This window comes from Magnolia sinica, chromosome 19, assembly GCF_029962835.1.
Source record: "Magnolia sinica isolate HGM2019 chromosome 19, MsV1, whole genome shotgun sequence".
Classification (NCBI taxonomy): Eukaryota; Viridiplantae; Streptophyta; class Magnoliopsida; order Magnoliales; family Magnoliaceae; genus Magnolia; species Magnolia sinica.
In genome coordinates, this window is record NC_080591.1 from 4,825,645 (window position 1) to 4,897,733 (window position 72,089).

Sequence of the window (72,089 nt, forward strand, 5' to 3'; positions counted from 1 at the left end):
TCATCGTTGGTTTGGACTTATGTTTTAGTACACAATTTTCTTTTTCTATCATTTGTCGGACAATTCCTCAACTCTCCTGGTGTTTTTATCTTTTGATTAATTGTTCCTTCTGACATTCCTTTTTACCTAGTCCTTTGATAATATTAGATTAGTATTTTGATAATAATAAAAAAATCATTAGATCATGATTGCGTCTGTAGGATACCATACATTTACTGTAGATGTTCTCTAACCTTATTTCATTAGCCATGAGAAAACCTTAATACTTATGGTTAATAAAATAAAAGGCTAGCTAGTAGTGATGATGATGATGATGCAATATTATCGCTAACATCGCTGAGGCCTTATTTTATTAGCCATAAGTATTAATAAGGTTTTCCTATGGCTAATAAAATAAGGTTAGTGATCATCTTTAGTAACCTTTCCTGTGGGAGCAATCAAATTAATATATATATCTAAGCTAATAAAGACTCTTAACACTGTCATAGTACAAAGTAGACCTAAGATTGCCATTCATGCATTTGTTTCAGTTCCAACTTAAAACGATTGCAATCACAATTTTCGACCCTAGTGTGAATGGGAAGGAAGGAAACTACAACTGGCTTATCCCCACTTCATCAGGCTTGTGATTGCAATTCGATTTGGTGGTGCGTCCAAACACGCCATGGCTTATCGCCAGTGAAACTCAACAAACCTTTGGGTGATGGGATGGGATGTGGGAAGCAAGCTTGAAGCAGAGGCTTCTCATGTGAATTCTCCTGTTTTTCTCGATTGTCTTGCGTTCTAGTTTGGTTGAAGCCGAGCAGCTCTTCATGTTTTTGGCTTTGTTTGGACACACGAACGAAGAGGATTGCAATGAACAAAAAGAACTAGGAATCCTTTTTGCAGCCCCACGAGGGAGAGGGAGAGGGAGAAAGAAACTGCTTTGAGTGGGAGAAAGCCGGTATTCTTTCTTGTCGTGGGACTGGGGTATTTAAAGCATAATTCTAAAACCCGGCAGTTCGACTCGAAATTCAGCCGAGTCAACTCGCCAAGTCATCTTGAAACTCAAATGCAAGCCTGACTCAGTCTAGACTCACCCTTACTCGCCGAGTCAATTCGCTAACTCAGTCAACTAACACAACTCGAAGCCAGTCGCTTGAGCAGCATAAGCAAAGCACCGTGTGTACTTGAGCATGGCTACTAAGGATTCCTGACTGTGGGGTCCACCTTGATGTATTTTTATTACATCCATGTTATCCCTCAGTTTTGGCATATCATTTTAGAGTATTAGGCCAAAAATTCAGCCGATCCAAATATCAAGTGGACCGCACCACAGGTAATAGCAGTGATTGAATGTACACCATTAAAAACTTCTTGGGGCCCACTGGAATATTTATTTTCTATCCAACCTGTTGATAATGTCACAAAGACCTGGATGAAAGGACCACACAGATATCAACTTGATCCAACACTTGTATGGCCCTCAATCCACTATTTCATATGGTGTGGTCGACCTTAGATTTGGGTTAATTTGTGGCATTTTTTACATGTAGAAACGGATGGATAACCCAGATGTAAGACACATACATTACGGTGGACCCCAGAGTCTGGAATCCACCCAAGCCGCGTCCATGTTTTCCTTCCATCATTTTTACATTTTGTCCGTACTAATTTTGAATAATATTTATGAAATATTCGGTCAAGTCACGTAAAGCTTCACGTAAAGCTTCATCCCAGCCTTCGAGTCAGGACGACGCGGTTAAACAGGGCGAGTCAACCTTTCAGGTTTTCAATGAATAAATGATAATAATTACCGTACGGAGGACGCCGTTGTTGTTGAAAACTCTTCATCTGCGCACTCCCGCCGACCATGGTGGCAGTTATTCTCGACATTTTCAAAATATCATATATTTTTGTTGAGATTTTTCTTATATCGCGATATTTATATTTTCAAAGTATCGGAAGCTTCCGTTGTTGGCAGTTCGACCGCGGCATGTGGGGCCACCATGGTGTTCGTACAACGTATTGCCTCTCCATAAAGATTATTCCATCTTGAAAATGAGATGGCCCGATAAATCAGGTTGATCTATTTATTAGGTGATGTACATTGAACATGAAAAGCTTCACGTTCACATGGAGCATCCGGTTTATCTTATTTTTCGGATGGGACTATTGTTGGATGGGTGAGATGTCATTAGAGGTAGGCATGTCGGGTCCGATCCGGTGGATTCGACCTGCTCCGAATAAAACCGACGGCCTAAATCGGGCCTGATCGAGTTTATCCATCCAGATCCGATCATTTTTTAAGTCGAGTTCGGATAGTGGTCTATTCGGACTATTCCGATTTGAAAACCCGAACCGAAAGGATCCGAACCGATCCGACCCAACCCGATCTGGAGCCAAGAGAAAGTAGTATTCTTATGGCATTTGTAGAGAAGCTACTTTTCTTTTTCTTTTTGTGCATTCGCCTCACGAGTGGGATTGAGGATACGTGTGAGGAATCGGAGACACTCATCAGTCTATCCATGCTGTGTGTATGGTTGTGGCTGAAATTATGGGCATATGATCATTGGATGGATGATATTTGTACTTAGATTTTGGATGATTAATAAATGTCTATTGTTTTTTATACGTCTGATAAAAGTGGTGATTGGATTAGGTTGATTTTTGAGGTGGGGCATGTAAGCAGTGGGGTTTGTTTGATGAACGTCTTCGATTATATACACGTGAACTTCATTGTCTTGTGTGATTGAGGTAAGTGTAAGGAAAAGAACACTCGCTCGAGCACCCCTTAGAATTGCTCGATCAGAGATTCAGAGACGCATACTGGTTCCTCTAAAGTCTTTTCATTGAATGATTTAATTCTACACCATTGTCTATAGGACCCATATTGTTGTTTGTATGAAATCAAGTCAATCCATCTGGTGAGCCCTTCATCTTCATTTCTTGGATCAAAGATCAAGATGATATGATCTCATTCAGGCCCACCATGTTAAATCATGCCTAAAGTCTCTAAAACCATGTGGTTTGGCCCACCTAAGATTTTTTAATGGAATCATTTTGATATATCCATTTAAAATAATTTATCTCATCTTATGAACGGATTGGATAAAATATGAAAACTATGTTTACCGTACAAAATCTGGAAGATTTTAATGGTAGGCATTTTCATTCCAATTGTTTCCTACAGTGTTATTCGCCTATATTCTACATTGGAGTAATCTTCGGTCTATTATATTATCTTGATGGGGCTCAATAGATGGACGGAGTGGATTTGGGCTCCATATCAAGATGTCCCCACAATCAACGTTTGCAAAACATGGTTATTCAACAAACGCTGCGGAGGGATCGCATCATAATGAGGCCTTAAATTTTAGTGGACACTTGTCGATAAAGGACTGCCAACACCACCTAACCCACGTTCGCATCATACGACCAGCCAGCCAGTCTTTTCTTTTGCTAGACTTTTGTAAGCTCACATGCGACTATCAACACACATCTCTACAAGGTTCCACATGTTTGGAATGAAATTTGAACCATACTGTAATGCCCTGAAAATCAAGGGTCGAGTAGAAGCTCAACTCCTAAGTTCCAACGCATCACTTATGCAACATAGATAATGATAATTAAATGTTGTCCATATTAGTGCATTAAACATGAGTGGAATTATACTAAAATAGCATATCATACTCTAGAGAGAAGTAATTTAAGCAAGCGGAAGACTGTGATAGATGTATAAAGTATAAAAGTAGTTATAAACCCCCAGAGTATGATCATGTCACCAGGCTGGATATATACATGTTTGTTTCAAAATATACAAAATGACAAAGTGTAATATCCAATTAATTCGTATCTTTGTAATCTCGTCGATCACTACATGGTCTACATAGACCCGCCTGATAGCTGTATATAGGAGAACTCCTCCTCATCATCATAAAAGTCAGGCTCTGCTTCATAAGCCTCGCCATCATCTGCAGCTAAAACAGAGTCTGGTTGGTATTTTAAAACACCGTCCCAGAGTGAGAGTGAGTGATCAACTCAGTGGTACTATAAGGTAAAGGTTAACCTGTTATCAATTCAGTCAAGCAGTAATTATAAAGCAGTACAATAATCATGTCCTAAGTACTCTTGTTAATGCAGGAATGATATGTTATAATGATGCATGCCCTCACCTGCACTCTCTCAGCGACACCATCTCACAGTCACACATGCTACTCCCACTATGTCTTCATCGCCAAAGCACATGCAATGCGGTGCATGCACATGTTAGCTGAGTTCTTGATTAGACTTATTCATACAGTAGATTCGGGAAGCTAAGGTACCTCCCTTTATATCATTTACTCAAACATTGATCCATTTAGGGTCATCAATTCTAATTAATCACATACGATAGGCAAGTTATAGGGCAACATCACCCCTGATTGAAAAGCAGTGGATAGGCAAATTCAGGTCACTATAAGAGGCTCGTCACCTTAGCGTAGGCCTATTTTATATCGAGGTCACTACGAGAAGGCTCGTCACCTTAGGGTAGGCCGACAACTCGAATAAAGTGTCTCATATCACCGTATTCAGCTCACGAGTTTAGGTTGCTCATTGGTCACTACGGGGAGATTCGTCACCCCAACATAGGCCGACAGCTCGACCACGATGTTCCATACCACCATGCCCAGCTCATGAGTCTTAGCGGATCGTGGTACCAAGGTTAAACGAACTTTACATTAGTAAGTGGTACCTTAGGCTCAAGCAGGAGCGTCCATACATGGTAAACATATAATAGGTCAATCGGGTTATTTGACAAGTTCGATTGGTACAAGCACACGCTGAATTACTCGACATGAAGTGCATAAGCACTCCACGTGGCCTAACCACTGTCAACAATCTTCATACGACTTGGATTCATCGAACTATCCAATGTGGCGAACCTAGTTCGGCCACTCAACCGGGATCCATTAGCGATTGCCTGAACTATGTAGCAGTCCCAATCATATTCAACGTAATAGATAGTCACATGTGATAATCATAACAACATTTAGCAAACAATTCAAATAAAATAATCATTTAAGCATTTATCAAACACATAAAGCATGTTACTATACATAAGATATTTTATACATAAATCACGTATGTGAAATTAAGGTTACAGGAAAGAATTTTATACACATAAATAATGTAGTCGAGAATCCTATCCCAACACCTTTAGTAATTACAATTCAACAATCAATTACTCATTCAGACATTTTATCAAACACTTAGCCTACACATTAATACATACATGCCCTAATTTAGTTATACCATATATTATAGCAAATCCTTTCGCAAAGGAATTGTCATACATACAATGAACATGTATTCTAGATTAATAGTCATGGTAAGTACAAATCATGATAGTAATTTCATTCAAACATTTCAACAAACACATGGAATGCATTATATATTCACTTAGTTCATACACATGTATAATCTATCGAATACATCATAACTAAGATCATATGGTAGCAATCAAGTCAGAATAAATCATTAGCTGACATTAAAAGCCTTGAAAACCATAACCTAAATGTTTATAGTCCGCACCTTTCATTGGTACACTCACTACGAACTCGGTTCGTACACCACGTCTTTATCTACGGCACAACGGCTACCTAAACATTGAAATAGGTTAGCTATTTCACCGATTCCTCTATTTGGATTCTTAAAACGAGGTTAGGGTTAGGATTTCTTACCCAAATTGAAGCTAGAATTGACAGTGAAGTGACGGTGGGGTGGTGATTCAACATGAGGAGCAGTGGGAATGAATCTCAGTAATGAACTCCTGAACTCTCTCTCTTCTCCTCACTCCTTTCTCCTCTTTTCTCTCTTTCTCTCTCCTAGGGTTAGAAAAATTTGTATGGAATTAGAGAGGTGTAGGTTAAGGTCCTTATATAGGCCCAGAACTGGTCCAAATGGCCCCAGGGCCATGGTATACTTGGGTTATAGCCCAAAGGCGACTTTTTAGGCCAACGGAGCTCATCCAGAGGTCCATTGCTCACATACGGTTTGGAGAAAATTTCTTGACCATGGATCCAAGCCAAGTTAAGGTTTCGGTCCGATCGGATTAGTGGATCGACCATGGAAGACCTGTTTCAGCTCAACGGTTATCGTCTCTTGATCAGGGCCACAAGTATACCAATGGGTGCAGAAAAATTTTCCTGATCCAATGGTGTAATTGGGTTAGAATCTGATGGTCTGAAACCTTAAATTTAGTCTGCAAGAAAACGGCCCAATTCACTTAAGTTTGAGTTCATTTTCTAAAGATACTCACGTTTCTCACATACTTCGCTCCAAGCTCAAGTTGTGCATTTCTAGATACTATTTGGACTCAATTCTCATGATGGTTGTCAAGCCCAGTAAGGTGGTCATAACCCTATAGTTTCGCAGTCATCGAACTTTCGATGCGCGGTCTAGGCCCGATACGGAGTTTTAATGCGCTCCCAAGAGCAAATAGGTTTTGAGATTGATCCTAGGTTTTTAAGAAATGTTAAGTTAGTGATTCTAATAGTTTTGGTCTTGCAGTTCGTATAGAAAGTGTTTCAAGCTAATTCACTGATTAATTTAGCTTAGTACTTAATTAATTTTCGTCTAATTTCTAAAGGATTCGATCATTAAGGATTCCTGCCTAAAGTGGTATTCAGGTCTTTGTATGAATTTTTTGAGACGTTACACGTACATAATGTGGGCCCCACCATTTAATGACATGGATAAAAATATAGACAACCAATGTTCGGTGGACACATTAGAACGTGTGGCGCATGCAATACCCCGTGCGGGTGCCTAGAGAAAGTCTACTTGTGAGGTTTGCTTACTCCACGCGCGCTCTCTTCACACGCACTACATGTGCTTACCTGAAAATTTTATGAGAAATTGAAGCCATTCAAAATGTGGAGCCCACCATTGATGAAACTTTGGAATCTCCAATCACCATAAGTACTTACTTTCACGTTGAATAAGGACCACTAATAACCTTTTTCAGCCATCTATGTTTTCCATATAGCGCTAGCCCACCTTATATTGACTAGCCTGATTATCGTACCACGTAATATCCACGTGGGGTCCACCATATGCATTAATAAACGCAGTTTCCGTGTTTGCACATGTGCTGCGTGTAAAGATCTGAGTGGAGATGGTGTGTGCGCAGGGAGATTACCATCCGATTCGACTCGTGCCCAATCCGATTTGACTCGGTTTTTCTGACCGAGTTGGACACGGATCGGATCAGGCAATACAAATTTTGGCTCAGTCCAAGTCAGGTAACCCGGACTCGGTCCCGGATCGATCCGAGTTCGGGTCAGGTCATTGAGATTTCAGATCGGATCGAGTTGGGCCAAATCCGATCCAACTCGGACCAATGCCCAGCTCTAAATGTCATACAAACACAATAATAGCCTCCATATGCTAACTAGTTAGACTTATAATTATTATGTGTGAACATTACTCTTTAAATATATTTATATGTTAGGTTTTTTGTACAAATAGCCTTGTGGTTGTGGTATGATGTGGTCATGCCTTTATTTTTTCATTTTTTACCTCCATGGTTTTTTAGCCTTAGCGGTACTTTTTCATTTTTCTAAAGTTGAAAATGCCCCTCATACAATATTAGCTTGTCTATGAATGAGAAAGTATTTTGAAAAGGAGGCGTAGGCCACACTAAAAATAAGGATTTGGCCCACCCCTTAGCCGATTTAATTCGTTCTTTTTAATCGAATAGTTGCGAACCCACATAAGGGTTTTTCCAGTTTTCTATTTCAAGCTCTCCATGGCCTGCAACTACACTAATGTCATGCATTAATTCTGAGTTATTTTCTCCAATGTGGTCCATCTGTGATCAGTCGTTCCCTTAAACTTGGGCCTTAGACCTGAAATTAAAACTCTTTACATGTGAACGAGATTAATTTGCTTTACAACAACCCAATGGGCCCACATAAAATGTGAATGGGTTCAAAGGCTGGGCCCTTGCCACACGAGGACCACTCGATCATTTCCTTCTTCCTTAGTTTTGTTCACTTGGGGGTAGGAGGATGTCACGCCCCGAAATACAAGTACAGTATGTGCACCCTTAGACCTGAATTTCGGCCCATGACTTGTACACTAAGTGTACTAATTTCATTTAATTATACAATTATTCATCTACCTAGTAACTCTACCGTAGATCTACATTCCATTCATACTCAACAACATCTCAAAAAAATAAGAAACGATCATTTATTCCAATAATCAATCATAAACATAACTAAGGACCCTCCCATTCGGAGGTCTTATGAGTGAAAAAAATATGTCCAACAACTTAAAGAATTGATTAACAATCCAAGAAACCAAATATAATTAAAGTAAAAATATCATGATTAGTCTAAGGCAATAACTTCTTCATCTATCAAGTAGAGCCACGTGTCCCTTAAGTCCTTTCCGGCTCGACCACGTATTCCTATTCTTGAGCCACCCACTCACCCACATTCACATCTATATAGTTTTTCCATCAATAAAAAGGATAAGCTAGCCAAGCCTAGTGAGAATTCCCGACATGATTCTTTACATCAAATTATAATAGAATGCCAATAATCATACACAACATCAATTTAAAAAGAAATGCAAATGAAATGCATCAATGCATCAAGTGGGAATCCGTCCACTTGCTTGAGTTGAAAACCCGTCAACTCGCATCTGCCCCTTAGTAGGCTTCTACCATCTGGTAGGCATAGGCAAAACCCGCATCTCCTTGAGTAGGCTTCCAGTAGTATAGTGGGCTTTTGGCAACGATTCTACCATGATATACCATCTAGGGAGGTCCCCCAAGAATCAAGCACATGTTGTGCATACAATTGATAAATGCACCATGAAATCATGAATCATGTATTGAATAGGTTATTTCAATTATTACTTTTGAATCAACATAGTCTAACACATTAATCAAATCATATCATTGTTAGTACAGAAATCACAGTCCTAATTTAAATTAACTAAGAGTACATGATAATTAAATCATATCAATTAAATCATGGCAATTAAATTAGGATAATAATACAACACATCAAACAATACATCTATTTTAACTTGATGGATGGGAAACACATCGGGATCACTCACCTTGATGTGGTGGAGATGATTCCGTGAACCAATGGTTTAAATTGAATTAGAACTTCCTAAAATCACATAAATAAGAATTTTTTTTAATCTTATGATTACACATAATGAATAAAATGTATGATTTATTATTTATCATTTATTTAGGTCGATGTTGCCCATCCAATGGTCTGATCATTCCAAAATTTGAGGCCTTGATATATCTTAGCCTTAGAAATCATATGGTCAATATGGATCAAATCTAATTAAACTAGGCGATCCCACACCAATCTCTATAACAAGAGATTTCGCCTAAGATTTACTATTTTCATCATATGTATCAATAGGTCGATGCGATGAACATGTAGTCAATCCAACTTGTTCATTGTATAGATCCTAAAGAATAATTTTTAATTATAAGAAAATAAAATTAAAATATCCATCACTAACTTATATCAAAGGCGACTTAAAGTTTCTTCATTTCTCTCTTGCCTTTCCACTAAGAAATATTTTGAAAATGGGAGGTTTTTTTAAAAAACTTCGAATCCAATTCTAGAAGTTTCATTAACAACCAAAGATATGGCATGGATTTAATGATATTGAGTGGTTAAGATTCAACTCTTCCAAGTACGATTCCAAGTTCTCCCTCGTAACAACCCACCAACTAGAAAACATACGTAAAGACTGCCTAAGGATGTATTTTGATTTAATTAGGGTCCAGAGACGATGGAGAACATCCTATATGGATGGTTGAGATTAAATGGATGAGCTTAACCCAATAGAAAGTTATGATTAACTAATGAATGACTCAAATTAAACAACAGGAGTTTTTCCCAAAGATAAAGGAGAGTCTATCTTGAATAGGGATGAAAAATTGATTGTTTCCGTTTCAAACTTTGTTTGTATTGGATAAAACTAAATTTTAGGGAATTGTTTCAAAGAAATTCTTTCATACATACATATGACTTTCAATTGATGACATTCCTTAACATGTTATGAGAAATCCACTCCACCCTTTTTTTTTTTTTACCTTGTCATGTTAATATATGGGTCCAAAAATGAAGTATAACTAGTACTCAAGTGGCCCGTTTGATTATATACCGTGAGTAACAAGAACTATCATTGAAACTTCTCTTATTATTATTATTAATATTATTATTATTATTATTATTATTATTATTCATTTTTATTTTATTTATATATTATATTTATTTATATTTTATTTTTTACCATCGTACTTTACACATGTGTGCACACGTGTGGAGGATGAAAACATTAGGTGACGTGTGTGGATGAAACGGTGGATCCGTTTCCTACTATTAATGTTCTCCCCATTTTTTCTCTGTTATTATACAAAAACTGGATGTTTATCTTCCTTTGTGTTTTATTTTATTTTTAGATGTGAGACCTACAACGATATGGACCAAAATCCACTCCATTCATCAATTTTGTTATATTATGTTGGGTCATTGGCCCGAATATAAGATAAATTTGAATTTTAAGTATACCACATACCATATGGTGTGGATGACAAGTAGAAGGTGGTTTCTAATTTTTAAAAAAAAAACAACTCAAGTCTCTCTGTACTTGGAGAGCCATGAGAGAATAACCCTCTCACATCCTCATTTTTCACATAAAACTTTGGTCTTTCATATCTTTTAATTGGACCTTCCGAATAAGGTGAAATTTTAGTATAGTCCTTCATTTTGTATGATCTATAAATAGACTAAATTTGAAACTTGATCTCTTATGGATGACCGAGATGCCTATTTAATGGTTCAGGACTATTTGTAACTCAAAACAATGTTTAACGACATCCTATGTAAAAATTAACCAATAGTTTTGATATATACCCTATGATCTCCCTAATAAATGGTTCATTTATACATTTGGATGACCCAGTTGGCAGATCGGACTGTGATGGATGATTAATTGATGGTCTAAATTTTAAATAAGTAGATTGTTAAAATGTTAATCATATTTATGGGTTATTGTACTGTCATTTTTGTAAATGAATACGTATAAAGTAGTTTTTGGATGCGATATATGTTAGAAATGTATAATGTTAGATTCAAGTTATTGGTTCACAGGTGTAAAATGTGTAGACCATGATTTTGACGGTAAATTAAGCATGTTCACAATTGACAAATAATATGAACAGATCAGAATGTTAATTTGACATGTGTACGAGTGGATATAAAGATCTGGTAGTTACTATTCTTTGATCAAGTGGTCCAAATTTAAAGCGGTCGGTTAAATATCCTCATCTAGTGATAAATAATTGATTTAACGGTCGGTTTGATGAACTGGTGAGAATTCTAAGGTAGTTAGGGGTTTGTCCTATTAATCAACCATTGAAAAATGCTCCCTATGGTTAGATTCAAGTTAAACTATATAAATATTAATGGATTACAAGTGTAGAGTTGAACAAGTGTAATCGTACATCCTTATGTATAGGTAAACTTGCACCAAAAATTTTGGATTGTTACAGAGGATGTGAGAAGGATATTGGTTTTTTTTTTTTTTTTGGTTCCATTCCTTCTTCTTTCTTCCTTTCTTTGTTCCTTTATGTTGTAATTGATGAATTTTTGTCAAGAAAGAATGTTATAATGGATGAATTTTATAATGTATGAATGTTGTAATGGATGAATGTGACAAATGTTAGAATTGATGAATATTGTAATAGATGATTGTTGTAATGGATGATTTTTTATAATGAAAGAATATTGAGATGGAAGTATGATGTAATAGATGAATATTGTATGGTGGATCGCCAATATTCACTGTGTATCATCAATATTCAGTGTATCATCGATATTTAGTGTGAATCGTCAATATTCAGTTTGGACCACTGATATTCATTGTAGATCGTTGATATTCATTATGGATCGCTGATATTCATTATGCGCCACTAATATTAACATTAGACTGCTGATATTATCTACAGATCGCTGATATTTTCACTGTAGATCACCAATAATCACTATAAGTCACCGATCCTACATAAACGACCATAACTCCCTTGTAACATATCTGATTTAGGTGATTTGGTACTCGTTGAAAAAGTAATTTAATGAACTTTTAAATGAACTTGGAATCATCTAATTTTGAAACCATTTGATTACCCAAAAGTTGGCTCAAAGTTCATCATTCACTATGGGTCGTAGATAATCATTATGGGTCACCGATCCCACGAAAATAGCTATAATTCCCTCATTACATGTCTAATTCAAGCGATCTTGTACTCACTAGAAAGATAATTTGATAAACTTTCAAATTAATTTAAAATCATATTATTTGGACACCATTTGATATCCCAAAAGTAGGCCCAAAATTCATTATTTACTGTAGATCGTAAATAATCATCGTGGGTCAACAAATCCCACGAAAACAGCCAAACTTCCTCATTACATGTCTAATTTAGGTGATCTTATACTTGTTGGAAAGATAATTTGATTAGCTTTCAAATGGATTTAAAATCATCTCATTTAAAAATTATTTGATTATCCAAAAGTAAGCCCAAATTTCATCATTTACTATGGCCTACAAATAATTACTATGGGTCACTAATCCTACAAAAACAGTCATAACTATCTCGTTATATATCTGATTTAGATGATCTTGTACTTGTTAGAAAGATAAATTGATTACATTTCAAATAAATTTAGAATTATCTCATTTAAACATCATTTGATTACCCAAAAGTGAGTCTAAAGTTCATCATTTACTGTAAAACATAGATAAATTAATCATCATTTGTTATTAATCCCATAAAAATGACTATAATTCCCTCGTTACATGTCCGTTATGAGTGATCTTATACTTCTTGGAAAGATCATTTGATGAAATTTTAAATGACTTTAGAATCATCTCATTTAGACACCATTTGATTGTCCAAAAATAGGCCTAAAGTTTATTATTCACTGTAAACTATTGATTTAACAATTGACCGTTGATATTAATTGTGGCTCACTAATATCAACAATGGACCGAAAATATTAACAGTGGACCACCACACCCTCCTTTCTTTCATAAATTCTCACCATTCATACTCAATAGAAAAAATAATAATTATAAAGGAAATCAAAAAAGGAAGAATGGAACCAAAAAACACTAAGGAAGAAAGAAACAGTCAAATGCTTCTCATACGGCAAGGGCCCCACATTTGGAACTCATTCACATCTTATGTGGGGCCCACTGAATTATCATGAAGAAATCCAACCTATCCACATGTAAAGGATTTTAATTCCATGTTATCAAACCAAGTTTGAGAGCAAAACTCATCACAGATGGATCACATCGGAGGAAATGGTTCAGAATTAATACACAACATTAGCGTACGTACGAGCTAAAGAAAGCTTCAAAAAAAAAAAAAAACACCTTAAAAAACCCTTTTGTAGGTTCCGGACTATCTGCTTAAAATAAATAGATCTGATCGGCCAATGGGTGGGTTGAATCCTTATTGTTTGTGGACCCCGTGTCCCTTTTTTAAAAAAACTTTTCTCCTTTCGATATAAGAGGGCATAGGGGCATTTCTATCCTCAAAAAAATAAAAATAAAATGTACCCTCAAGGTTAAGAAAACTTGAATTTAAAAATGAAAGACTAAAACCACAACCACATCATACCATAGGGCTATTAGAACCAAAAACTCTTCTATATTTAGAAAATAAATATAAAAATAATAATAATAAATTTATACTTCAAAATTCCTCAGCCATTGCTTTTATTTTTTTCCTTTACAATGGAGATTTCAAAATTGCTGAGCCCATATGTACAACATATAAGAAAACCAACATGATTATTAGGCAAATAAAAAATAGAGCAGATACAATTGTAAGCTGAGCCAATCATATATACAGCAGATGCAATTGTAAGGTGTGTGTGTGTGTGTGTGTGTGTATAAAAATTCTAAAGTGACCCAATCCATAAAAAATAATATCCACCATTGAAAATATACAAATCCAGGTTTAGCCCATATGATGATTAAATCAGCCTTATTTTTTGTTCATGCAATCATAAACACGGTGAAGTGCATATCTTGTTGGGGATTTTTGCTGTGGAATCACACAGATCTAGATCTAGGATAGTAATCCAAGAGCACCAAGTAAACATAAAAGAACACAGATTTAACATGGAAAATCCTTTCGGGAAAAAACTACGGCACAAAGCGACAGATCTCCACTATGAAAGCACAATTACAAAGAGAGAAGACTTACCCGATTCGAACAACCTCGAATCTCACACTTGTTACACCCTTTGATAACCCTAAAACCCTTTAGAATACCTTTAGAAAGCCTTAGAATACTTTAGAATAGCCCTAGGGACCCTGTTTATAGTTTAGGAAACTTCACTTTCGCACCCTTGCGAAATCGCCTCAGATTTCCACAGTCCACATAAGATCCGGACTCGAATCTGCGTAACCTCGACTAGTCGAGCCGAGGCCTCGACTGGTCAAGCAACTCGGACACCCAAAACCTATGCTCGCTGGACTTTGAGTCGAGCAAGTCTCGACTAGTCAAGCAGCTCCCTCGACCGGTCAAACATACCAAAAAATAAGATTTAAGACATCAAATGCAATATATCTTGGATGGCATGGATGTTATACAAATACCACATGGACCTTAAAGAATTGATTTTTACTACTTTTTAAAGAAAAAATTAAATAATCTAATCATCCCAACATAATTTGGTGAAATGTGAATATTTGAGGAACTTTGCAGTAAAATTCCTTTAAAAAAATTAAAACGATATTTATATTAGTTCTATAGCGAGTTATATCAAAAATCTAAAAATATCATAAGAAATTAATTGCCGCCTTTAAATTGCCAAGAACATGATTGCAAGTTTGCCACCGACAATGATCTCACGAGGAACTTCGTAAAATTATTAAAATTCAACAAAGACCTGATGACTCCACGTATTGATGTTGATTGGGTTACGACTATTTACTGGCGTCAGTACCGGAGGATTTCACGAGGATGAGATCCAGTAAATCAATCAGTGCTCCACCCTGTCTGCATCAGGCAGATTCTAAACTTAGGCGAGTGACATTATGGGGAACAATCGAGACGAGAAATCCCACCAAATCAGTCATAGTACGTTTAAAATATGAAATAATTATAGCTAGAGCATTGGATGCTCCTCAAACAAAAAGTAAATTTTTTTTATTTTTAAAGAAGAAGAAGAAAAAGAAAAGAAAACAAAGGAAGAAATCATTGACAGTGTACAGGAAAAGGGAGACATATCATAGCCGCTACTTGCGGACGTGCAACGTGCAACGCATGGGGGAGATTTTGCACGACATCTTGTTCATTCATATGACTCTTCCCACTACTATATATTAAGATACTTCTCAAACAGTATGTTAATCCGGAACTGAGGTAGACCACACCACACCATGTGAATTAAAGGTTTTAGGCATATTTTATATTGTTTCCTTTGGTGAGGCCCACTTGAGTTTTGGATGAGTGTGATATTTCCAATTAAGACTTAAAATGGGTTGGCACGCCTGATGGACGGCATAGATCTAGGAGTGGATTAGGTGCAACCCTGACGGGTAGTATATCTACTCATTCCATCCATTTTTTGACTAAAAACGAAAGAGATCCAAATCTCAAGTAGACCATGTTTCATATTATAAGAAACAGTGGTCATTAACAGTAAAATCATTTTACCCCAAGGCTGTGTAACTTTATCAATAGTTGGATGGAAAATAAACATCACAGTAGGCTTTTGTAAAATAAATATTATATTGAGCTTTAAAAATTTTTACTGGTGGGCATTCAATCACCGGTGTTTCATGGTTCATTTAGATCTACTTCAGTTTTTGTCTCAAGTTCTAAAATAATCTCGAAGTACGGATAAAAGGTGCATTAAAATTATGACATTAAAATCATTATAAGTTTATTCACTTTTCCTCGCCCACATGACTCAATTTTTATGTGCTAATAATGCCCAAGTGTTTATAAACTCTTTGAAATTTATTTTTAACATTTTATTATCAAAAAACTGATTTTTAGGGTAAATCATGTTAAAGTTAAGAAAATTACAAAAATAATAATAATAATTTAGCATTTCAGAGAGTTTTCAAGAAAAGAGAATTAGGATTTTTTGTCAACCATACAATCTTTTCTTAATAATCGATTGATCATCGCTTTATACCATAATTTTTTTCCACAAGAATTTTCAATATAAAAATCATATATTTTATAGATAGTTGTTTGAATTTTTCATTTGCTTATTTATTTCAAAGCATATTAAGTTGCTTCCACAGGAGATTCTCCAATGCAACGTAGATATGTAACACATACATCAAGGGTCTATAGTTAGAGCCGCATCATCTCGCCCAGTTTGGCTGGTGGCCCAACACCGCCCACTTGGTGTAAAAAGTTGTATGAGCCCACCCACATGATGTATATCTTTTATCCACACCGTCCATTCATTTTGCTCAAGTGGCTAACACCCTAGGAAACTGTAATTGAAAACTTCTTAATTAGGGAAGAATTGATAGACAACACATACATCATGGTGGGTCCCACCATGTGTTGTATCCACACTATCCATCCATTTGGAGATATCAATTTTGGGCATGATCCAAAGAATGAGTCATATCCAAAGCTCGAGTGGACCCCACCGTAGAAAACAAGAGAGAGAGTGACGCCCACCATTAAAAATTTCTAAGGGCCACAAAAGTTATCGATCAAGCTGAATTTTGTTTTTTCCCTTCTTTCATGTCTATCTTAACTTATGAACATGTTGGATCACAAGTAGCCATCATGGAGGACCTTAGGAAGGTTTCAACGGGGAGCATCACTCTTTCCACTGTTTTGTGGTGGGGTCCACTCCAAATTTAGATATGACTCATTCTTTGTCTCATGCCCTAAAATGATCTCTCCATATGGATGGTTGGATGGATGGATGGTGTGGATACAATACATACATTATGGTGGGTCCCACATAACTTGGTGACCTCACTTCAGTGGCAAATCTAGCTACTCAACCTCTTAGTATCTAATCCACGCCCATACGATGCGTCATCTTTACGCTAGACCTGTTCGGTCAGGCGGCGGATTAGGTGCGGCTTGGGCCTCACTCAAAACGGTGCAGCCTTTATAGCAGGGGGCACATTGATGTATTTATTCTACATCCATTCTGTCCATCCGTTTTTACGGGTTATTTTATAGCATGATCCTAAAAATGAAGCAAATCTAATGGTCAGGTGGATCATACCTTACCAAACACTAGTGATTGAGCATTAATAGTTTTTTACAGAGCTGATATTTTTTTCCCTCCATTCAGGTTTTTTTTACCTTATCAACATGTTAAATAGAAAATAAAGGTTATGGTGAACCTTTGGAAGTTTTTAGAAAGTTTTTAATTGTGGGCATTTGATGACCATTGTTTCCTATTGTGTGGTCCACTGAGATTTATTTCTGCTTCATTTTTGAGACCAAGTACTTGAGTGAGCTGGAAAAACATAAGGGCATTATATATGGAAAAACATAATTGTATACCACACCTGCTATACAGATGGTGTAGGTACGAAATCGAATTGCGTACTTAGTTACTCGGTATGCTTCCATCCTACTGAGTAAACTCAGTTGGGCCCACTGTTAATGTATGTGGTTTATCCACAGTCCACCCATTTTTACTGATAGTTTTAGGAGTTGATACGAAAATTGAAGTGAATCCAAAGCTCAAGTGCACCATTACACAGGAAACAGTGTGGAATAATGATTTCCACCTTTGAAATCTTCTTAGGGTTCAAATTAATTTTTATTTGTCATCCAACCTGTTCATAAGATCACAAAGACATGGATGAAGAGAAACCACAAACATCAGCTTGATCCAAAACTTCTTTGGCCTCCAAAAAAATTTCAATGGTAGAGGTTCAATCAAACTGTTTCCTGTAGTGTGGTCCACTTGAGATTTTAATTTTCTTCATTTTTGAGATCTAGTCCTAAAATTATCTTTTAATATGGATTAACGGAGTGGATAAAATAAATAAATAACAGTGGACCTCACACACTTTACTCAGTACGCTAAGGGTACTGAGTTACTCAGTACGCAATCCGCTTCTTGTTGGTACATGATGCTCCTCGAGCTCTGAATTGTAGTTCAAAGGAGATCAAAGTCACATTGCCCCCAAAATGATGTATTTATTATGCACCCACTGTTCATTTTTAGAGATCATTTTAGAGCATGAGCTAAAAAATGAATCATATCCAAAGTTCAACTAGACCACACCATAGATACTAGTGTGGATAATGAATTTCACCGTTGAAACATTCGTAGGGCCCACCATAATGTTTATTTTCCATTCAATTTGTTTATAAGGTAAAAAAAACCTGGATAAAGAGGAAAAACAAATTTCATATTGATTCAAAACTTCTGTGACCCCCAGAAGAATTTCAATGGCAGACATTCAATCCCCTTCTGCTTTTTGCAGTGTGGCCCACTTGATCGTTAAATCCGTCGTATTTTTCTTTTCAAAAATTACCACAAGCTCATAAAATGGATGGATGGTTTGGATATAACATATACCTCATGATGGGACCCACAGAACTTGCTGACGTCAATACAACAGCTATATAGCTGGTGTGTGGTACACAAGCCAATCCGTTTCGGTATATATGTAGAACACATACATTAAGGTGGGCCTCATGGTAAGCGACTCACCTACTAAGCTGTCACAGTGCGTGCAACAGGTAACCTTGTGGGACCCACCATGATTTGTACGTTACATCCACTCCCACACCCTAACGTGAGAATGAGATTTCAAAAATCAGGCTAACTCAAAATTCAAGGGCCTCTCTGGGTCGTTGAATACCGTAGCAATGCTGGGTAAAAGTGACATTATTAGCCCTTTTCTTGGACGGGGTATGGTCATCTGTCCAATCATAATAATCCTTTTCAATCACAGCAGAGACTTTCACTGTGCTCAAGTGTTTTTATGTAACGTAGTTCTATAGGCCTAATCATAATGTATAAGTTTAATCCACACCAATAAATTCATCTTGTCGAGATCATTTTATTGAACACGTGCCATTGAAAATTTCTTAATGTCCACAAAAGTGTTGGACCAAGTTGATATTTGTGTTCTCCCTTCATCCAGGTCTGTGTGACCTTATGAACAAGTTAGAAGGCAAATAAACATCCCGGTAGCCCTGCAAAGGTTTCAACAGTCCTCTTCATTGTCCTCATTACTTTCTATGGTGTGGTCTACTTGAGCTTTAGATCCTTATTTTAGGACTATGGCCTAAAATAAGATTACAAAATGAATGGCCAAGCATAAATAACATGCATATCCATGATCACAGGTTGAGCTGCAAGGGTGGCTGATAATGATAATTATTACCTATTTACGGCACTTTAAGTTATGATTGTTAAGTGCTAATATTCGAAATAGGCCCACACCATGCAGAACAATGGGGATGCATGACACTCTTCGTTAAAACCTTCACGAGTCCACTGTGATGTTTATATCCATCCATCCCATTCATAAGGTGAGTCCGGCCCACCAGCATGAAGGGATGCAGATTGCCAGCAACACCCAACCACAAGAAGTTCCTGCAAATCTAAAGTTAGGCGGGCCCACATGACATTTGTAAGAAACCTTTGTCCATCCAAATCTAAAGTTAGGCGGGCCCACATGACATTTGTAAGAAACCTTTGTCCATCCATTTTTCTAGCTCATATGAGGAAATGAGCTCAAAAATGAGCAGGCCACGCAACAAGAAAAAGCAGGGAGGGAAATGCCTACGGTTGAAACCTTTCATGGGGTGCCTTAGTGTTCATGTGCCATCCAAACCTTTCAATAAGACCATTTCCTCTTAGATAGACTAAAAAATTTTAAAAAATTAGGCCAATACAAAATCTGTGTGGCCCCACAAATGTTTTAACAGTGAATATGTTTCCTATCACATGGCCAACTTGAGTTTTGGATAGCCTCATTTTTTTGACCATATCCCAATATGAGATGGCAAAATAAGTGGACGGGTGAATTTCTAAGAAACATCGTAGTGGATCCTACCTAGCTTATGATGAACCGAGGGAAAAAAAAACTTCTTCTCAAGTTTTAGATCAGCTTCATTTTTGGTGGGCTTGTGCCCTAACATAAGCTGGCGCAAATGGTGCACGCAATGGAGGTCTCACACACATGAAGATAGGCCCATGGATCTTTCTTAGGACCTGCTGTTTTATAAAAATTCATATATTTCAGTTCCTGACACCAACGTAGAGATGATATAATAACTCCGTTGAATTCATCCATGACGAGATTAGCTAAGACCACGTGGATGTACATGTCAGCTAATGTACACATATGCCAACATGGCAGACAGGTGAAATTTCCAAGCCATCCCTACCTGACCATGGTAGCTAGGGAGTCTATATTGGCAAGAATGTCCATGTTCTCTGGACCTACTCTAGACTACATAGTATCAAACTTTCTCAATGCTATCTCAGGTGACCAGAATGGCTCCTTCGACTTTTCAGATACTACTTTTCTTGACCTTTGTTCACACCATTACATGGTGTGACCAAAATGGCTCCTTCAACTTTTCAGATACTACTTTTCTTGACCTTTGTTCCCACCATCACATGGTAGTATGGTTGACAGAGGAGGGGATTTATTATAGCCTTGCGGTACACGGTTAGGGGTTAAGGATATACAAGGAATGTATACAGTTGCTTGTACCCGTGCAGTGGTGCAGCGGTACACACTAAGGGCAGCGTATGAAGGTGGGGGCCATGAGATGTTTGTGATAAATTCACCCTGTTCATCCATTTTGCCAACTTATTTTAGGATATGAACTCAAAAACGAGGTAGGTCTAAACTCAAATAGGCCACACGACAGAAAACAATGGGAATTGAATGCGGAAACATTCAAGGGGTGTTTGGCGCATGGCACTAGATGGGATTAGGTGGGATGGAATTGCATTTGGTCTCGTGCAATTCCATCTAGCATTTGGAGAGGATGGAAAAGGTTAAGATTAAATTATGAACTCAAAAATGAGGTAGATTTAAACTCAAATATCCACGCCACCGGAAATAATGGGAATTGAATGCAGAAACACTTATGGGTTGCTGTAAAAGCTTTTTTTTTGGAAAGCGGATTCCTGATGACCGAGTTAAAGCTTGGTAGAGCCCGCCATGAAGCTTGTGAGAGATCCACCACGTCCATCCATTTTGGCAGCTCATGTTTGGCAGATCCAAAATTCAAGTGGGCCACACTACAGGAAAAATGAGGAGGGAAATGCCTACTGTTGAACCTTTCCATGATGTTTACGTGCCATCCAAACCATTCATAAGGTCAATCCCACTGGGATGAAGTGAAAACATGGAAACATTAGCCTGATACAAAACTTTTATGACCCCACGAATATTTCAATGGTAGGCGCTCAATCCCCACAATTTCTTATTGTGTGGCCTACTTGTATTTTGGATCAACCTCTTTTTGTCCCATATCCTAACTTAAGCTGGCAGGGTAGATAAACCGGTGTGCATTTCTCGCAAACATCACAGTAGACCCCACCAACCTGATACAAAACTGATGTAAAACTGATGTGGGAGTTAGGAAGGTCCCATCGGCAGGCATCTCAGTCTCAACTTTTTCCGTTTATCTGGCTCACTTGAGTTTTGGGTTGACCTTATTTTAAATGGGCCCACGCCCTAACATAAGCTGACGCAAAATGGTGTTGAGTTAAAAAGGTACGGGAAAGAAAAATGGTGAATGTAATGGATCACTCCAACAAACTGGGAAAAGGCTATGCATAAAAACCGTAGCTAAAGTATTATGGCTACGGTTAAAGTCTGTAGCATGACCGTAGCTATTGATACCGTAGCCATAGGTCTGAAAGTTATAGCTACAGATTTAATCCGTAGCCATAGAAACAATAGGTACGGATTAAATCCGTAGCATAATTGCCATAGCTGTAAAGTATATACAGCTACAGATTATATCTGTAGCTAAAAGTACAATGAGAACTGTAGCAACAGGCTCAAATTAGCAACAGCTACGGTTTCTAGATATATAGCTACGGTTAATAGCCGTAGCTAATGCCTATTTTTAAAAATTAATAATAATAATAATATAATAATGGCATCTCTTACCATTATAGTACATGCTCTGATAAATCAACTCATATAAGCTAATATAGATAAATACTTCATAGCTAAATCATTCATTCATTCAATCAAACACAATCATTCATTTTAATTCATTCACAAAAGTTCAATGCCAACATAATAGTTATATGTCGATTTAAAGTTCTCATTGATAGAAGATCCAATGCCTTCTCGCAGCCAAATAGCTTCTCAACAATCGCAAGCGAGAACTCCAAGGATGTGCCTCTGCTAGTTATTAATTTACTATCAACTAACAACATATTCTCAGCTTCGCTTTGATCCGAAAGCTTACTGCACATGGCTGAAAATCAATTTCATCATACAAACAATGTAGTCATATGAAAAAGCTATGCCCCAAAACTGAATAACTAAATTATAGAGAAAGACGACGATGAGATGACATAAAAAAGAAGGACAATACTCGAGAGCATACACTGATCTTCTCATTTCTGAACAAGCAAAATCTGCAACAACTGAAGATAAAATAAACATTCAGCTATTCAAAATACTAACTAATATAGGTATAGCAATACCAACTAAATTTGCAAAAACAGAATAGATTAACCATTTCATCTAAACTCAGCCGTTGAATTGGGTAGAGTCATTCACATGGTTAAGGTGTCCATTAGTAAAAGTTAAGGTGCTTCAAAACTCCCACCTCTAGTGGGAAGAGTAATGCCTTTAACCAAGATCCACACATGTTACCCCAAACATTTTCCAACTATCTAACTTAAATAATAAATCATGAAGTCAAGCTGAGCTTACAAGCTTTTGAATTATGCTTGACAGTAATTTAATTCCAATTCCAACCCCAATCCGAGTCCGTTGATGAATATGCACAGCTTGGATTGGCTGATGCTTCCGTTACCTGTTGTAAATGACATAAATAAATAAATAAATAAATATATGAGAAGAAGAGGAACAACAACAAATTTCAATAAAGATAGGCCTAACACCAAAGTCACTCTTAGCCATTGGTGTCGAGTTTCAATAGAAAGAAGATAACAGAAGGAAAAAAAATCAACAAGGTAAGAAAGATGGTTTTAAGCAAGATAAAGCTAGACAAAACAGTTTCTTCATACTGTCAGTTTGTAACCGGCATTAACTTTAGTTAACTTCCAGCTTGGCCTTATTGTAGATAGCTTTTCATCTGATCAGCTAAATGTAATTAATCTATGTAAGATGACTCTTAACTGGATTTCACATACACTCAAGCAGCTTGTCATTAGAAGAAACGGAATATCAACTCCACCTAGTTATCTATATAAGAAACCCTCCATTTCAAATAAATATGGCCATGTTAAACACGCATGGGACATGTAGACAGCTATTGAGGCAAAAATTAGTTTATCTTTTTTTTTTTTTGTTATTATATAATTATAATATGTTTGTAATTTTCTAAAATTGTTATCTATCAATAATACCATGTATTTGTATGTATGGATTGTGAGAAAGACACCAACAATCCTTTTGCCAAATGTTAGCTACCATGAAAAAACCCTCTTTGCAAATCTGCTACCAAATCAAACTAAACTAAGAAACATGAAAAAAGAATTTTTATTCAATGATAATAATAATAATACATTACCCCTATGCAACATAGCCTTTAAATGGGCCATATCTAACCCAAACAGCCTAGAATTGCAATGTTTTTTTTTTTTTTTAAAGAGAAGAACTCGAGGCCAGACAAGCAACAGCAAAAGGCAAGCTAAAGAAGAACAAGACAATCACAGCCCTTCAGTTGAGGGCTTGTAAATAAGTAGTTAATAATAGAAACCGAAGAATGGTTGATGTTCATCTAATAAAAGGTCAAAGATTGGATGGTAGGATCTTCCAATAATACTTTGGGGCATTGTCCATCAGTGGTGGGTCAATTAGATTAACAATCTGAACCATGGATGCATGGGCCCTACTTGTGCGAACTGAAGAACAAGTATAGTGTGCATATCCCATGGTCAAGGATCATATATCCTTGATTCGTGTACCCAGGATCATATATAAGAGAGGTAAAATTGACATGGGTTGCTTAGCTAAGTGTCTTCTTTGTGGTATTTCTATCTTAAAGGGTTGCAACTTAATTAGAAGTACTATAATCACGTGGATGAGAAAGTGTTAGTACCACTAGCAAGTGCTATAATCTCTTGGATGAGAAAGTTTTAGCACATAATTATACTCCATGTAGTAAGAAGTGGTTGTGGCTGTGGGAGTAAGAGTAGCAACAAAAGGTAGAATTAAATATGTTATGTTAAGATCCAACTGATCTAGGAATCTAGACTCTTAAACAGCAGATTTATGTAGAAGATTCATGCAATTGACAGTTCATTCTAGCCTATGTAGAGTTTGTTTCCCATGATCTCAATAGTGCATCAATGTTGCATCTGGACCACCATTCATACATGTAGACACACGACAATCAAAGTTGGGTCAAATACTTGTTGATTGATAATGAGGCCCCAACGGCTGTTAGATCAGCCCGTGGGGCCTAATAAGCAGTATGATCTGTTTATGGATCCACTAGTAGCATATGCAGTTAGTTTTGTTGTATATGTTGATTCATCTATGAGGCCTGTGAATGCAATTAGTTGAGTAAAAGTTTACATCGTGGGCTCATATGGATCCATAGGGCCACACATTTGGGTTGTTTAGCACAAATAGTGGTCGTTTGGGTCCATATGAGCCCATAGTTATGAGGCCAATATATAGGCTTGTTCATCTATAGGCTAACTCTCTCTAAACTAGGAATAAAGACTAAGAAAACTAGTATGTGGATATAATTTGCTATACAAGTTAAACAAAAATGAAGATTAACCTAAATTTTTGCTTGAAAATAGGAAACTAAATATATTTTGTGGGAGTAGTAGGATCCATGTCACACAAGGAAGCACTTGTCAATTGTCAGACCGCAGAGCAAACATGAGAAAGGAAGACATGCACATTTAAACAACGGGTTGTAGCAAAGGATGAGTGTAAGCATGTCCCAGCACCAAAGATCATGTAATTCCTCTCATAATATTAACCGTAGTCCTATGGATTGCAAATGTATTTCAAAAACCCATAAACTCGACTGGTTGTCCAGCAGCGTCAAGTCCACTCAATGAGTCAATTTAAAATATTTGCATCTAAAGCATTCACTAGATGACCATGAATGGTAATTGTGAGACTGTTGTGGCCGATTCCAAATAACATAATATAGTATTTCAAAGCCGATCCCTAATTGCTAGAAGAAAGGCTAAGATGCTTATGATGATGATGATTGTAGCAATGGTGTAGAAACAGACACAAAACCTAGAAATAAGATCGAGAGCAGGGTACTTCACTCGGGTTGGAAGATCGCTCGGTGGCATCTGGTGGTTCTTCAATCTTCTTTTCTGATCCTTTGTTGACTACATCAGGCCTTGTGTTAGAGTCAGGTGCTAGTGGAGCCTCAAGGGGCAAAGCATCTTGTAACCGCCTACGATGCTTTTGATCAGCACTTGATGGACTGGCAATCTCAACATTATGGTTGTTGGAAGATATTCTCTCTGTAGTTGGTTTCCCATCTCTCCTTGGTCTCTTTGGACTGGAACAAGGCAAAACAAACATGAGCCACACACACACACACAACACTCTGTAAAACTATCATTCTACAGGTATTTTCTTTTTCTTTTTTTTCTTTTTTTTTCCAACAACTAAAAGGTAGCTTTTGGATGTTTCATTGCCAAACTATCATTCTAAAGGTAATTTACGTGCTCAACTTTTTTTTTTTTTAGCAAAGATCACAACTCTGCATCTACCCCATCTACAAAGAAGGTGGGGCACCTTTTGGTTGTTTAATTACCTTCATGCGATGACAAAAATGGTTTGCCACCTTTTTGATGGGCTAAAAGACAAACTATTGCTCTTTTCTTAATCAGGGCACTCAGTAATTTTAGATGATATTTTGGAACCCAAGGGACCCATATATTGTTATCCTCAGAAAAATTCTAGTCTGTCGCAAAGCATTAAAATCCACAAACATGCATGCCTGTAAGAGCAATGGAATAGAATCATTGTGCAATTAACGGTCTCTAGCTAAACATTAGAGGAATGGTGGCGTCATGATGTATCAAGACCTGAATAATATCTTAATGGTCTCTAGCTAAATATATTTAGTTTCTTATTTTCAAGCAAAAAATTTAGGTTAATCTTAATTTTTGTTTAACTTGTACAATAAATTATATCCGCATACTAGTTTTCCTAATATATATTCCTAGTTTGGAGAGAGTTAATCCTTAATCTCGATTTTGGGGGATAGTGAAAGAAGAGTATTCTTCTAGTTTTTTCTAATGGTGCAATAGGAGGGTATGGGGCCTGCCAAAATCGAGATTAAGGATTAATCTAAATTTTCCTGAATCCCCCAAATGGAGTCCAAACTTCTCAGTGATTGTTTACATGAAAGTACCAATCTATCATTTGCACAGTTGCACTTATTGAAATGTGTAAGGAGTTAAGGACCCCTCTACAACATAGCCTTTAAATGGTCCATATCTAACCCAAATAGCCCAGAATTGCAATGTTTTTTTTTTTTTTTTGTTGAAGAGAACTCGAGGCCAGACAAGCAACAACAAAAAAAAAAAAAGAAGCTAAAGAAGAACAGGAAAGAAAATGATGGGCAGACCTACAACCCAGAGACATCTAACCAAAAACAGTAGAATCCAATCTCTTGTCATTGACTCGAAAGACATCCCTAAGAAATCCAGCAGCGCCATAGCCGACTCAAGAACCATGGATGTGATGTGCCCCTTCTGCAACTAAATGCAGCGCCTGTAAGAGGGATTTGGAACACTCTTCAGGTGGCACTTGATTCACTTTTCTCATACATCTACATCCCACCTAAAGAGTGGAACTTGATTCTTGGACCGGGCATGTTCATGAGGGGTTTGCTCGAATACATCTGTATACATTGAGACTTTAGCCTTTGAATTTGGGTCGTCCTCTAGCAACTCAACAAATTCAATACCACACTGCAATTCTTGTGATCATTAATGGAGTGGATGCCACATAGACATCACAGTGGGCCCCAAATAGGAAATTAGTGTCCCCTCAAATTCAATTAAAGTGCAAATACCTTGTATCGATGATATACATCAGCTACTACATCTCTATTTCCTCCACCCAATATCTTCCCTAAAAACATTAAAAAAATCCAACACCAGTCATCGTAATAATTGCAGAAGAGCCCAAGAGAAGAAACAATAAAATACCCACAAAAAAACAGAAAAGAAAAAGGCATTTTGGTTGTTTACCAGGAAGAGAACAGAAAGTATCCCAAATGCTTACACCCCTCCCATCTTCAAGAGCTGCTCCTTCCACCAAAAATTTAAATAAAAAAGAAAAAAAACAACATTTTATAAAAGAAAACAACAACAACAACAAGAACAACAAAAGAGTTTTTTTTTTTTTGGAATGTGAAGTATACCTGAAATGCAGATGTACTGAAACCAAATTGGAATTCATGTGGGAATGAATTTCTGTTGAGAGCACTGCAAAGGATTCCTTCTGATATGAGAAGGAAATAGAAAATCTTCACCCTTCATGCCAATCTCCAACAAATATTATTTGGAGATAAAAGTGGAGACTTCAATAGAAATAAAAACAAACATGCTTAGCTGAAAAACATTTTTAAAACTGGAAAATCTTCACCCTTCACGCCAATCTGTCAGTGGCCTCGTTAGATTTCTCCTTCAGCACGCTGACAGGGGTCGGATCGGAGGGAAGTTGAGGGCCTTCTTGAAGAGAAGACAAATCGCTCTAAAGTGTACAACTGGTGTTGCTGGCATCGTCTGGCGGAGGTGGAATATCCATCTAATGTTTTGCAAATCCATCATCAAAATCAAAACGCTGGAAATAGAAAAAAACAGAGAGAGAGAGAGAGAGAAACCCTAAAGATGAGAGAACCTTGGAGCGTTTGGTATTAGGAGAAGTGAGGTTTAAAGGATGCTTGGAAGAAGCTGAGCTACTCCTCGTCGACACTATCGTTCCGCTGTAATGACTGCTTCGTTTTCTCCGATCTGATTTTCGTGAGAGAGAGATCTTATTTAATCTCTCTTTCTTTTCTGTTTTCGGAATTTCAAAGAGGAAGAATCTGAGGTTGGGGTTTCTATAGAAGGTTGAAGAAGTTTTAACGCATTCACACGGGGTGCAGGAGATCGAGAGAGAGAGAGAGAGAGAGAGAGAGAGAGAGAAGGGGCATTGGAGGTCGAGAGAGGGAACGGAGTTTCTTTCCAAGGGGTGGAGGGAAATGAAACTTTTCGTGAGAGGGGGAAAATAAAAAGGCAGGGTGGATTCCGCATTTGTACCTACTACGGTCATGCTACAGTTTTAGACCATAGCTAAAAGCCCTATAGACCGTAGCTATTGTGCCATCCTTCGTAGCCCCTCCACATTCGCGGTTCTGGACGGACGGTCTTGTCAAAGGCTTTGTGGGGTCAATCATAATGCATTTGATATATCCACTCCGTTCATTAATTTTGTAATTTTTTTATAGGGAATGACCACAACATCTAGGCAAATTGAAGGTCCAATTGAACCACACCATCAATCAATGGTAGGTATTAATCTCCACTGTTTCCTACCATGTGGTCCACTTAAGCATTCGATCTACTTCCTTTTCTGGGCTCTTACCCTAACATTTTCTTTCAAAATGGATAGACGCATTAGATGGAGCACACACATTTTAATGGGGCTCGTAGAGTCCCTAATGGGGCTATCCTAGGTTGTATGAACGTGTGAAGGTGTTAACCCTTTAGCTACGGTTTGGTCATTTTTAGCTACAGGTTTAAGCCGTAGCAATCTAGCTACGATCTATATCCGTATCTAAAAACTACAATAGTTCGTAGCCTTTGATCATTTTTTTGGTAGTGGATGTCACACACACATGAAGATGGCCCACTGCTCTTCTTTTTTTTTGGTACGTGGAACAGCTGTTGTGGAAATTTTGTATATTTCGGTTTCTATGCCAACCATAAAAATGATACAATATTTCTCCCCGGAAAACTGATGATTTTATTGTTGTATTTGCTAAGATCACATGCATGAGCAAGTCAGCTAATATACACTCCGTCACATATGCCAGCATGGTATTTAGGTGAAACATCTAAGCCATCCTTCAGGTGGACCTAACCATGCAGATATTATTGTCCAAAGATAAAAGGTGGTCCACTTAGTAAATGTGCCATGATATTAGAAATAACTTCGTGGTCAAATCGGCCTTTTGCGATGGACTTCGTCTGTCGCTAAAATCTCTTGGTTTAACAACGAATTTAATCCATCGCTAACGGAAAAAGTCTGTCGCTAATCCCGTGTTTCTTCAAAATCCGTAGTCAGAACGTCACTGAATTTAGCAACGGACCAAAATCCGTCGCTAAAATCTGATTTACGACATATTTACAACGAATTTTGGTCCGTCGTTAATAGGCGACGGACGAAATCCGTCACACAATTTGATTTTGTCACCTCTAAATTCCCACCCAGAACACCAAATGGCGCGCTTTTCAGTTGCTTTTGCGATGGATCATGGTCCATCGTAAAAGGACTTTTGCCTTCACGTTAACTTTTTTCATTTTTTAAAGAATATGGTGGAAAATTAAGTTTTTTTGTAGTCTAATAGTTGTTTTTTAATAGAATTTCGGTGGTTTAATTGTACATATTTATCTAAGATTATTTTTTAACAATTGATTGAATGCAAAAAGAAAATTTATTTTGTTTTTATATCAAATGAGTGGAATTTTTATTTTTATTTTTTAATTTAAAGTTAATATTTAAATGATTTGTAATATCACATGAAAAAGAATATCGAGAAGTTAAAAAAATTTAACAATGTTTGAGAAAAAAATTAGATTTTGAAAAAATAAAAATCATAATTTAATAAAAAACTATTTTGAGGGAACAAAAAAGAATTTTGAATAAACTTGATAAATTTGAAAAAAAAAAAAAAAGCATTTGATTTTGAGAAAAAAATAATATCCTGAAATAGAAAATTAAAAATATTTTTAAAAATGTGAAATTTTTCACAATGTTGAAAAATGAAAATATTTTAAAAAAGAAAATGAGAGTTTGAAATTTGAAAAATAAAATAAATTTTCATATTTTAAAAAATGTGAAATTTTATTTTATTTTCACTCAAAATAAAATTTGAGTGAAAAATAAAATAAAAGGATATTAAAAAAATTGATACTTTATCAAAAAACAAACATTTTGAAACAAAAAATAAGTTGAATAATTTTGTGATTTTGAAAAATAATTGAAAATGTTCAAAATTCAAAATTAAAAGAAAAAGTTATTTATAAAAACTCTAAGATTTTGAAAATATATATATATATAATTTAAAAAAATTGAAAAGTTGAAAACAACATGATGCTTTTGAAGAAAAAAAAATCGGCATTTTAGAATTTTTGGGAAAAAAAATTAAAATTCGTGAAAATTTTAAATATTTTAAAAATAAAAATTCAGAATTTGTATTTTAATTTATTTTTTGAAATATTTTATAATAAAAATGATATTTTGTTAAAAGTTTTTAAAGAAAAATTAAGAGTAAAAAAATATACATTTTGAAAAAAATGTTATTTTTAAATGGAAATTGAAATTTATTTGTGAAAAAAAATTAATAAATTATTAGGCACATCCACTAATTGAACATTTAACCGTTTTTGGACAATCGAATTAGTCCAGATTGAAAAGTAAATAACTTCATATGTTTAAATCAAATTTCACTGAAATTGTTGATCAATCTTGTATGCCCAATATCTTTCTCATATGTAGCTAGCCTGATTGGGGCGAGTAACTAGTTAAATTGAGGGTATTGATCAGTAAAATAGAGTGAATGGGATAGACATATAAAATAGGCTAAATATTGTTGTCAAAGTTGTGACCCAACTTATTGACCTTGAGAGAACCTAAGAATTGATGTTAATAAGTTGTGGGCCCCATCATGATGTGTGTCGAACATCAACACCGTGCATATAATGTGCATTATGTTCATCCATTTTTACTGATCATTTTAGGGCTTGATCAAAAAAATGATAGGGATATAAACCTAAGGTGGACCACATCATAGGAAAACAATATTAATTGGATATCCACCATTAAAATCCTCTTCTAAGGGTGGGCCCCACTATGATGTACATGTTTCATCTATTCCGTTCATCCATTTTTTCAAATTATTTTACAGTTTTACACCAAAAATTAGCGGGACATAAATCTCAGGTGTACCACACCACATGAAAACAATGGTGATTGGATATCCACCATTAAAATCCATCTTAAGGCCCACTGTACTCATTATTTAACATCCAATCTGTTGATTAGGTCATACAGGACCAGATGAAGGGAAAAACCAAAGATCAGCTTGATCCAAAACTTGGCTCATGACGTAAAATAATATCTCAAAATGGATGGACGGTGTGGATATAACAAATACATCATAGTGGGGCCCACAAAACTTGGTGGATGTTGGTCGGTGATCTATGGGTCCCACCATGATGTATGTGTTTCATCCATGCCATCCATCCATTTTTACAAATCATATTAGGGCTTGATGCCAAAAATGAGAGGGATATAAATCTCAGGTGGACCACACCACATGAAAATAATAGTGATTGGATATCCACCATTAAAACCCTCCTAAGGCCCACTGTACTTTTTATTTGACATCCAATCTATTGATTAGGTCATATAGGCCCAGATGAAGGGAAAAAATATCAGATTGATCCAAAACTTTATATGCCCCCCTGTTGAGGGTCGAATATTGCATATTAGACCCTAGTTATTACTTGTTTTTACGAACATGATACTGTTTAATGCCCTATTTAATCGTGTTTGTGATGCAAGGTGTATTCACAAGTGTAGGACTGAAAAGGATGCTTAAAGCATGGATTTAACACTCTGATGACACCAAAGGCAAGGGACAGACCCTAAGGGACCAAAATCGAAGGATTTACACGTCAGATATCCTAAGAAATCAAGCCGTTCACGTTAAAGAGGCCTGAAAGTCATCTAGTACATAAGATCATAAGGTTCTCATCATCCGTTTGGCTCGAAACTATATATATGGCCTGAGGACTATAAATTAACCGTACACGTCAAAATTCATCCCTTGGATCAGTGTATAAGTGACCCGATGGGCAAGATTAGACACTAACCATTAAGAAAGCATCTTGGACATCCTTGGGCAATCGGGACCCAAATTGAACTGATAGAAAGGACAAGAAAAACGGTGGATATTCGCCAAATTTTACTTCTTTTGGACGGTGTAGTAGGGAGGAACGAACGACAGACTATTCTAAAAGGGAATGGCAAATTTGTAAATAAATAAAATTTTATATGCATGCATGTAAAAGATAACAGAGGATTGCTTCAACAGTGGGTAGTGTCTCATCACAGGTGGATAGTGTGGCCCACATAGAGTTCGAATCTACTTCATACTTTGACCCATGGGCTTACACGTTACTGAGAAAATGATGAATGGAGTAAATCCCTAAGAATATCATCAAAAGTGGGCCCTATCTATTTTTTGAAGAAAGCATCCAAACAGTTCCCTTTTGGCGAAAAATGTCTAGTGACGGACGTGTTTACTACTGGATTTTGCCAGTGGCCCACCCATCATCACTTTTCTTGATCTGGACCGTCCAATGTGTCCCATGGGGCGGCAACAACCTATGCCTAGGTGGCAGAATTGCACAAGATCGCGAAGATCGGTTTTCACCCCACAAAAGGTTTTTAATGGTCGGCTCTTATTCAACATTGTTTCCTATAAGGTGGTCCAGTTGAGATTGGGATATACCTCATTTTTTGTCTCATACCATAAAATGAAATGGAAAAATAGATGGATGGCAATGATGAAACACATACATCATGGTGGGGCCCACAGAGCACCAACCACGTGACCCGCTGGTGAGACCATGAGAGAGACTTAAAGTCTCTCTCGCTCTCTGTCCTCTCTCACTCTCGCTCTCGCGCCCTCTCTCTCTCTCGCTCTCTGTCCTCTCTCTCTCTCTCTTGCGCATCCTCTCTCTCTGTCTCTCTCGGTCCTCTCTTTCTCTCACGCATCCTCTAAAGCTTGGTTGACCGTGATCGGGGTTCCAACTCAAACAGGTATCTCTCTCTCTCTCTCTCTCTCTCTCTCTCTCTCTCTCTCTCTCTCAATCTCTCTCAATCTCAATACCGATTGAAACGATTTGGGAATTTAGGGATTTAGCGATTTATGGATTTAGGGATTTGGGGATTTAAGGATTTGGGAATTTAGGGATTTAGAGATTTAGGGTTTAAGGTGGGCCCTACTGAGTACAATAAGGGCCTGTTTGGCCGGGCAGATTGGATGGTATTAGAGTAGATTGTACGGATTTGAAGGTAATGCTAGCTGTGTCAGTGGATTGGCGCAAGATCTATGGGATTGCTATATCCCGGGATTGCTATATCCGGTCTGTTTGGCACGCCCGGCTAATCCTGGGATTAAGCCTTCCAATCCCTCTTAATCCCTCAAACCAAACACGTCCCATGCAATTTTGCTAATAAACTTTTCCCCTTTGGGATCTTCTAATAAAATTGATTTTGCTGATAAAAAAATAAAAAAAATAAAAGTAAAAAATAAAAAAAATAAAAAAGAAAGAAAGATTGTATTTTCCTTAGCATTCATATTACAGGAAATTTACCATGTTTGGGCTGAAAGGGTTAGCAGCACGATTCAGATTTTTAGTTTGCTGGACTGGAGGCTGCTGGGGCTGATGGTTCAGTGATCCAAACAGTTGATATATGGGCCCTGCTATGGACTTGAAAGATCCTATCTGTATTTGGCCTTTTCCTGGTTGAATTTGCACAGTTGCTGTATTTTCTCTCTTAACCGTCTATTGAAGGGTTAGCATTCTTACAATCTGTGGCAGGTTGGTGCATAGGACATCCACTATGGGACCCATAATATCGACTGTTTATAAGACTGAACGGGCTGCAACCTGCCCCTACTTGTGCAAACTAAAAACGCAAAGGGAACTATACATTTTTTTCAGCCCAAACATTGTATAATAACTCTTCATATTATGAGTCCGGGTGTAACGCCCTAGAAATTGCGGGTCGTGCATACACTCGACTCCCGAATTCCCAAGTGTCACTGATAACCGATTTTCATTAATGCGCGTAATCAGGTTTAAAAGCGCAGCCTGGAATTTCTTGGAATATGAAGCACAAGCACACAAGTCTACTGAAATGAAAGGAATTTATCATATATAAAGGTCCAAAATATAAATGGGTCGCACAAGGCGGTGCCCAACCAAAACAACAAAAGAACTATGCCCAAAAAGAATAAGGCTGAGCCCACAGCCCAGCAATCCCAATCCTGCCCATCAAGCCGATGGAGAGCCGTCCATCAACTGGAAATAGGATGGCTCGTCGAAGCTCGCCTCATCAGGCTCCTCCAGCCCTGAGTCGCCTGTATCTAGGAACGGGTCTGGTTGGTATTTTAAAACACCGTCCCAGAGTGGGAGTGAGTGATCAACTTAGTGGGTGCTATTACTCTTAAGTTATCACAGGCATCAATTATAATATAATCTTAATGAAAAGCAGTCAATCATAAACATCTAACTAATCTTATTAATGCGCATTCATGAAGGATGATATGATGCATGCCCTCGCTACAACGCTCCCTCGAGCGACTCCATCTAACGATCGGGTATAACAACACTCCCTCAGAGTGACCTCGACTGCCGAGTCGCCACCCTAACTACTGCGATGCAATGCGATCGTATTAGCCGAGTTATTAGTTAAGTCCATTCATCCAGCAGATTGAAAAATCAGGTGCACCCCATGTATCAATGTCTTAAACTGGTTGCGAGACCAAGAACCTCCAATGCGTGAGATCGAGGCCCCGCGGTCCGTGATCCCATCGGGTTTCTTATCTCTGACTTCAAGTACATGAGGAATGCCAAGAGAAAGGGATCGCTCGCGGTCACTATGGGGGGGCGTGGTACCCCAGCGTAGGCCGACAGCTCAGACACAGTGTCCCATTCCACCATGCCCAGCCCACGAGGCCGTGGACCAGTTCTAAGTAGGTTATTGATAGGCTACAACAGTTGCAGGGTGGATCAGGTTCCAAACTTTTATGAGCAAACAGGGTTAATAAATAAGTTTGGTCAGACAGTAGGCTAAACCACACGGGTCCCGGCAAGTACGTGACAGGATGGCATCGAGTGCAAGCGACCCATGTAGTCTAACTACTGTCGCCCGCCCGCACTCGCCCACATCCATGGGTTTAGCTTCAAGGCGGTCCTACCAACGGGGCCGCCCTCGCTCTCCTCATATTCCTGACCAACCCAAGGGTTTGGGTGGTGATTCATAACATGTCAACTATCCATGTATCATCTAGCATAAACAACATCATATTCTCATACTCTTTAACATTTAATTTCAAATTTCTACTAACAAGTAAATCTAATTATATCATGAATAAAGTACGTGTGTGTTGTGTAGGTTGGTGAGGAAGTTAAGCACTTCCTGCCTCCCTTAGAACCAAAATGAATAAAAATCAATGAATCATACATGTTATAAGGTACATCATATGAGAAAATCAAGCAAGGCATGAGCATGTAACCATCCATACACAAAATCATGTGAGAGACAAGAACAACATCATATGAGAGCCAAACATACAATTCCATGCAATCCCAACAAACATGCAATTCCTAGGGTTTCTCCAGATTCTTCAAATATAGCATCCAAGTAATCAAAATCATTAAACTCATACTAAAATTGGTGCTAGGCCACCTAAGAACAATAGTCCGCACCTATGGGTTGTTGGAGACTTGGAGAGCGACCTAGGAATGAGGGCTTCGAGTCAGACGGGAGGAATCCCTAAAATAAGTTCTTGCATGTGAGAAATACATGCAAATCCTTCCCCAATATATGGATTTCAAGGAAAAGGGGGGGTGAAAGATCTTACCTAGATGCCCCACGGACGATTGTTGAGGTTACGGTGGGGAGTTCCCCTTAGAGAAGGGATAGAGAGTTGAAAGGTTTGATTCCCTTGGGCCCCACCTTGATCTAGGGTCCACCTTTCTTACCTTCACTCTCTCTTTCTTCTCCTCTTGCTCCCAAGTTCTCTCTTTTCACTCCCTTGGCAACGGTAGTTGTGGTGAGAGTTATGAGATAAGGGAGGTTGGTAGTTGGTGGATGGGGGAGATTATGAGGGGGATTTGTTGTTGTTGGAGAATGGTGGGAGAAATGAGGGAGAGCTTGGTTGTTGGAAAAAAATGAAGTTATGGAGGAGAGAGTTAGGGTTTATTTCCTAGACTTGGGCTAAGTGGCCTTAAGTTTCAATAAATACCCACAATGACCCACCAGGACTCCATATTAGCCTAGGGGTGGCCCCAACACTCCTTCGGCCACCAAACTTGGTGGGTAGGTGCCCTATGGCCCATTGAGGAGCTATATAAAATTTGAGAACAAACGGATAAACGGTTATGGGGTTTGAGTCAATGGTTCCAATCTTTAAATGGCCCTGTGGGGGCCATTTCGGTGATTGGAACGGTTTTGGTGGCCCTCTAGCCATGAAATTCATAGGATAGCTACTCTATGGCCTGATGAAGGGCCATGCAAATTTTGGAGACGATCGGATCTGGGGTTTGGTCGTACGGGTCCAATTTGTGATCAACGGTCACCGTTCCTCGATCGGGTCCCAGAGTTTGTGGGCGGGTATAGGAAAATCCATTTGACGTTCACCATAAATGTAGAAGAGATCTGATGGCTGGATAGCCTGGTATCTTAGTTTCATTTGTAAGTGTCAGATTCCGGTCCTGGCATTGTTGGGGTGCATTTAGCCAGTGTTAGATCCCACTTCTGGGTATCCACCGGGTTCGTAGTCCACGATGGTCCCCAAGCCCAGTGAGATCTATGCTTCCCTAAATTTTTATAATTTTCTGACCTTCCTGCATCGTGGTATAGCCCGTACGGGCTGTTGCTAAGTGCAGACGAGCAATCTGGCTTGACGTCCCGCACGAGGTCCTGTCATGACCTGTCTAGTTTATTCTAATGGGCTATTCCTAGGTTAATTAGTTTGTGGTACCCACCACGAATGGTTTAAACAAATGGTCATACGAAAAATCCTACGTGGACACCCCATGACACTATGCTGGTTGGATGGGATGTTACAATCTACCCCCCTTACAAATAAATTTCATCCACGAAATTTGTACCTATTCGTATTATTGAATTAGGCCTGGGTAATACTTACAGACTTCTGCTTCCATCTCCTAAGTGGCCTCCTCTTCATCGTGATGGGTCCATAATATCTTGACCAATGGGATGACCTTGTTACGTAGGACCTGCTCCTTCCTATCAAGTATTCGAGTGGGTCAGAGAATGTATGTGGTAATTTTTTTAAGCTCCACATGCTCCCACTTGATGATATGCGAAGGATCGGGGACATACTTTTTCAACATTGATACATGGAAGACGTTATGCACTCCGAAAAAAGGCGTAAGTAGGGTCAAGCGATAGGCAACCGCACCAACTTGGTCCAAAATCTGGAATGGCTCGATGAAATGTGGCGCGAGCTTCCCTTTCTTACTGAAGCATAAAACGCCTTTCATTGGGGAGATCTTAAGAAATACATGGTCCCCAGCTTTAAATTCCAAGTCCCTCTGCCTTGTGTCGGCATAGCTTTTCTGCCTGCTTTGAGCCGTTAAGAGACGGCGCTGGATAATTCCAATCTTCTCGGTCGTGACCCACACCAAATTCGGTCCTAGCAAACTCTTCTCGTCAATTTCCTCCCAACAATGCGGGGCCCGGCATGGACGCCCATACAAGGCCTCGTAAGGCACCATACCGATGCTAGCTTGGAAGCTATTGTTGTAAGCAAACTCAGCATATGGGAGACAATCGTCTCAACTCTCCTGAAAGTCCAGAACATAAGCCCGCAACATGTCTTCCAAAATCTAGTTCACCCACTCGGTTTGCCCATCTATCTACGGGTGGAAGGCGGTGCTAAACTTCAACTTCACTCCCATGGCCTCTTGGATGCGGGTCCAAAAGATCGACGTGAATCGTGTGTCCCGATCCGACACAATCTCCAATGGGACACCATGGAGCCGAACTATCTCCTTGATATACAGCTTAGCCAAATCATCGATGAAGCTAGAAGTCTTGATCGACAGGAAGTGAGCTGATTTGGTTAGCCTGTCCACAATCACCCATATCGAGTCATGCCTCTTCCTAGTCTTGGGCAACCCAGCAATGAAGTCCATAGATATGAAGTCCCACTTCCATTCTGTTAAACGCATGGGCAGCAACAGGCCCGGTGGTCGGCGGTATTCAGCCTTGACTTGTTGACAGGTGAGGCATCGGGACACATACTCCGCTATTTCCTTCTTCATGTTGTCCCACCAATAGGTTTGCTTCAGATCCCGGTACATCTTTGTACTACAAGGATGCATCGCTAACTTGGAGTTGTGAGCAGCATTTAGAACTTCTTCTCGGAGTCCCTAAAGGTTTGGAACACAAAGGCGACCTCGGTACCGCAATCCCCCATGGTACCAATCCTCCAATCAGACTTCCCATCCTTCTTTGCTCTTTCCCTCATCTTCTTCAATAACTCATCGCCCTCCTGAGCTTCAATGATTTTACTGTCAACCAGTGGCTGGGCCTGAATGTGGGCTATGACCTTGTACAGCTCCTCCACGATTAGCTTCGTGTCGAAATCCCAAGCGAATTCCACCATATCCCGATCTCTCACCATTAGCAGGGCCACAAATTCGATTGTCTTTTTGTGACTCAAGACGCCCGCTACCAGATTGGCCTTGCCAGGGTGATATGAGATATCGAACTTGAAGTCCTTCAACTTTTCCATCCAGCGACGCTGTCTCATGTTCTGGTCCTTCTGAGTGAAAATGTATTTGAGACTCTTATGATCAGAAAAGAGCTCAAACTCCTCACCATAAAGATAGTGTCGCCATATCTTTAATGTGAAAACTACCGTCGCAAGCTCGAGGTCATGTGTAGGGTAGTTCTCCTCATGTTTCCTTAACTGCCGGGACACATAAGCAATCGCCCTATCCTTTTGCTTGAGCACGCAACCCAACCCTACTCGAGAGGCGTCCGTATAGACGGTATACCTGACCCCTTACTCAGGTAGCACAAGCACCGGTGCCGATGTCAGTTTATCTTTCAACTCTTGGAAGGTCGCCTCTGCCTTTTCATTCCAGGCAAATTTGAGGTCCTTCCGAGTTAGTTGGGATAGCAATCGGGCTATCTTCGAGAAGTCTCTAATGAATCTGCGGTAATAGCCTGCGAAACCAAGAAAACTTCGCACTTCCATAACCAACTTCGGTTGCTTCCAATCTTGTACCGTCGTCACCTTGGCGAGATCCACAAATATCCCTTCCTTGGACACTATATGTCCTAGAAATTTGACCTCCTCCTTCCAAAAGGCGCATTTTCTAAATTGTGTAAACAGTTAATTTTTCTCTAGGGTCTCGAAGACTGCCCTTAAATGTTCTTCATGCTCTTCACGGCTTTTTGAATAAATCAATATGTCGTCGATGAACACGATGACGAATCTTTATAAGAATGGCCTAAGGATTCTGTTCATGAGGTCCATGAAGACCGCTGGGGCATTGGTGAGCCCGAACGACATAACCAGGAACTCGTAATGGCCAAAACAGGTCCTAAAGGCTGTTTTCTGTATATCCTCGTCCCTAACTCACAGCTGATGGTACCCTGATTGTATATCGATCTTTGAGAAATATTGAGCACCCCTCAACTGGTCGAATAAATCATCGATTCTGGGCAACAGGTACTTGTTCCGAACCGTCACTTGGTTCAATCTCCTGTAATCCACACATAGTCGTAAAGAGTCGTCCTTCTTCTTTACAAATAGGACCGGGGCGCATGGCGATACACTGGGTCGGATGAAGCCTAACTCTAGCAAATTGTCGATTTGAGTCTGCAGTTCTTCCATCTCACATGGGGGCATGCGGTAAGTAGGCAAAGAGATAGGCTTGGCACCCTGAACCAGATCGATCGTGAAGTTTATCCCACGTCGAGGTGGAAGTCCAGGTATGGTCTTAAACACATCCCAAAAATCTTGGACCACGGGTGTGTCCGTTATCGAGGGCCCATCATAACCCTCCTCCAATGAAGCATAACATAAAATTTTTTCTTGGTGGCTGACCTAAAATGGGAACGTGAAGGGAACTTCGTCGCCCTCGTGTATTTTCACTGTCCTTGTTTTACAGTCGATTTCCACCTTCATCGATGTCAACCAGTCCATACCCAGGATGATGTCGTAATGAAAAATCTTAGTTATGATCAAATCAACAAGTACCACCTTGCCCCCCAAGTCTATGGGGCAGTCACAACACATCTTCGTCGCATCAGAAACAGTTCCGACGGTGGTAATGATTTTCACCCCTATGATAGGAGTGAGGCATAACCCTAAGTGCTTGACGGTTGCATGCAATATGAGGGAAACAGTAGCGCCAGTGTCCACTAGTAGAAATATGGGAGTATCTTGAACGTGGGTCATCACCTCGAAGGCCGTAGGATTGGGAATAACTGTATCTTGGCCATCGGCCGCTAAGGCGTGCACCCGTGCCTACTGTGGGAAGCTCGGCTGCTGCATGGGCCGTTGTGGTGGCCTAACTTAAGGTGGTGGTGGACGGCGAAATTGCTGACTAGGCCCTATTACCCGTAGGGGCAGAATCTGCAAGGCCAGCTGTGGGGGCCTATTGTTGCACTGTGGTGGCGTGAAGCCAAGATCCCTCATCCTTGTGAAGCAATACGGCTCCGAGTGGTCAGTCCTCCTACAATAGCCGCACATCTATGTAGGTCGTGTAGAAGGAGCCGGTGCGACCACAAGCCTAGGCGGTGAATTCAGGCACGGACGCTTCCTGGTAAAAGAAGAGGACGATCCCTCTATCCTACTCCAGGGCCCCAACTGTGAACGGGTCTGCGCAACTCGCTCCTCATCCTGTTCCACCCGTATAGACATCTCAACAAGCTCGGCGTAGGTCTTGAGGTTTGTACAACACGTCTTCGAGCGGATGCCGCTCTTTAACCCTGCCGTGAACCGTCTCATCTTAATCGCTTCGTTGGTGATCATCATCTCGAAGGCGTGGAGGGAGAGTTCCGTAAAGCAGTTCTCATATTGAGTCACGCTCATCCTCCCTTGTTGGAGGCGGAGAAATTCATTCTCCCTCTCATGCGGATACAATTGAGGGATATACTTCTTATTAAAGTGGGCCTCGAATGCCTCCCACGTCCACATGTGGTTCTCAGGAATGGATCGGAGGACACTCTCCCACCACAAGTCCACCTCCTTCTCAAAGAGATATGAGACGAGCTCGACATTCTCCGCTTCAGAACAGTGGAGAGGCCGTAGTAGCTTAGTAACTCGGTTGAGCCAATATTCTGCTTTCTCAGGGTGGTGGGTGCCAACAAAGGTAGGCGGCCTATGCCTCTGGAACCGCTCATATAGGCTATTCGTGTTGGTCACGGGCGCCACCATGGCGGGTGGTTCCGGTTGCGGTATGCCCAAATTCTGGGCCATGGCTCCCATCATAGTGGCCATCATTTGTTGTTGTTGTTGCATAAGACGCAACATTTGGCCCATTTGATCCATGGCCAGTGTCGGAGGAAGTACGGGTACCGCGGCTTGCAGTGAAGCGCTTGGGGCCGCCTCTTGGGTAGTACTACCCGTATTCTGGGAACTATTCCCACCTAGGGGGCCTTGTTGATTGTCGAGGAGTTGGTCCCTCTCGACCAGGCCGCCATGAGGTAAGCGGACATATCGACCCTCCTCTCGCGGGTGCATTTCCTAGAAGATTGTCCATGGATATGTTAGATACTAAAAATATTGATCACCTCAAGGTCATGCCTAAATCCAGAGGACCCATACATATTCTACTCATGAACATAGGCAACCATACACACAAGCGCTTTTAAGGCATCAAGAAATTATTGAAGCAAACCCATACATTCATATAAATTTCAAAATGCCATTAGTATGGCCAGTTACATGCTACCGCACAGGTTAGAAGCATCAGTAAACATGCTAGACAGAAAGGAAAATACAATCTAGATAAACAAAGGTCCTAACTAACGTCCAGTACAGGGGATTAGGTCTAATTGGCTTAAAGCAACTACTAGCGATTCTCAAGGTCATGACTCTACTCGTCTAAGTCGGGGGAAAGTGGGGGTGCTTCTTCCCCTTTGCTGTAGTAGATCAGGGCCTTTATGGCCCGGTACATCTTCTTGTTCTATTTTTCCTGCTTCGCCTGGTTTCTTATTTGGGTCTCCTTAATCTCTGCTACCTCTTACCTAAGCGCATCCAAGCGCTCAAGTATATTTAGGATGGTAAGCGACTCTCTGACTTCTTCGATTTCTTCAGCCCTTTCCACCTCTTCCGCTTCATCTTCATTTTCATCATCATCGCTTCCATCACTATCCTCGTCATCTTTGTCCGGATCCCCGTATTGATCAATGCGGGCCTGTCACTGCTTGGGGCCTACTTTCATCTTGTTCAACATATCAACACCCAACAGCTCTGTCTGCACAAGAATTCCATCAGATCCACCCACCCCGTACCGCTGGGCCAGCTGACAAACCAAGTGGCCAAATAGAAGGCATACATCCTTCTGCTTCGACCTTGTAGCCCACACAATCTGGTGAAGTATCACACTAGGGAGGCACACATCCGCACCCCGCCCTACCTGATATAGAAACTCTACCATAAAGCGGGAGCATTCATTGCGATTTCCTACTCTTGGGCATACATTATGGGTGCAAATGTCGTGAAGGACCCGGTACCCTAAGGTCAGGTTGGATGAGTTCAGGCCCTACCCTTGCTCACCTCGATTCCATTTGGCAATGCGCCCACACAAAAAGTAGGTCCACTCATCGCGCGCCTGACTCGATTCTAAGTTTCTCTTATTAAGCTGTACCTCACCCTGAGGCACTCCGAGTACGTTGGCAATAACCTCCACCCCAATTGGGAGCCTCTTGCCTCCCACTAGCAGATCAAAGCCCAGTGGCTCGAATTCAGGGTTTCCAATCCGCATGTAAAAAGTCCTAACTCGCCCAGCATCCGTCTGGTAATTCCTGTAAAATATTGGACCCCAATCCTTGTCAACAAGGCGGCCAATGATGGAGAATTCATCGAACATGCTCTCCACCACGGAGGCTTCGAAGGCGACAGACGCACTAGAAAATTTCCCTCATCTTTAACTGACGGTTGGGAGGTTCTGCTTGCGAAAGCTCCTTGAGAGTCGTTTTTGCGCTTGGATCGTACTTCTGAAACCGTCTGCTCCTTTACATCGGCTCTTTAATTGTTTCGCCTTTCTCGGCTTGGTCCCGGCTCGGTGGGGGCCAGTCTCTTCTTCCCCATGAGGGAAAGAATCGCCGTAAGGGAGAAGAAGAAGATGACAGTTGCTAAGAACGTCATTTCCCTCGGCTATGACAGAGGGGGGTGTGAGAAATGTGTTTGGAGGAAGGATCTTGGGAATGACCTTGATAATGGATCTAGGAGATAAGTTGAAGATATTGGGTTTGGGAAGGGATTTGGATGGGTTTAAGAAAATGGGTTTGAGTTGGATATGAGAAAATTGGGAGTTAGTTGGAGAGGGTAGTTTTGATGTTGGGTTTGTGGATGGACTTGAGAATGGGTTTGGAAAAATGAAATTTGAGAATGGGTTTGAGATGAGGTTATGTAAGATGGAATAGAAGGTGAGTTAAGGATATGGGGTTTGAATAGGGATTGGGATTTGAGATGGGTTTGTTGGAATGGGAGTGAGAAATGATTTGAAGATGGCAAATGTGAAGGAGGAAAAGATGGGTTTGAAGAGGTGGGGTTTTGGAGAAGGTGGAGTGAGATGGGTTTGTTGAAATGGGAGTGAGAAATGATTTGAAGATAGCAAATGTGAAGGAGGAAAAGATGGGTTTGAAGAGGTGGGGTTTTGGAGAAGGTGGAGTGAGATGGGTTTGATGGAAAGAGAGATGGGTTGAGGGAAATAGAAGGGAGAGGGTTTTTCAGGGGCTTTAGGAGCAATGGAAGGAAGGGATATAGGGAGAATTAGGGCCTGTCAGCCTTTATTTGTAAGTAAAGTGGGTCCCACTCGTGTACATTGAAAAGGGAGGGAAAGGCCCAAATTTCGGGCGTCCGGCATAGGCTACGCCGCCCTCGGCATGGGCACACCGGCCCTCTAGCCGAACGGCGTAGGCAACGCCACTGTTGGCGTGGGCACGCTGGCCCTCTAGCCGTCCAGCATAGGCACGCCGCAACCCTAGCTCAGCCTCCTTGATTTGCGAATTCTCAGGCGCCCGTAAGGCCCCCCCGGGGCATGTCAAATATGAATTTGGGGTAGGAGAAGCTATTCTATGCAATGAGCCAGTGGTTTCGCGACGTTTCTCCTGGTTAGAGGTGAAAACCCGATTCACTCCCCTTCCTACCAATTTCGATAAGTTTTCACTTATCCTTGGGTTCCTATCCTCAAATGGATCAGAACCACCGGGTTTGGCCTGGTATTCACTCATTCAGTCAAGGTCGATGGTTTCGTCATGCTATTCACTTAATTTTCGGCCCATTTCCATCAATGAGTCGGTGTACCGTAAAACTCTCGGATGCGATTTCCTAGCGACGCTATACTCCCTCGCTCCCCGATTCTATCTCGTTGGAAGACTTGACCTTCGCTTACGATTGCCGGTTCGAGGTTTAAGAGGGTCCCTATCAATCTAAGTTCCTACTGTGTCTACCCTAACGTCAGCGGACGTGTTCATGAGTCTATGACCCATGGCCCCATCAATTCCAAACCATGCTTTGATACCAACTTATAACGCCCTGGAAATCGGAGGTCGTGCATACACTCGACTCCCGAATTCTCGAATGTCATTGATAACCGATTTTCATTAATGTACGTAATTAGGTTTAAAAGCGCAGCCTGGAATTTTCTAGAACATGAAGCACAACCACATAAGTCTACTGAAATGAAAGGAATCTATCATATATATAGGTCCAAAATATAAATGGGTCGCACAAGGCGTTGCCCAACCAAAACAACAAAAGAATACTATGCCAAAAAAGAATAAGGCTGAGCCCACAGCTAAACAATCCCAATCATGCCCATCAAGCAGATGGAGAGCCGTCCATCAACTGGAAATAGGATAGCTCGTCCTCCTCGTCGAAGCTCGCCTTGCCAGGCTCCTCTAGCCCTGAGTCGCCTGCATCTAGGAACGGGTCTGGTTGGTATTTTAAAACACCGTCCTAGAGTGGGAGTGAGTGATCAACTCAGTGGGTGTTATTACTCTTAAAATATCACAGGCATCAATTATAATATGATCTTAATGAAAGCAGTCAATCATAAACATCTAACTAATCTTATTAATGCACATGCATGTAGGATGATATGATGCATGCCCTCGCCACAACTCTCCTTTGAGCAACTTCATCCAACGATCACGTATGACAACACTCCCTCAAAGCGACCTCAAAGTGCCCTATGGCCGATTGAGGGGCCATATAAAATTTAGGAACAAACGGATGAACGGTTATGGGGTTTGAGTCAAAGGTTCCGATCTTTAAATGGCTCTGTGGGGGCTATTTCCGTTATTGGAGCGGTTTTGGTGGCCCTCTGGCCATAAATTTCATAGGATAGCTACTCCATGGGCCGATGAAGGGCCATGCAAAATTTGGGGACAATCGGATCTGGTCGTACGGGTTCGATTTGTGATCAACGATCACCGTTCCTCGATCAAGTCCCAGAGTTTGTGGGCGGGTGTAGGAAAATCCATTAGACCTTCACCGTAAATGTAGAAGAGATCCGACGGCTGGATAGCCTGGTATCTCGGTTTCATTTGTAAGTGCTAGATTCCGATCCTGGCATCGTTGGGGTGCATTTATCCGGTGTCAGATCTCACTTCTGGGTGTCCACCGGGTCCGTGGTCCACGATGGTCCCTAAGCCCAGTGAGATCTGTGCTTCCCTAATTTTTTATAATTTTCTGACCTTCCTGCATTGCGATATAGCCCATACGGGCTGTTGCTAAGTGCAGACAAGCCATCTAGCTTGACGGCCCCGCACCAGGTCCTGTCATGACCTGTTTGGTTTATTCTAATAGGCTATTCCTAGGTTAATTAGTTTATAGTACCCCACCGCAAATGGTTTAAACAAATGGTCCTGTGGAAAATCCTACGTGGACGCCCTAGGACACTATGCTGGTTGGACGGGATGTTACACCGAGCTTCAGATTGCTACTACGTTTCTAGTTGGGCATAAAACTTGAAAGGATTGCAACTGCAATTTGAGGGCTAGTTCCTTGTCATGAATGCCTGGTATCATGATTATAATTTGACCATTCCATCTTGATTAGACTGACTGCTCCCAATCAAATTGACTTATGTGTCCAGATGCAGCCTGAGGTCAGTATTTAGAATTTGGTCCTTTCCTCTCTGTTGAGCTAATAATCACATTTGAGTTCAATAGTGTAGCTAAATGCAACTTGAGTTGTTTCTCTAACCATGGAATTTCAAGTGCGTTGCTTTGACATTGAAATCTCACATGAAGCAGTATCTTTTTTGGTGTCTTCACTTTCCAGCAATATTGTCGAATGACATTAGCCATCTTGAGTGACCCAGGTTGCCTATGCGCATACTATATGCTAAGGCAACTGTCACAAATTGTGACTGTTGGGACAGTATGCCGTCACATACTATATATGCTATATTGTTGCTTCAATTTTGAAGGGACCACAGCCACTACTTCTGCTGCTGTTGTTAGGTAATTCTCTGACAATGATGATTAGTAGTGTCTTTCCTTGCAAAATATTCATTTTAGTCTAATCAACTCTTTTTGTAAAGTGTTGCTTGACTAATATGGCTCCAAAACTATTCCTTATATTGTTATTTGGACTCCTGGCTGAGCACTGCATGTTTAATTCATGCGGTGTCTTGTTGAGTACAATGCAACATTAGCATCAATCTGCTTCATGTTTATGCTCAGATTTGTTGATGATGTCCTTGATGTCTTGTGGAGAATGTAAGTTCTGGTTTCATCCTTGATGGCTTCCATATGTACTTGAGAAGTTTGACTCAATCTTTTTTCATTCTGGTTTCTCATTCTAGAGAATTTCACACTTTTAAACTGTTTAAGGGCCATGAAAGTTTTAGATGCCACGCCCCAAACCCAGAAATCGGATTCACAGAAATCCCCATCGCCGAACTCGGTGCCAACAGCCTCTGTGGTACCCCATTCTCAGCCCCCAGCATACATACGCCAGGTTCTGATCCTGAGATCATACAAGGAGAATTTTCCAACGTACATTTATCTCATGAGAAGCATAACCACAAGTATACCCAAATCATAAAGGCAACATCATCATCACATATCCACTAATATAATCATTTGGATACAATGCAGAAAGGGAAATACATATATATCGAAATCAAAGCTCAAAAGGACAGCTGCACGCTCCAAGCTTAACGCTGTTGCAACCTAACGCCACCTGCGCGCAGCTATCGTGCATAAGCTTACAAAAGCTTAGAGGGTGGTGAAAGTGTGTGCACAAGATAAGTGCCAAGTATACCATAAAGCCCATAAATCATACATCATCGAAATAAGCAAAAATACTGACAAGACATGAATCATACGATATCAGAGTAAGCAAAAATATACTGGTAAGTTCATGAGTGCTATCAGTCATACTAAGGCTATGCGATGCAAAACATAATAAGATAATAACAGATGCTGAAGATGCAATGCAATATGCAAATTCTAACGAGCCACAAACACCATCAACCTCATGCAAAAACATAGTAACCCAAAATGCTAAGTATTGCGGATGCAGTGTAATATGCGGTGCGAATGAAATGGCTATACTGGAATGTGAAGTTGGGATGATAGTACGTAGTATCGCAGGCTACGGGGTTCACCACAAGGGACTTCTATCCAAACCAGTCCCATACCTAAATTTGGATAGTCCGACTCAATGTGGTAAACTCTTAATCTCAGGTTAGTCGCGTGCTCAACCGAAATCCTGGTCATGTAAAGGTACATATGACAAATAGTTACACACCACCAGCCCGAGTGGATAGTGAATGAATGAATGAATGGATATGCAATTCCTGCACAATAAGTCCACATATCAGTATGGTTGCTCTCTGGGAAAATCACCGGGGTCTATTACACTCCACTCCGATTGCCTCCTCCCTAGCCGCACAGCCCAGTGAGTGGAAGAGACCTCACTATCCGCCTACCAATATCGGGCCCAGCTCGTCGATAGCGGACCCATTTACGAGCTGGTCATACTCAGCTTAGCTTATAGCCCCCTCACTCGGACAGATAAGGCCACACCCCCTTCCAACCGACCACGATACAGTGGGAGACACAACCTCATGGTATAGGTACCGGTGCTTATATTCCACTTGGTATAGACGTTGGAGCATCTCCTAGTATTAAGGAGGTTCTGAGATTTTCACCCAAGGACATCCTACGTGCCCACAATGCTAGAACCAAGCATTTTCGGTGTCCCATCTAGCCATCCACGATGTGTCTGTGGAGGCCACGGCCCTAATGTCGCTAGGACGTACAATGATCAAGTCACATATATGCGAGATGCATGAGTCACACTATCCAGTCATGCAGCAATTCTGCGCGTATGGCGCAATAATGTGGGCACTCCATCTCATAAGGAGTCCCGTAAATAGTCTGCCCAATGGCATATGTTATGATTAAACATTTCTCATATCATGCATACATATGATGCGTATGGGCATGAATCATGGAGTTATACTAAGCATTTTATATGGTGATGGACTATCCTCACAACGAAGATGGGCCTTGATGGCTTACACACAACAAGTATGGGCCTATCAATGGGCCCTAGGGAGAGTTATAATGTAGACATTTAACCAACATTATTCTTATAATGTGGACGTCAAACCAACATTGCTCCCAAGGCATGGCCCGCCATAGATGTCATTACATAACCCACAGTGTCACATTACAATGGGCCCCAACCCATGGGCTCCAAATACATCACAATGAGCCTTAACCCATGGGCCCTATACACATCACAGTGGGTCTCAACCCACGGGCCTTTATACATCACAATGGGTCTCAACCCATGGGCCCTAATATATCATAATGGGCCTCAACCCATGAGCCCTATAATACATCAAAATGGGCATAATCACATGGTCCTCATATATGTCAAGGTGGCCTTAACAACGGACCTCATACACATGATGGTGGGCCTTAATAGGTGGGCCTTAATAACGGGCCCTCATACACATCAAGGTGGGCCTCAATAACTGGCCCTCATACATATCAAGGTGGGCCTCAATAACGAGCCCTCATACACATCAAGTTGGGCCTCAATAACAGGCCCTCATGCATATCAAGGTGGGCCTCAATAACGGGCCTTGAATACATCACAATGGGCCTTGCTAAATGGTTGGACGGTTTGGATACAACACATGCATCACGGTAAGGGTCCACATGAACTATGGATCTGACTCATTTTTAGCTCATGCCATAAAATGAACTCTCAAATGGATGGACGGTTTTGGATGCAACACTTGCATCATGGTGGGTTCCACCAGATAGGTGGATCTGACTTATTTTTAACTCATGCTATGAAATGAACTCTCAAATGGATGGACGGTTTTGGATGCAATACTTGCATCATGGTAGGTCACATACCTCATGGTAGGGTCCACATGTGTGGCCCACCAGATGGAAGGATGGTTGGATATAACACAGATATGGTTGGGCCTACTGGCCGTCCAGCAAACGCCTGGATGGCATTGATAAAACACATGCATCATGGTTTCCATCGTCCACAGCCATGGACGGTGTGTGAACAAAACACATACATCATGGTGGGTCCCACGTGGGGCCCAACATAATGCTTGTTTGCAATCCAACCCGTTGGTAAGGTCACACTGACCTGGATGAAAAGGAAAGACAAATTTCATGATGATCCAAAACTTCTGTGACCCAGAAAAGGGTTTCAATGGCAGACGTTCAACCTCACTGTTTCCTGTGGTGTGGGCCACCTAAGTAACGTATATGGCTGATTTTTGGTAGGGGCCACTGCCCCAAGGGGACCCACAAACTGGACGGTGTGGCTGTTCAACATACATCACGGTGGGGCCCACGTATGGGACCCACCTAGCTGCCATCCACGTGCAGCAGGCGCTATCTGCAGGCCTCTGGCAGTAGCAGCGACCTGCTGCAAATTATATATATATATATATATACATATATATATATATATATTGTTTTCTTTTAAAATCCATTTTTCTGAGGTTTTTCTGTCGTAGGGCCCGCATCAAGGGAATTCACCCTGCCCATTGGATTCTACGGCTCAAGACAAGCCAAATGAGCCCAATATTCGCTATATTTTTGGCGCATCAAAACAACAGGGTGGATTTCAATGATAGACACACTGTTTGTTATAATATGGCCCGCCTGAGAGTCAGATTAACCTCATTTTTTAACTCAACGCCTAAAATGGTATAGGGAAAATGATGGACGACGGGGATTTAATTTTTACATCGAGGTGGGGCCTACATGGACAGCCCTCTCCAAAGCTTAGGAATCAAGCTAATATTTCTTTTTCCTTTCACGTCCAGCGTCCCTAGACGCTGGACGATTTGAGCATAACACATGTACAAAGGTGGGCCTTGCTCAGGTGGGCCACCAAGTGCTGGATGGTGTGGGTACAACACACATGTAAAGTGGGTCTCACCTACAGATGGCTTGGGAAAAATACATGCTTCATGATGGGGTCCATCCGGGTGAGCCACACGGCCATATCATACAACAATAAAAAAAATGAAAGAGAGGGAGAGAGAGAGAAAGAAAAGGTGGGACGCACGTGTGATGGAGGGACCCCGACATTATGGGCCCTCCCTTGCATGATTTAAAACATACAACAAGTGGGTCCCATTTCATATGGGCCCACCGATCAAAATCAACGGTGGAGATCCTTTCTCCACCGAAATAGAAGGTCTAGATGACCCCTTTTTAAGCTAGAAAATAAACATCATGATGGGGTCCATGGAGAATGGCCCCATCATGAAATGATCATGAAGATCAAGGTGGGCCATCGGCCACATCTTAGGGTCCAAAGTGAGATCCATACCATCGATTGGTAGGCCTCACCTGGCCCATGACAAAAACATGAAAACTAGCCTATAGAAGCACCCACTGTTCGATCTTCTCGGTCTGTTGGAATGCCGGCCTCTTGTACTTCACTTTGATGGAGAGGATGAGAAATGGATGGCTAGGATGAAGGATTTTGGGATGGGAAAGTGAGCCACACAAAATCACTTTTCTCTCACACTTGGGATGCTTGGAAGTCCATATGTGTGAAGAAAAGGAGAGAGAGAGAGAGAGAGAGGATTGTTGTAAGAGAAGTGATGGTTGATGGATGTAAGGTGATGGTGTACTTGACTAGCATGGGTGTGTAAGAGAGAGGGTGAGAAAGAGTTAACTTTGGGGTTGCTAGACTTGAGGCGAAAGAAAGCATTGATTGATTGATTGATTTGAGTGATTAATTGATGGGACATTTCGTAGAGATTCTCTTGGAATTGCAAACGCGCGGTGTTTTCTTCAAAACAAATGTCAGCCCACATCTTCCAGCCAGGGTATCGCATCGGTGCGTGAGTCGCTGCGTTGGAACCGCAGCGACGGTGCGGTCCCAATGATATAAGTTTCAAATTAAGCCGACTCAATTCTACAGGATACGACTTCGGGTCGCGCGCAAACGTTGATTATATGTCGCAGGTTGCCGGAATTCGCCGGGAATGATCGTAGGAGTCGACGGAACAGTACATACTAGGATACGAGTCTTACATTAGATCAAGCTGATATTTGTACCATTTCTGAAGGTCCATGGAAGAAAAAGAACCTGCCAGAATTTGGTATTGTCACTCAATGCATTGCGCTTCAAAGAGTCAATGACCAATACCTGACAAATGTTCTTTTGAAGATAAATGTCAAGGTGAGCTGTCACTGAAATGTCATGTCCCTTTCCTTCCCTCAAAGAGTGAAAGTACTTGTTTCAATTTTCTTGGATGGATGATGAATGAAAATAAAAAACTTATAATATATATATATATATTATCAATAGATGATACCTTGTTTAGGGGGACATGAAATTCTTGTAGCTTATAGTATGGTGCCCCAATATTGGTTGTATGTTACTAGTATGTAGTAGATAATACTAGGTTCAATATTAGATAATAACCTAAACCTAAACCTATAACCTACACTTATAACCTAAACCTGTAACCTATAACCTAAACCTATAACCTAACCTAAACCTATAACCTAAACCTACACTTATAACCTAAACCTAAACCTATAACCTAAACCTATAACCTAAACCTAAACCTAAAACCTAAATGTATTCTCAAATCCCTAAACCTAAACCTACACCTAATCATAATCTCAACTCCTTAACCTAATCCTAAACCTAAACCTAAACCCGAACCCAAACCCGATTTCATAAACCTAAATGTCATGCCCTAAACTCGGAAACCGGGCTCACAAAATTCCCGATCGCTGAATCTGGCGCCGACAGCCTCCGTAGTACCCCATTCTCGGCTCCTGGTACCTATACACCAGGTTCTGATCCTGGGATGTTATAAGGAGGATTTCAAATCATCAGTTCGATTATAATGAGCATATCCAAAACATAACCCACGAACAATAACCACAAGAATACCATCACAAAATTCACTATGATTAAAAATTTTAAGTACAATGCGTCTGAAGGAAAATATAAGATAGTGCGAATAACAAAACTCTAAAGGCTCGACCGCACGCTCCTGTTGCTGCTATGCTACAGCTGCGACCTGGCATCACCTGCACACATCAATCGTGCATAAGCTTATAGAAAGCTTAGAGGGTGGTGTAAGTGTGTGCGTAATATGAGCGTGCTCAGGATGCAAGGTCAGAGGAATGCAAGATCATGCTAATGAACACATGTATGTAATATATCAAGGTCATGCGGTGTGAAGCATGAATGCGATCGGCCACATCAACGCCATGCGATGCAGAATGCAAGTCAAGCATGTCAATCCTCATCCACATATCAATGCAGCTCCTCACTAGAGCATCAAATCAGTGTGGTTCTCAGTATGGATAATCACCGGGGTCAAGTACACTCTACGCCAGCTTGCCACCCCTATCCGGACGCACAACTGGGAGGGTGGAAGAGACCTCACTATCCGTCTGTCAATATCGGGCCCGGCTCGTCGATAGCGGACCGATTCCTCAAGCTGGTCAAACTGAACCTAGAAATTGCCCCCTCACTCAGGCGGGTAAGGTCACACCCCTTTCCAACCGACCACAACACAGTGGGAGACGCGGCCTACTGGTATATGGCCCTCGCGCGCTCATGTATCCACTCAGTCTCGACGTTGGAGTCATCCTCTGGTACCATCGGATTTAGGAATTTTCACCCAGGGACATCTATGGCGCCCGTATGCTAGAACCAAATATTTTCGGTATCCAATCCTGCCATCCACGATGTGTCTGTGGAGGCTATGGCCTTGATGTCGTTAGGGCATACAGTAACTACAATCACACAAATGCAAATGCATAAGTCACACTATCAGTCATGCAACAGTCCTGCGTGTACCATGCACTTATATGGGGCAACTCCGCCTATCAGGGAGCCCATAAACAGTCTGCCCAAAGGCATATGCTATGATCGGTCACTCCTCACATCAGGCATACATATGATGCGAATGATCATGAATCATGGATCTATACTAAACATGTATAAAGAGATGGGCTCTGTGTAGAACAGAGATGGGCCTAGACGGCCTACTTACCACAAGTATGGGCCTATCAGTGGGCCTTAGGGAGAGTTATAATGTGGATATTTAACCAACATTATCCATTCAATGTGGACGTCAAACCATCATTGCTCCCAAGATATAACCCACTATAAAATCAATACATATACCATGGTGGAATCACACTACGATGGGCCTTATGTACGTCCTATTGGGCCTTGACCCATGGGCCTCCAGTACATCAAATGGGCCTCATACATGGGTCTCGTATGTACATATCAAGGTGGGCCTCAATGACGGGCCACAAATGCATCAACATGGGCCTTGCATACATCACAATGGGCCTCATAATATGGGCCCTATACAAATCAAGGTGGGTCTCAACAAGGACCACCAATACATCAAAATGGGCCTCAACAATGGGCCTAAAATTATCTCCAAAATGGTTGGACAGTTGGATGAAACACATGCATCATGATGGAGCCCACTCTAATGGAGGGTATGGTTTACAATACATATATAAGTGGGTCTTATGTGGGGCCTACCATAATGTTTATTTCCCATCCAACCCATTGATAAGGTCATTTAGACCGAGGCCCACAGTAATGTTTATTCCAAGCAACCTAGGGCCCAACATAATGTTTATTTTCCAACCAACTGTTCATAAGGTCATGTGGACCAGGGTAGGACCCACTGTAATATTTATTTTCCACCCACCTGGGCCCACTTGTAATATTTATTTACATCCAACTTGTACATAAGGTCATGTGGGCCAGGGCCCACCATAACGTTTATTTACATCCAACCTGTACATAAGGTCATGTGGGCCAGGGCCCACCATAACGTTTATTTACATCCAACCTGTACATAAGGTCATGTGGACCTGGGTGGGACTGGGGCCCACCGGAGCATATATTTGTCATCCAACGGTTCATAAGGTCACGTGGACCAGGGGGGTAGGGCCCACTGAAATATTTATTTGCCACCAACGTGTTGGTTGGTCACGTGGGCAGGAGCCCATGATATTTATATGTCGTCCAACCTGTTTATAAGGTCACTTAGACCTGGTGGTGGGTGTGGGGTCCACCAAAACATGGTTCACAAATCCAGCCCACCCATTATGTGGGTCCCACCTGGCTGACGGTCCAGACCAAGTTTCAGCAACATCCAAAACTCAGGTAGGCCCCACCAAATGTTTTTATATGTTTAGTCATGTCTTCACATGGTTTTAAATAGTGTGGCCCACCTGAGTTCCGTATACAGCCGATTTTTGGGGCGGCCCCTTGGCCAGAGGAGACCCATCAAATGTATGGTGTTGATGGCCGAAACGCATCAAGGTGGGGCCCACAGTTGGGCCGTGAGGGCCCTGCTCGGTCCGTCCATCAGGCAGCCAGCACAGGGGCTGCCTGCGCCTTCTGTCAGTGACAGCAGTTGCTGCTGCTGTTTTTTTTTTTAAATATTATTTTTCTGCAGTTTTTCACAGGCGGGGCCTGCATCAGCAAGATCCACACCAGTCATTGGCCCCTGTGGCTCGATACAAATCTATCGAGACCAATATTGAATGGTTTTCTGATGTACAGCAACATCGGGGTGTATTTCAATGGTAGGAAACTTGTTTGCTATGCTAAGGCCTACCGTAAATTCGAATTGAGATCATTTTTCAACTCAACGCCTAAAATGATCTGGGAAATAGGATGGGCGGCCTAGATTAAGTACATGAATCAAGGTGGGGCCTACCTAAATGGTCCACCCAAAAAGTGACTTTTCTTTCTTTATTTCTTTCTTTCTTTTTTTTTTAGTACACACCCACGTCAGTGTACACACTCCATGTTAGTCTCGTCCATCCAGCGTCCAGGGACGCTGGATGGCATGGATAAACACATGCATGGTGGTGGGTCCCACATGGACGTGGCCCACCAACTATATGTATATATATATATATGTATATCTATATAATAGCATAATATAAATATAATATATTGTGTGTGTGTGTGTATATATATATTGCAGGTGGGACTTCCCACCAGACGGTAAATGTGGTGGGCCTCACCATTGATGAATGGAGTGGATTTAACATGATTTGGTGGGGCCCACTTCATTCTAGGGAGAGGAAGGAAAGAGAGAGAAAGAGAGAGAGAGATATATATACGGTGATAGGGAGGAGGGACCCCGCCACTATGGGCCCTCCATTGATACAACACACACATCAAGTGGGTCCCAGAACAAGTGGCCCTTAAAATTGAAAACAACGGTAGATCACCCACCTCGTTGGCCTCCTTCTTGATCCCTTGAACTCCTTTGCTCCTATGCTTGACTTTTAACGGTGGATGATGGACTTTTAATGGTGTAGATGAAAGATGAGAGGGTGGGCTGCACTTGTGGTTTTTTTAGAAAAACTTGAGGATGCTTGGACGTGTGAAATTTTGTTGTTTTGAGAGATTTGAGAAATGAGAGAGAGAGTGAGATGATGGGTGATAAGAGGTGATGGAGTGATGTAAGGAGAGGTGATGGGAGGTATGGTTTGGTTTGAAAATTGGTAAAAGAGGGATGGGTAGGGAGAGACAGAGTTGACTTATGGAAAAGAGAGAGATGGGTTGCATGTACTTGACTTGTACTTGAGGTATGAAGTGTACTTGATTGATTGATGGGACATGTTATAGAGATTCCCTCGTAATTCGCAACATGCGGCGTTTCTTCGGAATGAACGCAGGTCCACGTCTGCTGGTCTAGGTATCGGTTCGGTGCGCAAGTTACGGCGTTGGAACTGCGGCGACGGCGCGGTTGCTGTGATACAAGTTTCGGATTGAGCCGAAGTCGGTGTGCGGGACCTGACTTAGGATCACGCGCAAACGTCGATTATAGTGCGAAGGTTACCGAAATTAGACCGAAAGAACTGCGGAAGCTAACGGAATGGTACGGACTAAGACACGGGTCTTACACTAAACCTACACCTATTCTCAATTCCCTAAACCTTAACCTATAACCGAACCTAAACCAAAACCTATAACCTACACTTATAACCTAAACCTATAACCTTAACCTAAACTTAAAACCTAACCTAAACCTTAACCTATAACCTATAACCTAAACCTAAACCTCTATAACCTTAACCTATAACCTAAACTTATAACCTTAACCTAAACCTATTCTCAAATCTCAAAACCTATACTTATAATCTAAACCTAAACCTAAACTTATAACCTTAACCTATAACCTATAACTATACTTATAACCTAAACCTATACTTATAACCTTAACCTAAACTTCAACCTGAAAATTGATGGAGCAGACCCGGATGTGCGTCGAAGCTATACGGATGAGCAGGGGTCCCTAGAAAATGGGAACCGCTGTTATGACCATGATAAAGCTGTTCTTTTCCTATGGACAGCATTAGAGGGGCCTGGCCATTTGGACAGGTCGTGTTTATGTATTTGCTCGAAATTAATGGAGCAGACCTGAATGTGCGTCGGAGTTATCCAGATGTTGAGCGGGGGTCCCTGGAAAGTAGGAACCGCTGTTATGACCATGATGAAGCTGTCCATTTCCTATGGACAGCATTAGAAGGGCCTGGCCAATTGGAGCAGGCCGTGTTTATATCTGTATTTGCAGGGACCACACCCTTAACCTATAACCTAAACCTATTCTCAAATCTCAAAACCTATAACTACAACCTAAACCTTAACTTAAACTCAATTCCCTAAACCTTAACCTATAACCTAACCTAAACCTAAACTTATAACCTAAACCTATTCTCAAATCCCAAAACCTATAACTATAACCTAAACCTTAACCAAAAACCTATAACCTAACCTAAACCTAAACCTATAACCTTAACCTAAACCTAAACCTAAACCTATTCTCAAATCCCTAAACCTATAACCTAAACCTAAACCTAAACCTAAACCTATAACGTATAACCTGTAACCTAAACCTATTCTCAAATCCCTAAACCTATAACCTAAACCTATTTAACCTATAAACTAAACCTAAACCTTAACCTAAACCTATAACCTAAACCCATAACCTATAACCTAAAACCTAAACCTAAACCTAAACCTTAACCTATAACATAAACCTTAACCTATAACCTATAACCTAAACTCAATTCCCTAAACCTTAACCTATAACCTAACCTAAACCTAAACCTAAACCTATAACCTTAACCTAAACATAAAACCTAAACCTAAACCTATACTTATAACCTAAACCTATTCTTATAACCTAAACCTATTCTCAAATCCCAAAACCTATAACCTAAACCTAAACCTTAACCTAAACCTAAACCTATAACCTAAACCTAAAATCTAAACCTAAACATAAACTTATAACCTAAACCTAAACCTAAAACCCAAACGTAAACCCGATCTCGAACCCGAACCCAATTTCCTAAACCTAAACCTTAACGTATTCTCAAATTCCTAAACCTAAACCTACACCTAATCTTAATCTCAACTCCCTAACCTAAACCTAAACCTAAACTTGAAAACCCAAACCTAAACCCGAACCCGATCCCGATTTCCTAAACCTAAACTTATAACCTTAACCTAAACCTATTCTCAAATCCCAAAACCTATAACCTAAACCTAAACCTTAAGCTATAACCTTAACCTATAACCTAAACCTATGACCTAAAACCTTAACGCATATCCTATAAACTAAACTTATAACATATAACCTAACCTTAACCTAAACCTTAACCTATAACCTATAACCTAAATCTAAACCTAAAACCTAAATGTATTCTCAAATCCCTAAACTTAAACCTACACCTAATCCTAATCTCAACTCCCTAACCTAAACCTAAACCTAAACTTGAAAACCGAAACCTAAACTCGATCCCAAACCCGAACCCGATTTCCTAAACCTAAACCTTAGCCTATTCTCAATTCCCTAAACCTATAGCTTATAACCTAAACCTAAACCTTAACCTAAACCTAAACCTAAACCTTAACCTAAACCTAAAACTTAAATGTATTCTCAAATTCCTAAACCTAAACCTACACCTAATCCTAATCTCAATTCCCTAACCTAAACCTAAACCTAAACTTGAAAACCCAAACCTAAACCCGATCCCGAACCAGAACCCAATTTCCTAAACCTATAGCTTATAACCTAAACCTAAACCTTAACCTAAACCTAGACCTAAACCTTAACCTAAACCTAAACCTAAACCTAAACCTATAACCTTAACCTAAACCTAAACCTAAAACCTATGACCTAAAACCTTAACTTATAACCTATAACCTAAACTTATGACCTATAACCTAACATTAACCTTAACCTAAACCTTAACCTATAACCTAAAACCTAAACCTAAACCTAAAACCTAAATGTATTCTCAAATCCCTAAACTTAAACCTACACCTAATCCTAATCTCAACTCCCTAATCTAAACCTAAACCTAAACCTAAACTTGAAAACCCAAACCTAAACCCAATCCCGAACCCGAACCCGATTTCCTAAACCTAAACCTTAACCTATTCTCAATTCCCTAAACCTATAGCTTATAACCTTAACCTAAACCTATTACCTTAACCTAAACCAAAACCTATGACCTAAAACCTTAACCTATAACCTAAACTTATTAAACCTATAACCTATAAGCATCCAGCTGTGGTGAACTGATAGAAGTTATGTATTTAGGGATTCTTGTCCCCCTTATGTAAATCACATCCTCCTTCTCTTAATAAAGATTGTGGCTTATGACTGCAAAAATCCAAGTAGAAATTTCATCGAATTCGGATATCAATGAACTGTGAATCTTACTTGACCATTGATAGGCGCACTCTAATTTGTATTATAATCTTGTTTTGGAAACACTCTTTGTTCTTTTGGAGGATCTTAAGAATTCTTTTAATGTGTGGTTATGTTCTTGGGTTGTGTTGGTATGATGAAGACTATGGAATGTTGACTAGTTTGAAGGGTTTTGTTTTGTTTTTGTTTTTCTTCCATTTTCCTTTTTCTTAAAAGCCTCTTTGTTTGCTTCTCTGCGTTCTTGTTTTGGCACTCAATGTTAGGCATGCATGCAATCTTAGATTGCTCTACCTTCAAAGTAGTCATTGTTAAAGTACATGATATTGTCTATAGTTGTACATGTACAACTACACACGCTATAAATAAGTATATGATGGTTATGGTCCCTTCAGAGCTCTGGCCTGTGCCGCGCTTAGGACAAGCAAGGGCAATACCCAAGCACCAAAATTCTAATATTTTATTTGTTAATTGATTTCAGTTGATTAAACTATTCACTTTTCATGGATTTGAGCCAGTTATTTGTAATATATTAAGGGTTGACTAAACTAGTCTTTTCTTGGATTGAATCCGGTTGTTTGTAATATATGCAGGAAGGGCTCAAAAGAAGGTTAAACAAGAGAAGATACCAAGTAGCCATTTCAAGGCAAGGCATAGCCAACAGTTGAAGTTCTGGTTAATTTCTTTTGTATGGGTCCTAGTTTAGGGGGGGAAGTGTTTAGTTAGGAGGGTTAAAGTCAATTTTTGGAGTGGGCCACTTGGGTCATTTCCTCTTTCATTGAATTGAGTTTTTACCAATTTTGTGAATAGGATTCTTATCAAACAATAGTGTGAATTATTTTTTGAATGACTATCAGGTGCAAGATTATAATAATAATAATAATAATTAATCAATTTTTTTTATAGATATTTTAGCGACGGACTAAATCCGTCGCTAATTTCTGAACATTGAAAATAACGACGGATTCGAGGTCTGTCGCTTACTCATATCTAATTTCTGACCATAGAAAATCGACAGATATGAGGTCCGTCGCTTACTCATATTAGCGACGGGCCTTACCGTCGCTTATGTTTTTAGTGACAACTAATTTTTTGAATATTACCGACGGATTTTTTTAATTTTTACCACGGATTTTATCCATCGCTATGATGCGACGGACTTTATCCGTCGCAGATTAAATGACGGATTTTCTCCGTCGGGAAAAAAGTCCCAGTAAACAGTGACGGACCACGCGACGGACAAAGTCCATCGTTTATTTGGTTTTACGACGGATTTGGTCCGTCGCAAATCAGCGATTTTGGCGTAGTGTGTTTTAACAACAGAAAATTATTCAGTTAATTGTGGCCCATCTAACGAAGGGACAGATATGAATATTAGGATAAGGAATCTACGTAATGGTAGCTAGTTACATAGTTAAGGAATTTACGTAGTTAATTCATTCGCATTTAATACGGGCAACCTCTGGAGGAGGTGGATTGCCTACAGCCTAGGTGGGGCCATAATGTTTGTGAGAAACCCACTCATCCATTCGTTTTTTCAGCTAATTTTAGTATATGAGCCCAAAATTGAGGCAGATCTGAAACTCAAGCCAGCCACTAAATACGAAACAGTGGACTAAAACATTTGTGAGGCCACAAGTTTTGGATCAGCTAATATTTTGCATTTCACTTCATCCCAATTTGAATGGTGACCTTATGAAAGGTTTGGATGGCATATAAACATCACGGTGGACCTAAAAATATTTCTACGGTAGTTATTTACCTCCTCATTTTTTCCTGTCGTGTGTAGGGGTGTACACGAACCGAGTTAGCTTGCTCGATTCAACTCGAAAAAGCTTGATTCGACTCGGTTCGAAGCTGAATTCGAGTTGTGTTGAGCTGATTTTTTTGAGCTTGAAAAAATTTGGAACCGAGTTCAAGCTTGCCCGAGCTCAACTTGACTCAGATCAAACCCCAACTCAAATCGAACTTGGATCGAAATAGTTCGGTGACTCGGTTACTTTGATATTGATGTTGCTCACCAAGTGCTTGATGAAATGACTCAACAAAGTATCGGCTAATGACAAGGAAGGAATGTATGTGAAACAAATATCATTTTTTCTTGATTTTGATGTTGCCTAAAAGGTGTTGGATGAAATACTTGTAAACAGTAACATACAGTGAGAAATTGACAGTGCACGGCACGTGTTTAGGCTTGATTTTGGCTCGAACTGGCCCAAGTTGCTGACCAAACCAAGCCGAGCTAGCCAGTCAGGCTCGAATACCAAGCCGAGCCGAGTTCGAGCTGGGGTCAGCTAGTGGCCGAGCTAAGGCCAGCTCGACTCGGTGTACAACCCTAGTCGTGTGGCTTGCTAAAGTTTTAATTGTCTTATTTTTGGACTCACCTCGTAAAATGAGGTAACAAACCAATGGACGATATAAATTTCTTACAAATATCATGGTAAGCCCCACCTAGCTCGGAACTTTGGGAAACATATTCCCTATAATGGAATAAAAAATGAGGCTTACTATGATGTTTGTGAGAGATCTACCATGCATGTCCATTCATTTTGATGGCTGATTTTAGGACATGAGAGCAAGAAAAGGTAGATCTAAAACTCAAATGGACACATTGAAAGGAAACAATGGAATTGAACGCCCTATCATTGAGATATGAGACCACAAAAGTTTTGGATTAGATTAATATTTTTGTTTTCTTTATTCATAACAGTGGAAATCACTTTATAAACAATTTGCAGTATAAAATTCATGATAACCTTTGAAGATTTCAACTGAGGCATTTTCCTCTTGCCCATTTAAGATTTAGATCTGCTTCATTTTTTAACTTATATATTACCTTGAGTTGGAAAATTCATCTTTTGGCTTATATCTCACTGCACAAACATCGACAGGGGCTACCGGGATTCTAACCACGGTCACTGCGAGCAGGACGTCTGCGTCTTGCGTAAAAAAAGTCCAAAAGCTGTTATCTGCGACCAGCACATATGCCTGAGTCCTCCGTGACACCTGTACTCAACCCGTCAACCCTAGAAGCGGATTCGCTGGTGTACCACATGTCAGTTATATCCAAACCGTCCATCCATTTTGTGGGTCCCATCATGAGGTATGTGTTATATCCAAACCGTCCATCCATTTTGTGAGCTCCTTATAAGGCTTGAGACGAAAAATAAGACAGATCTAACGATCAAGTGGACCACACTGAAAAAAGCAGTGGAGGATTGAACATCTACCATTGAAACCCTTTTGGGGTTCGCAGAAGTTTTGGATCAATATGAAATTTGTTTTTCTTCTTCATTCATGTCTTTGTGACCTTATTAATAGATTAGATGGAAGCTAAACATTATGGTGGGGGTACAAAATTTTCAACGGTGAAAATCATTATCTCCGTTGTTATTTGTGGTGTGGTCCAGTTGATCTTTGCATATGATTTTTTGGATAGTACTCTAAAATGATCTTAAAAAGTGGATGAACGGTGTGAATATAATAAATACATCATTGTGGGGCCATGTAACTTTGTTCTCCTTTCAACCGAATCGTATGATTTGAAGCCAAGGAGAATCAGCGCTCGCCTTCGCACGACACGTACCTAGACAAGGTGGTGATTGGCCGGTGTACGACACACCAGCTGGTGTAGTTACCTGTCCTGCGAAGACGAGCGCTCCTCAAGCTGAGTTGTGAGTTCGAAGTCACGTGGGTCGTGCGAATACCAGCTCTACAGCTGGTGTAGGTATGGGTCATACGAAGACCAGCACTGACGCTCCTCGTGTGGTAGACTGAGTGAAAGATACCTTGTTACAACAGTGAGGTCTTGGTATCGATTCACTAGTGGGGTGGCTAACAGTGCAGTGTGAACTAACACTCAGGACTGTATAACTCGAGTTGAGTTGAGGTGGGTCAAGCTTGGCTTGACTCGTCCATGCTATACTCAAGTTCGAGCTCGAGCTCAAGCTCGCCCTCAATCTCAACATTGAAGCTTGGCTTGTTTCCCAAAGCTTTTGAGTCGAGTTCGAGTTGAGCTAGTGGTTCGAGTCAAGTCTACCTCCAATTGAGTTAGGCACGTGTTGCTCGAAGTTGCCGAGTGGGCTGCGTGGGTTGCTCGAAGAGATCAAGAGAATGAGATAAAGAGAAAGATAGAGAAGGGCAAAGATACTCGGATAGGCGGAGATGGCGACCGGCGGGGTGGTGGGTGCGGCCGTGTGGGCTGCGACATGCTGGATAAGTTAAGGGAAAGAAAGAGATGGAATGAGACCGCTAGGGCAGTCAGGTAGGTTTTTTTAGTAAAAACTTGTAAGTTTTAATTTTTTTTAAAAAAAAGTTAAATATATTATATATATTTAATATTAATATAATATATAATATATAATATATAATATTAACATATATTACTCGAGCCGATTCAAGCTAGTCGAGTTGAAATAGCTCGTGATCAAACTCAACTCAAGCTTTAGAAAACAAGCTTAACTCGCCCCGAGTCAGCCTTTCAAGCCGAGTCAATCCAAGCTGACTTAAGTCGACTCGAGCTACTCGACTTGTGTACAGCCCTACTAACAGTGGGTGTACTAACAAGCTAACCAAAAAAAATGTATGGGCCGTACGAAGACAAGCACCGACTGTCCTTGAGCTCCGAGTTGCATGAACAATTCAAAAGATATCAAAGTTACATAGGCCCCACAATGATGTATTTATTATATCCACACCGTTCATCCATTTTTCAAGATCATTTTAGAGTACCATCCAAAAAATGAATCATATCCAAAGATCAAATATACCACTCCACAAATAGCAGCGGAGATAATAATTTTCACCGTTAAAATTTTCATAGGGTCCACCATAACATTTATTTTTCATCTAATATGTTCATAAGTTCACAAAGACATGGATGAAGAGGAAAAACAAATTTCATATTGATCCAAAACTTCTGTGAACCCCGAAAGGGTGTCAATGGCAGACATTCAATTCCCCACTACGTTATCCAGTGTGGTCCACTTGACCGTTGGATCTATCTTATTTTTTATTCAAGCCTTTACAACGAGCTTGCAAAATGGATGGACGGTTTAGATATAACACATACCTCATGAGGGGACCCACAGAACTTGCTTACGTTAATACCCTAGCTATATGGATGGTGTGTGGTACACCAACCAATCCGCCTCCAACATACCATGTGTATGATGGACACGGATTGTGCACTACCTCCGCCCATCCCTAGCTCCAAATGAGCAGTTCTATGGGCAGGCCCACCATGATGCATCTGTACATCCAAGTCGTCTATCCCTTTTCTCAAATTATTTTAAGGCATCAAAACAAAAATGAAGTAGATCCAACAGTCAAATGGACCACACCACATATGACTCTTGCATTTAATGCAACTGACATTTAATGCTTTGTGCATTTTAATGCAACCAAGCTTATTATTTGGTGTGGTCCACTTGAGCATTGGATCTGCTTCATTTTTGTGCTCATGCCTTAAAATAATCTGAGAAAAGGAATTGACAGCATGGATGTATAGATACATCACGGTGGGCCCGCCCACAGAACTGCCCGTTCGAAGCTAGGGACGGGTAGGGGTAGTACGCCATCGGCGTCCGTGTATGATATTATATCCGAAGGGAATGGATTGCTACTCCCCCTGCCACCAACCCCATGGCAAGCGCGAATTCCCTACGAAAGCCTTCCGCAGGAACTATCTGCGAGTGGAAGTTAGGTGGGACCCACTGTGATGTGTATGGGAAATCCACTACGTCCATCAGTTTTGCAATATCATTTTAGATGATGGGCCCTAAAATTAGGGGTGCACACAGTTCGGTTCCGGTTTCGAAACTGGAACCGAATAGTTAAGGAGATAGATGAATTGGTCACTGCCAGCTGTTGATATGGACCATTCATGTGAAGGGGCCACCTTTAGTTCTCATCCCTTTTGAAACCAGATCCGAACCGTGTGCACCCCCACCTAATATGATCTAAATCCAAGACTCAACTGATCCGTACATCAGGTAAACGTGTATAGGTAAATTCCTACCGTTGAAACCTTCCTGGGGTCCACCTTGTTGTTTATATACCATCCATACCATTCATAAAGTAATTCCTACTAGGATGAGCTGATAACATAAAAATTATCCTGATTCAAATCTTCTGTAGCCCCATGCCTGTTTCAACAGTGGACATTCAATCCTCTGTTGTGTGACCCATATGAGATTTGGATTTCCGTCTGTTATGGGTCTATGTCATAACATGATCTTTCAAAACTGATGGACGTGTTGGATTTACGATAAACATCACGGTGGGCCCCACCTACTCCCCCGTGGCTGTTGGTCGATCGGTGCTCTGTGGGCCCACCATGACGTATGTGCTTCGTCCACTCCATTCATTCATTTTTACAGATCATTTTAGGGCTTGAAACAAAAAATGATAAGAATATAAATCTCAGTGGACCACACCATATAAAAACAATAGCGATTGGATATCCACCGTTAAAATCCTCCTAAGGCCCACTGTACTGTTTATTTGACATTCAATATGTTGATTAGGTCATACAGACCTAGATGAAGGGAAAAAAACAAAGATCAGCTCGATCCAAAACTTTTATGGTCCCCAAAAAGTTTTTAATGGTCGAAATTCATTCAACATTGTTTCCTGTAATGTGGTCCACTTGAGATTGGGATATACTTCATTTTTTCTCTCACGCAATAAAATGATCCATAAATATTGATGGACGGCGTGGATGAAACACATTCATTATGGTGGGGCCCACAGAGCACCGACCACCAGCCATTGGGGGAGCAGCCAATCCGTTTCCACATCCGGAGGTGGATTTCCTGCCAAAGTCTTCCGTAGGAAGTTCCTGTGCTGGAAATGTAGGTGGGGCCCACTGTGATGTTTGTGAGAAATTCATTCCGTCCCTACGTTTTTTGAGATCATTTTAGCATGCAGGGCAAAAAATGAGCTGAATCCAGTACTCAAGTTGGCTTCACTGGAGGAAAAGGTGGGTAGGGAAATTCCTCCTTTGAAAACTTCCTAGGATGAACAATTATGTTTACATCCCACCCTAACCGTTCTTAACGTCATTCCTACTGAGATTAACTTAAAACACAAATATTAAAATGATTCAAAACTTCTTTGCCCCGCGAATATTTCAACTGTGAACGTTCAATCCTCACATTTTCGGCCCACTTTAGTATTGGATCCCTCTCATTTTTTACCCCATGTCTTAAAATGATCTCAAAAAACGTATGGACAGAATGGATTTCTCACAAAAATCACGGTGTGCCCCACTTAGGTTTCCAGCGCAGGAACTTCCTGCGAAAGCCTTTGGCAGGAATTCTGCGTCCACCATATCCGTCCTTCGGATGGGCCCTTAATTATTAAGCCCTCTGACCAAAAACCCTTATCGTGTGTATGACACATCATATCCGTCCTTCGGATGTAGTCCCTTAATTCATGTGGACTACACAACAGGAAACAAAAGGGTGAAGATCCCAACCATATGTTTGTATGTGGGGCCACCATGCTGTGTACATTACATCCAATGCGTTCATCAGGTGCTTCTCACCAGGATGGAAAAATCAAACGCACGAAAACTCAAAGATGCGCACGTGTAAGGAGGACACGTGTATGGTGTGATCTTGCATTGTTTCATGTGGTGTGATCTACCTGACTTTTGGAGCATGATGAAATTTTATATGTACGGTTAAAATAATGGACGGAATGGATATAATACGCACAGCATAGTGGACCCGAAGGGATCAGATGGCATACAAGCGGTGCACAGCAGCTATTGCAGACGATCTTGTCTCCAGCTCATGTAGAATCTCTTGTTGACCCGAGACCTTGACATACTTGAGAGGTTGCTTGGATGCCTGTAAACTCCTTTTAAGTTGTAAAGGGGTTATTTGTGATCTAATTACTCAGGCTGTTTCGATGCATGTATTTTCCTATGAAGACTTTATAGGGTGTAAATATATTATAACTTTTACGGTAAAAAGGTATCATACATGTCAGAACATAATGGTTAATATACACTCATGGTATGTGGGGCCACCGTAATGTATACGGTATGTCCAACATATTCATTGTGTATTTCCATTGATGCTCTTTTATGGCCTTAAAAAAAGCAGCTCATCCATTATCAAATGGACCACACGAGGGAAGGATGGGACGTCCACTATTAAAAACCTCTAGATTGCATTTGAGGCCCATTGTGATGGGTGGAAGATATCTAATATGGTTAGTATGTGCATGCTTTAATGCTCTCTTAGGGCCCTAAAAAAATCAAGTCTTTCTTATATGATTTTTACATATTTTGGAAGGTTCATTGCCCAAGCTCTCTAAGTATGAATACTCACTTTATTCATTGTAAACATTTTACGGGCTAGCCAAACACAAAATCTGTTTACACGTAAATGGATAAATACTTAAAAGCCAAACGGAATAGCATGTAAACCGATTACACTTGAAAAGACACCTGAAACTCTTTTCAAGTGTAATCGGTTTACAACTAAAAAAAACTACATGCATCCAAACGACCCCTAACAAAGAAAAAATAATGTAGCCACATGTAAATTTGTGCACATGATGTGAAAATTGTGTCACCTGCATGCTCATCATAGAAGATTTAATGGCCCGCCTTCATCTATCAATCTAGACTGTGTCGATTTATGTAGGCCCATAAATGGAAATTACCCTGGTTCAATAGAGATAGTCATATCAGTAACCAATATGGTCGTTTGGATCAGTTACATGACTTGAATGGGATTAAGCAGTTCCAAAATGTATTTTGGATGCTTGGGAAACAAAAAATAGTAAGAAGAAGAAGGCACGTACGTGTGAGAGCACATGCAAAGGGACACCAGCTTGGCACGCATGTGAAATATTACTGTGGCAGACTCACACATGCACACTAGGGAGTGTGAAATTACTAAAATACCCTTGAAAAGTAAATTAAGAAGTCTTTTGGAGGGGAGGCATTCGGAGTAAATGGGGTTTGTGGTGGGATGGTGGGTTTAGATGGGTGTAAATGGAGGTAAATGGAACTGGGAATAAACGGGGCTTATTTGAAATTCAAGGAAGATGAGATATTTGGTATAAATGAGGTGAAATGCTTTTTGAGACTCCCTTAGAGAGTCTCACGAGTAGACAAGTTGTTGATATGCACGAGATGATACACCGAAACAATCTATTTATCAGTTACATCACTAAAATCACATTAATAGAATGATCCAAACTCTTCAAACATTGGTCATCTAAATGAACAGTTAAAAAACATTAGCATTGCTTGTTTGTGATCCTATGAACGTTGGATCGCGCTCGTGTGTATTTGTTGCTTGGGGTATTGTATGTTTGACTTGGAGTAGCCATTAGTCAATTATTCAAATTTCCACAGTCGATTAGACCTTGTAATAACATTAAGAGAATGAATTGTAGGATTCTTGTCTTAAAATAACCTTTGATCTACCACTGAAAATTCTAGATAAGGGACCACGGTGACAAAGATGGGAGGTATTAAGCACCATTACTGCCCATACAACTGTATAGTCTTTACTTCAGAGGAAAATATAAAATATTGGTAACTACATCAATTCTTGTGCACAGATGATGCAAATGTGTGAGATGTGGTGGCAAAGGATGGACTGAGGAAAACAAGTCTATCCAGACTCACACACTTGGAGATGCGGTCAAAGCCTACTTGATCCGAGTTTTTTATGGGCAAGATCCGATATACCAGCGAGCCACATCCAAGCATGTGCACTTCCCCTTTTGCAACCTCCAATTGTGTGGAAAAGTACAAAGACTCTGATACCCTCCTCTCAAATCCTCATTTACCGTTTTACCACCCAATCCAAGGCATGAGATGTTACCATGTGGCAGTCTCAAATCCTAATCCTCCAACCACTATTTACCCCTGAACTTTTCTAAAATACCAAAAAACTAGGCTTGGGAGTTATAATAACCCCCTCCCCTTCACATTTTGATCATCTGATCATCTAATCATCACAAAATCATCCAGTAGCCATCAGAGCATTCATCAACAAATCTCTTCCATCCCTCCACCAAGGAGAGTGAGAGTGAAGGAGAGAGTCCAGCCCTGGTCTATTCTAGCCTAAACAGAGTTTAAGTCTCTTAAACCACCTAAGTCCTAATCAAAGCCACTCAATTTAGCCCTCGTCACACTATCGTCCGTCCAACCATTTAACTCCAGATCAACGTCGTCTAAACTGTGCATTAGCATTATGCAACATCCATTCCCCTTCTCATCTCATCCATCCACATCGCATAACATTTTGCATTAACACGATCTGGGTGTATGCTCTGTGGCTTGCCAATTAAAACGGACCATGCTCATCAAAAACTCTAGTAGGTATGCATCACATACGCATCACCAGAGCACTCTATCAATATGAACGTATGCTCTATGGCTTGCCGATTTAATCGGAGCCTGCCCACCAAAAATTCATGTTGATTGACAGTGGACATAGCATCACATGCCCAACGCATTATCAACGTGCAAGAATTAGAACTAATCCTCAAAAGTTTGTTTAATCTTGTGAAGTAGAGACCGTACACCTATAAGGACAGAGTGAGTGCCTAACACCTTCCCCCTCTATAAACACAGTCCTTACCCCAAATCTTCGGACGCAGATCAATGAGTCATCTTAAGGCTAACGATCTTCAAATTCTTCATCTAAAGAATTTCCACAATGTCTAGCCAACTATAAATTCGAAGTAATTGGCTAGTGGTGACTCTAGTCATATATACAACACCCCCTCCAAACGCATACCAGTGCAAAAGCCCTCGACAAAGGCACCCGTGAAAGCCACGAGTCAGTCCCATACCTGGAAGCCAATATCCAAATATGCTTATTACAATAATTCTTTAAAATATCACACTAATTTGGGATGTTAAAGCTGATTTCGAATATCACACATATTCTTATAAATATATTGAAAATTTTCAATGCGTGCCAGTTCCTTCCATTTACTCCCTAAATAATTGGATTTTAATGCATGGCATTTACTCTCATTCAAACACAACTAAGTCATTTACACATTCAATGGGAGTAAATGTGAAATGGATTCTATTTACCTCATTTACAAGCTCTTAAATGACCCCTAAACTTCGATTAGTAAGGGTATTTAAGTAAGAGAAACAAACCAGCTTAGAAATGAAAGTCGATTGCGTCCTGCCCCACTTGGATGAAATTGAACATCTATTATGGGTTTTATCCAAGTTGTTCATCCATTTTTCCATATCATTATATAGTATAAACTAAAAAATAAAGCGGATCTAAGGCTCAAGGTGACCATAGTGGAAATTGAACATCTATTATTGAAAACTTCTTGGGGGCCACTAAAGTTTGTATCAAGCTGACATTTGTGTTTTCACTTCATCCATGTTTGTGTGATCATATGAACAGGTTTGATGGCAAATAAACATCATGGTGGGCATGAGGAAAGTTTCAACGATTAACATCATAATCAACAATGCTTCCTATTGTATGGTCTACTTGAGCCTTCGACCTGCTTCATTTTTAGGCTCTTACCCTATAATAAAATGGATAAATGATGTGGATAAAGCCCATACATCATGGTGAGTCCCACTAAGCCTTTGCTTGGACTGATTTCCGTCCAGGCAGGGGCAGGATGCAATTCGCTTCCCTTTAAAATTAGGTAAAAATAATGTTAATAAATTAGGTAAAAGTTACCTCCCATCAGAATTGATGGCTTAGGTGGGTCCTACAGTATTGTTTATGTGAACTCCACCCTGACCACAAAGTGCATCACCTCATTTTAGGTCTAGTGGCCAAATATCAACACCCTCTAGGTGGACTGCACTACTAGAAACAATATATAGGGTAACACTCAACCTCCAGACTATTTCTCTTAGTGTGGCCCACCTGAATCACGAATGGGCCTAGGGCCTAAGTTTTAGTGTGGCATCTAATGGTTAGAATGGATTTTATATAATCATTACGGTGGGCCCCATAAAAATCAAGGATGAATGTCTCTAACCTTTTCCCTTGGTGTAGCCCACCAAAATCACGAGACAAACTAACTTTTTTGCTCTGGTGATAACATAGGATTACACATCTAATGATTGGTGTGGATCTCGCATATACATCACAGTGAGTCCCTGTGTTATTCAATCAAATACGAGGCCACACATGTTAATGAACAGCTTATATTCAGTCAAATGTGTGCGGTTAGGATAGTGTGAGCGTGCTAGACTCGTACTCGACTTGAGTTCGATTGAATGCTTGTGACCTCGGGCGTCAAATCAATCGTAGAATCAAACTTGTGAAGATTGACCTAACTATCCAGCCACCAATGTTATAGCAATCA

General features: G+C 40.3%; 2 protein-coding genes and 1 long non-coding RNA gene across 3 annotated transcripts; all 3 read right to left on the reverse strand.

Annotated features, from left to right (window-relative positions):
* Window positions 1-26,525: 26,525 nt before the first annotated feature.
* On the reverse strand, window positions 26,526-28,400 carry LOC131234931 (uncharacterized). The gene is made up of 3 exons (XR_009165843.1): window positions 28,120-28,400; window positions 27,468-28,026; window positions 26,526-27,348 (listed from the first exon to the last, which is right to left on the reverse strand). It is a non-coding gene; the product is annotated as an uncharacterized LOC131234931 (long non-coding RNA).
* A 10,922-nt stretch (window positions 28,401-39,322) lies between these two features.
* On the reverse strand, window positions 39,323-41,020 carry LOC131235638 (uncharacterized mitochondrial protein AtMg00860-like). The gene is made up of 2 exons (XM_058232899.1): window positions 40,889-41,020; window positions 39,323-39,619 (listed from the first exon to the last, which is right to left on the reverse strand). The coding sequence occupies exons 1-2, from the start codon at window positions 41,018-41,020 to the stop codon at window positions 39,323-39,325; spliced, it is 429 nt and encodes a 142-aa protein (XP_058088882.1).
* LOC131235639 (uncharacterized) lies at window positions 41,021-41,749 on the reverse strand. Its single transcript, XM_058232900.1, has one exon. The coding sequence runs from the start codon at window positions 41,747-41,749 to the stop codon at window positions 41,021-41,023; it is 729 nt and encodes a 242-aa protein (XP_058088883.1).
* Between the last annotated feature and the right edge of the window lie 30,340 nt (window positions 41,750-72,089).

Bases quoted from the DNA above. Each gene is read 5' to 3' on its own strand.
- LOC131235638 (XM_058232899.1), bottom strand. From the start codon at position 41,020: ATGTGCGGCTATTGTAGGAGGACTGACCACTCGGAGCCGTATTGCTTC. The intron at 39,620-40,888 runs GTAATAGGGCCT...GCCTTTTGGAAG, and splicing joins TGCAGATTCTGCCCCTACGG to GAGGAGGTCAAATTTCTAGG.
- LOC131235639 (XM_058232900.1), bottom strand. From the start codon at position 41,749: ATGGCCCAGAATTTGGGCATACCGCAACCGGAACCACCCGCCATGGTG.